Source organism: Salmo salar, chromosome 06, assembly GCF_965601325.2.
Source record: "Salmo salar chromosome 06, fSalSal1, whole genome shotgun sequence".
In the NCBI taxonomy this organism is placed as follows: Eukaryota; Metazoa; Chordata; class Actinopteri; order Salmoniformes; family Salmonidae; genus Salmo; species Salmo salar.
The window spans coordinates 57,187,538-57,259,626 of record NC_138296.1 but is presented as its reverse complement, the minus strand read 5'-3'; the positions used below and the strand labels follow the sequence as shown (position 1 = coordinate 57,259,626).

Genomic DNA, 72,089 nt, shown 5'->3' with positions numbered 1-72,089 from the left:
GGTTTTAAGGGAGTCGGAACTATGCCCTGATTTAATGCAGTGGCAGGGCTGAAGTCTAACCTAGCGTCAGCAAGATTTAGAAACCCCAGCGTTCCAGAGTGGCAACCCTCCCCGGAACCCGGGAAGGCAAACTAGCCTCCAATTTTATGTGCCACTCTATAAACATTCCCAGAAAGAGGACTCAAGCCTCATTACCTATTTAAATGTATTCCAGCACTGGACATGCCTACCCCTGCATTGCAGCGACGGGAGTGAAATACTAATGACATGGGCTAACGTAGAGGACGCAGCAATGACAGGTAGGATACGGCGGTGGATAATGAAAATGTGCTAGTCTTCCTTGTTAGTATTCCTGTTAAGGCCTTATCAGCTTTTATAACTGAAGCAAATTAATACAAGTTGGGTTGGAGAAAAAGAGGGAGAGGGAAAGAGGGGGAGAGAGATAGACTTGCTGGATCTGCTAGCCTTTCCGCAGGAATTTTTAACATACTAATGATGCATGTGAATATGTTCTCCAGATAAAAGGGAGAGGGTTGTTCATTGTGCTGATCAAAGATGTTCCTTTGAGCGGTGAGCAAATTAAAGACGCTATGATCTTTCAAAGGTTTATCTGCATCAATATGGTGGTTGATGTGGGGCTCTGGTTGGAAAACTGTCATGCACTTTCATTATGCAACCTCTGATGATTGATGAAATTAATTAATACGTAGGTAAATTGAGATTGGAATGTCAAATGAACTATCTAGATAAAAGTTTTGCTTGACCAGTGTTGGCAGAGTTCGCACTTCCTGGGCTATTCCACTGGTTGTATAGTGCCAGGCAAGCTAAACCATGCAGTATAGACCAGTAGCGGTGCGTGGGTAAAATCACTGGGGAAGCCAAGGCATGTGTTGTGATGATTACGTTGTTTGCTCTATAACCTGTTCATATACCTTGCGACCATGAAACATAGGTCTAAGGCTGAGATAATAAGAAGACACAGTGGCGGAATACATTAAACCACACATTTGTTTCATCACTAAACCGAAGACCAACCTCCGGTGAAGTGCACAAAGCATATTGTATTGAACAAACACTTACATTTCATTCGGAAAGTATTCATACCCCTTGAGCTTTTCCACATTTTGTTACGTTAGAGCCTTATTCTAAAATTGATTAAATTCATTTTATCCTGATTATTCTACACACAATACCCCATAATGATGAAGTCAAATTCATTTTATCCTGATTATTCTACACACAATACCCCATAATGATGAAGTCAAAACATTTATTAAAAATGTAAAACAGAAATACCTTATTTACATAAGTATTCAGACCCTTTGCTATGAGACTTGAAATTGAGCTTAAGTGCATCCTGTTTCTATTGACCATCCTTGAGATGTTTCTACAACTTGATTGGAGTACACCTGTGGTAAATCCAATTGATTGGACATGATTTGGAAAGGCACACACTTGTCTATATAGTGTCCCACAGTTGACAGTGCATGTCAGAGGAAAAACCAAGCCATGAGGTCAAAGGAATTATCCGTGGAGCTCCGAGACAGGATTGTATCGAGGCACAGATCTGGGGAAGGGTACCAAAACATTTCTGCAGCATTGAAGTTTCCCAAAAACCCAGTGACCTCCATCACTCTTAATTGGAAGAAGTTTGGAACCACCAAGACTCTTCCTTGAGCTGGCTGCCTAGCCAAACTGAGCAATCGCGGGAGAAGGGCCTTGGTCAGGGAGGTGACCAAGAACCTGATGGCCACACTGACAGAGCTCCAGAGTTCCTCAGTGGAGATGGGAGAACCTTAGAAGGAAAACCATCTCTGCAGCACTCCACCAATCAGGCATTTATGAAAGCCACTCCTCAGTAAAAGGCGCATGACAGCCCACCTAAAGGACTCCAAGACCATGAGAAACAAGATTCTCTGGTCTGATGAAACCAAGATTGAACTCTTTGGCCTGAATGCCAAACGTCATGTCTGTAGGAAACCTGGCACTACAGTAAAGCATGGTGGTGGCAGCATCATGCTATGGGGATGTTATTCAGCAGCGGGTACTGGGACACTAGTCAGAATTGATGGAAAAATGTATGGAGCAAAGTCATACCAAGATGCCGTAGCATTGCAGATGTATTTTTGTCATTGTCCCGTGTAAAAAAAAAAAGTTGTTGTATTTTTCAATTTCTTTTTCCATTTTTAAATTAAATATACCTCCCGGCAACCCGCCTCACCCAATGTGATAAGGATCTGCTATTTTTAGACCTTATAGCTAGAACCTCCATCAGAGGGGCTAGCCATCAGTTGCTAACCAGCTAATCAGCTAGTAGCTATTTAGTCATTGATAGCCACTGCTAGCGGCCTTTACCTTTAGCTCTAGCTCAGACCACCAGCCACTTTTAGCCTGGATAATACCCAGATAATCTCCACTACATTACCAGATTCCTGGCGTAAACTCTGGACCATTAGTCCAGATCATCGCAGCTATCTAGCTGCTACCGAGTGGCCCAGTCCCGAAGCTAGCCTTGAGCCAGGCCCATCTCCCGGCCTGCTCAGTGGACCCTATGATCACTTGGCTACACAGTTGATGCCTCCCGGACTCTTCACTAACACGACTAGAAGCCACTACATCACCGGATTGGACCTTTGCATCGGCTCATCGCAGCTAGCTAGCTGCTACCGAGTGGCTAACGCCCTTGTCATGAAGCTAGCACCAGTTAGCTTTATACCTCGCTTTATGTCTCTGTCTAATGTCAATATGCTTTGCATACTGTTCAGGGAAGTTATCATTGTTTTATATTACTGCGGAGCCCCTAGCCCCACTCAACATGCCTCAGATACCTCTTTTGTCCCACCTGCCACACATGCGGTGACCTCACCAAGCATAACTAGTGCCTCCAGAGATGCAACCTCTCTTATCGTCACTCAATGCCTAGGTTTACCTCCACTGTACACGCACCCTACCATACCCCTGTCTGTACATTATGCCCTGAATCTATTCTACCATGCCAAGAAATCTGCTCCTTTTTATTCTCTGTCCCCAACGCACTAGACAACCAGTTTTGATAGCCTTTAGCCGTACCCTCATCTTACTCCTCCTCTGTTCCTCGGGTGATGTAGAGGTTAACCCAGGCCCTGTGTGTCCCCAGGCGCTCTCATTTGTTGACTTTTGTAACAGTAAAAGCCTTGGTTTCATGCATGTTAACATAAGAAGCGTCCTCCCTAAATTTGTTTTACTCACTGCTTTGGCACACTCCGCCAACCCTGATGTCCTTGCTGTGTCTGAATCCTGGCTAAGGAAGCCCACCAAAAATTCAAAGATTTCCATCCCCAACTAATACATTTTCCGTCAAGATAGAACTGCCAAAGGGTGGAGGAGTTGCAATCTACTGCAGAGATAGCCTGCAAAGTAATGTCATACTTTCCAGGTCTATGCCCAAACAGTTCGAGCTTCTAATTTTAAAAATGAATCTCTCCAGAAATAAGTCTCTCACTGTTGCCGCCTGTTATACCTCAATCAGCCTGACTAACCGGTGTCTGTATGAAGCCTCGCTACTTTTATAGCCTCGCTACTGTTTTTCCAAAGTCTTTCTACTGTTGTTTTGATTTCTTTACTTACCTATTGTTCACCTAATACCTTTTTTGCACTATTGGTTAGAGCCTGTAAGTAAGCATTTCACTGTAAGGTCTACACCTGTTGTATTCGGCGCATGTGACAAATAAACTTTAATGTGATTTATAGACCCCCCCAGCTGTGCCCTGGACACCATATGTGAATTGATTGCTCCCCATCTATCTTCAGAGTTCATTCTGTTAGGTGACCTAAACTGGGATATGCTTAACACCCCGGCCGTCCTACAATCTAAGCTAGATGCCCTCAATCTCACACAAATTATCAAGGAACCCACCAGGTACAACCCTAAATCCGTAAACATGGGCACCCTCATAGATATTATCCTGACCGACTTGCCCTCCAAATACACCTCTGCTGTTATCAATCAGGATCTCAGCGATCACTGCCTCATTTCCTGCATTCGTTATGGCTTTTTCAAACAGAAATTTGCATCCTATAGCTCTAACTCCAAATAATTCTGCGACGCTGTAAAGTCCATGGAGAATAAGAGCACCTCCTCCACTGAGGCTAGGAAACACTGTCAACACCGATAAATCCACGATAATCGAGAATTTCAATAAGCATTTCTCTACGGCTGGCCATGCTTTCTGCCTGGCTACCCCAACCCCGGCCAACAGCTCCGCACCTCTGCAGATACTTGCCCAAGTCTCCCCAGGTTCTCCTTCACCCAAATCCAGATAGCAGATGTTCTGAAAGAGCAGCAAAACCTGGACCTGTACAAATCAGCTTGGCTATCTCTTTCTAAAATTATGCTGCCATTGTTGCAACCCCTATTACTAGTCTGTTCAACCTCTCTTTCGTATCGTCCGAGATTCCTAAAGATTGGAAAGCTGCCGCGGTCATCCCCCTCTTCAAATGGTGTGACACTCTAGACCCAAACTGTTACAGACCTATATCCATCCTTCGAAAGCCAAGTTAACAAACATCACTGACGATTTCGAATCCCACCGTACCTTCTCCACAGTGCAATCCAGTTTCCGAGCTGGTCACAGGTGCACCTCAGCCACGCTCAAGGTACTAAACGATATCATAACTGCCATCGATAAAAGACAATACTGTGCAGCCGTTTAAATCAACCTGGCCAAGGCTTTCAACTCTGACAATCACCACATTCTTATCGGCAGACTCAACAACGTTGGTTTCTCAAATGACTGCCTTGCCTGGTTCACCAACTACTTCTCAGATAGAGTTCAGTGTGTCAAATCGGAGGGCCTGTTGTCTGGACCTCTGGCAGTTTTCTCTGTATATATCATTGATGTTGCTCTTGCTGCGGGTGATTCCTTGATCCACCTCTATGCAGATGACACCATTCTGAATGCATCTGGCAATTCTTTGGACACTGTTAACAAACCTCCAAATGAGCTTCAATGCCATATATGACAAAGTAAAAGCAGGTTTAGAAAATTTTGAAAATTATAAAAAATACAAAAATGAAATATATTTACAGAACTATTCAGACCCTTTACTCAGTACTTTGTTGAAATACTCAAGTCTTCTTGGGTATGACGCTATAAGCTTGGCACACCTGTATTTGGGGAGTTTCTCCCACTCTTCTCTGCAGATCCTCTCAAGTTCTGTCCAGTTGGATGGGCAGCATCACTGCACAGTTATTTTCAGGTCTCTCCAGAGATGTTTGATCGGGTTCATGTCCGGACTCTGGCCGGGCCACTCGAGGACATTCAGAGACATGTTCCGAAGCCACTCCTGCCTTGTCTTGGCTGTGTACTTAGGGTCATTGTCTTGTTGGAAGGTAAACCTTCGCTCCAGTCTGAGGTACTGAGCGCTCTGGAGCAGGTTTTCATCAAGGATCTCTTTACCTTGCTCCATTCATCTTTCCCTCGATCCTGACTAGTCACCCAGTTCTTGCCTCTGAAACACATCCCCACAGGATGATGCTGCCAAAAACATGCTTCACTGTAGGGATGGTGCCAGATTTCCTCCAGACGTGACGATTAGCATTCAGGCCAAAGAGTTTAATCTTGGTTTCATCAGACCAGAGAATCTTGTTTCTCATGGTCTGGGAGTCCTTTATTAAATCCAAGCAGGCTGTCATGTGCCTTTTACTGAGGTGTCGCTTCCATCTGGCCACTCTACCATAAAGGCCTGATTGGTGGAGTGCTGCATAAATAGTTGTCCTTCTGAAAGGTCTTTCCACAGAGGAACTCTGGAGCACTGTCAGAGTGAACAGGTGATCAGGTTCTTGGTCACCTCCCTGACCAAGGCCCTTCTCCCCCGATTGCTCAGTTTGTCTGGATGGCCAGGTCTTGGAAGAGTCTTGGTGGTTCCAAACTTCTTCCATTTAAGAATGATGGAAGCAACTGTGATCCTGGGGACCTTCAATGCTGGAGACATTTTCTGGTACCCTTCCCCAGATCTGCGCCTCAACACATTCCTGTCTCGGAGCTCTACGGACAATTCCTTGACTTGGTTTTTGATCTGACATGCACTGTCAACTGTGGGACCTTATATAGACAGGTGTGTGCCTTTCCAAATCATGTACAATCAATTGAATTTGTCACAGGTGGACTCCAATGAAGTTGTAGAAACATCTCAAGGATGATCAATGGAAACAGGATCCACCTGAGCTCAATTTTGTCTCTCATAACAAATGGTCTCAATACTTATGTAAATAAGGTATTTCTGATTGAAAATGTTCATAAATTTGTAAACATTTCTAAAACCTTGTGAATTGAATTGCTTTAATTTGCTCGAGTATACAGTGCATTCGGAAATTATTCAGACCCCTTGACTTTTTCCACATTTTGTTACGTTACAGCCTTATTCTAAAATGGATTTAAAAAGAAAATGTCCTCATAATTGGCTTTGATGGTAGCATTCACCTCCTTATAATCAGCTACAATGGGGCGGTCATTTTGGACCAGGAACAAAGAATTCATTAACATGAAACGAACACAACAGAAGGGTTAAATACGAAAATTGGTTTTAGAAAATTGTGATAAATGAAACTGGTATATATTTTTATTTAAGTACCAAAAAAATGACAGCTGTGCCATATAGATTTTAATGTACCGATTCCATGGCATATGGTTTATGAATTGACAATTTTCCATTCTTCCTGAAAGCTCTAATATTTAAAAAAAAAGTCAAATACATTCTCTCCGTCTACCACACGCACTTTAAAGATTTGGGTAATAAAGCATTTAAAGGCTGACATTGGTTGATTTTAATACTTTTGACAGGCAAAATTCTAACTCCACCCATGACTTTCGCATTTTTAAACATTCCCAGAAGGCATGGATTATTATAACCTACTGCAGGCCTAAAACCTATGGGTGCAAACAATGTTTCCATGATGGGCTATTAGCAGGACAATAGACTCTTCAACCTTTACAAAAGGATAGCTCTGGCTAGGTGTGAAAATAATGTAATGTAAATTATAATGTTATTGGAGGTTATTTCGTTTTCAAAAAAACGGAAGTGAGCAATTGTAATCTGAATAAAGCCCAAAATAATATTAGTAAAGGCAGAAACATTTATTTAAGTTTTTTAGAGGGAGAGAAAAGCTGGGCCAATTGTGCGCCGCCCTATGGAACTCCAAATCACGGTCTGATGTGATACATAATAATACTTTTTGTTGTATTATTTGTTTTGTCTTTAATGGTGGATTAAACTGAAAGTTGCAACCAATCACAGCTGGTTGTGATACAGCCAACCTAATTTAGAAATACATTTGATGATAGAATTCTCCCCCCACCCTCCTTCTAGGCAAGTCTATTGTCCAACTACATGCTAATAGCCATAATGATGATGTACGACATGACCGTGTGTGTTTGAAAGACTATTTTCCAGTAAGCAACAATTTGTTTACCTACATTTGACAACTTTGTTCCAATATTTGAAGTGTTTGAAAACCTGTTTTCAAAATGCCACCAACTGGCACTAAGAACAGCGGGAACATTTCCGTAGTCAGTACCATTTTTAGTTGAGAGGTTTGCTGAGAGGTTTGTTGCTACTTGGTTGTTAACGTTACTTTGCTACCTGCCAACTTCACGTTTTTTACTTTCTAATAACTGTTTTATATTTTATTTTTCGCTCTACTTTTTTCGTTCAACTTTTTAGCCTTGAACGCTTTATCGGGACATGGTTCTACAGGACCTCCACTAGCCGAAGCTAAGTAGTAACATTATGCCATCTAATTGCAGTCGCTGTACTCATAATATACAGGAGAACTATCGCATTATGATGAGGATAGCCGTGCTGCAAGCCCAGCTTCAGACGCAATCGTTAGGAAGGGTAATTTAAGTTTAGGAAAGGATGAAACAGCGTCTGTGCCACCAATATGTACAGATAGTAGTATAAATCCCCTCGCACAGTCCCCACAGCTGGACAATTTTCTCATGGCTTCTGGAAGGAAATGCTGTCGGAATGTTCAACCAGGGTCCCTCATTCAGCCGACAGAAACTTTCAACTGGTTCTCCCCATTAAGCAATGAGTCAGAGTCAGAGCCTTCTCTGGTCTCTCCTCCACACGTTACGGGGTCTGAGCCACCGAAGTCTTCCACCATTAGCTCTGACAAATTGAAAACCCTAGTCATTGGCAACTCCATTACACACAGTATTAGACTTAAAAAGAATCATCCAGCGATCATGCACTATTTACCAGGGGGCAGGGCTTTCGCTGTAAAGACTAATCTGGAGATGGTGCTGGCTAAGGCTAAAACTGCTGAATAGAGAGTATAGGGATATTGTTATCCAAGTCGGCACCAAAGATGTTAGGATGAAACAGTCAGAGGTCACCAAGCGAAACATAGCTTTAGCATGTAAAACAGCTACAAATGTGTTGGCATCGAGTAATTGTTAAGGGGAGTGATGAGCTCTACAGCAGTCCACAACTCAATCGCTGGTTGAAAACTGTTTTCTGCCCCTCCCAAAATATATCATTTGTAGATAACTGGCCCCCTTTCTGGGACTCGCCCACAAACAGGACTAAGCCTGGCCTGCTGAGGAGTGACGGACTCCATCCTAGCTGGAAGGGTGCTCTCATCTAACTCCTGTAGCTCCACAATGAGATGGACTGCACCCTGTTAGCCAGCCTGCCAGCTTAGTGGAGTCTGCCACTAGCACAGTTAGTGTAGTCAGCTCAGCTATCCCCATTGAGACCATGTCTGTGACTCGATCTAGGTTGGGCAAAACTAAACATGGCGGAGTTCGCTTTAGCAATCTCACTGGAATAAAGACCTCCTCCATTCCTGCCATTATTGAAAGAGATTGTGATATCTCACATCTCAAAATAGGGCTACTTAATGTTAGATCCCTCACTTTCAAGGCAGTTATAGTCAATGAACTAATCACTGATCATAATCTTGATGTGATTGGCCTTATTGAAACATGGCTTAAGCCTGATGAATTTACTGTGTTAAATGAGGCCTCTCCTCCTGGTTACACTAGTGATCATGTCCCCCGCACATCCCGCAAAGGCGAAGGTGTTGGTAACATTTACAATAGCAAATTTCAATTTACAAAAAAAAAATGAATTACCCTGTTTTCATCTTTTAATTTCTAGTCATGAAATCTATGCAGCCTACTCAATCACTTTTTATAGCTACTGTTTATCTTCTTAAGGCTAGTTGGCGGGATTCGGAAGTTCGGATGACTGACGTGCCCTGCATTGGATAGAAAACACCCTGAAGTTTCTAAACCTGTTAAAAATAATGTCTGTGAGTATAACAGAACTGACATGGCAGGCGAAAACCCAAGGAGAATTCATCTGGAATATTTTTTTGTTCTTGAGGTCACAGTCAATTCAAATGCTTGTCTATGGGATATTTAAAGGAATTCCTCCCAGATTGCAGTTCCTATGGCTTCCACTAGATGTCAACAGTCTTTAGAAAGCGTTTCAGGCTTGTTTTTTGAAAAATTTGTTAGTAGTTGTAGTTTTTCAAGATGGTACTCATTTGGACTGTAGTCTTGTGGCGTGCGTGGATGACGGCGCGCACTTCGTTATTTATTTCCAGTATTGAACATACTACATTCCGTCTTCAATTGTATCATTTATTTACATATTAGGGTGCCTGAGGATTGATTAGAAACGTTGTTTGACTTCTTTGGACGAAGTTTATTGCTAACTTTTTGGATTCCTTTGTCTGCATGTTGAACGAGTGGAACGGGTGGATTACTGAATCAAGCGCGCCAACTAAGCTGACTTTTTTGGGATATAAAAAGGACTTTATCGAACAAAACGACCATTTGTTGTTTAGCTGGGACCCTTGGGTTTGCAAACAGAGGAAAATCTTCAAAGGTAAGTGATTTATTTTATCGCTATTTCTGATTTTTGTGACGCCTCTGGTGGTTTGGAAAATGTTTTTAATGCTGGTGTATGCGGGGCGCTGTCCTCAGATAATCACATGGTATGCTTTAGCCGTAAAGCCTTTTTGAAATCTGACAAAGCGGTTGGTTAACAAGAAGTTAAACTTTTAAACATTGTAAGACACTTGTATTTTCATGAATGTTTAATATTACGATTTTTCAATTTCGCGCTCTGCAATTTCACCGGATGTTGTCGAGGTGGGTCGCTAGCGTCCCACCTAGCCCAAAGAGGATTTCTAGGCCTCCTGGGCCATATGCAGCGCTCCTCAGTGAGTTCCCTGAATTCCTATCGGACCTTGTAGTTAGGGCAGATAATATTCACATTTTTGGCGACTTTAATATTCACATGGAAAAGTCCACAGACCCACTCCAAAAGGCTTTCGGAGCCATCATCGATTCAGTGGGTTTTGTCCAACATGTCTCCGGACCTACTCACTGCCACACTATGGACCTAGTTTTGTCCCGTGGAATAATTATTGTGGATCTTAATGTTTTTCCTCATAATCCTGGACTATCGGACAACCATTTTATTAAGTTTGCAATCGGAACAAATAATCTGCTTAGACCCCAACCAAGGATCATCAACAAATGTGCTATAAATTCTCGGACAAACCTAAAGATTCCTAGATGCCCTTCCAGACTCCCTCCACCAAAGGACGTCAGAGTACAAAAATCAGTTAACCACCTAACTGAGGAACTAAATTTAACCAAATCAAATTTATATATAGCCCTTCGTACATCAGCTGATATTCTCAAAGTGCTGTACAGAAACCCAGCCTAAAACCCCAAACAGCAAGCAAAGCATGTGAAAGAAGCACGGTGGCTAGGAAAAACTCCCTAGGAAAAACTCCCTAGAAAGGCCAAAAACCTAGGAAGAAACCTAGAGAGGAACCAGGCTATGAGGGGTGGCCAGTCCTCTTCTGGCTGTGCAGGGTGGATATTATAACAGAACATGGTCAAGATGTTAAAATGTTCATAAATGACCAGCATGGTCAAATAATAATAATCATAGTAGTTGTCGAGGGTGCAACAAGCACGTCCGGTGAACAGGTCAGGGTTCCATAGCCGCAGGCAGAACAGTTGAAACTGGAGCAGCAGCACGGCCAGGTGGACTGGGGACAGCAAGGAGTCATCATACCAGGTAGTCCTGAGGCATGGTCCTAGGGCTCAGGTCCTCCGAGAGAAAGACAGAAAGAGAGAATTAGAGAGAGCATATTTAAATACACACAGGACACCGGATAAGACAAGAGAAATACTCCAGATGTAACAGACTGACCCTAGCCCCCCGACACATAAACTACTGCAGCATAAATACTGGAGGCTGAGACAGGAGGGATCAGAAGACACTGTGGCCCCATCCGATGATATCCTGCCTGTTTGGCCCTGTCCGGGGGTATAACCCCACCCACTTTGCCAAAGCACAGCCCCCACACCACTAGAGGGATGTCTCCACCTTGCATAATACCCTAGATGCAGTCGCAACCCTAATAACAAAAAACATTTGTCATAAGAAACTAGCTCCCTGGTATACATAAAATACCCGAGCCCTGAAGCAAGCTCCCAGAAAATTGGTACGGAAATGGCGCTCCGCCTAACTGGAAGTCATCCGACTAGCTTGGAAAGACAGTACTGTGCAATATCGAAGAGCCCTCACTGCTGCTCGATCATCCTATTTTTAAACTCAATTGATGAGAATAAGAACAATCCCCCCCAACAAATGTATGCTGTCGCAAAGCTAACTAAAAAGCAGCATTCCCGAAGAGATGATGGCTTCCACCTCAGCAGTGATAAATTCATGAACTTCTTTGATGAAAAGATCATGATCATTAGAAAGCAAATTACAGACTCCTCTTTAAATCTGCATATTTCTCCAAAGTTCAGTTGTCCTGAGTCTGCACAACACTGTCAGGACCTAGGATCAAGGGAGACTCAAGTTTTCTAATACTATATCTCTTGACACATTCATGAAAATAGTCATGGCCTTTAAACTTGCATACTAGACCCTATTCCAACTAAACTATTGGAAAAGCTGCTTCCTGTGCTTGGCCCTCCTATATTGAACATAATAAACAGCTCCCTATCCACCGGTTGTGTACCAAACTCATTCAAATCTAAAAAAATATCGTCCCATATCGAATCTCCCATTCCTGTAAACATTTTTTGAAAAAGCTGTTGCGCAGCAACTCACTGCCTTCCTGAAGACAAATAATGTATCCGAAATGCTTCAGTCTCGTTTTAGACTCCATCATTGCACTGGGACTGCACTCGTGAAGGTGCTAAATGACCATTTAATAGCGTCAGACCAAGGCTCTGCATCTGTCCTCGTGCTCCTAGACCTTAGTGCTGCTTTTGATACCATCGATCACCACATTCTTTTGGAGAGATTGTAAACCCAAATTGGTCTACAGTTCTGGCCTGGTTTAGATCTTATCTGTCGTAAAGATATCAGTTTATCTCTGTGGATGGTTTGTCCTCTGTCAAGTTTTGGTGTTCCTCAAGGTTCCGTTTTAGAACCACTATTTCACTATATATTTTACCTCTTGGTGATGTCATTCGGAAACATAAATGTTAACTTTCACTGCTATGTGGACGATACACAGCTGTACATTTCAATGAAACATGGTGAAGCTCCAAAATTGCCCTCCCTGGAAGCCTGTGTTTCAGACATAAGGAAGTGGATGGCGGCAAATGTTTTACTTTTAAACTCGGGCAAAACAGAGATGCTAGTTCTAGGTCCCAAGAAACAAAGAGATCTTCTGTTGGATCTGACAATTAATCTTGATGGTTGTACAGTCATCTCAAAAAGAACTGTGAAGGACCTTGGCGTTACTCTGGACCCTGATCTCTCTTTTGACGAACATATCAAGACTATTTCAAGGACAGCTTTTTACCTTCTTCGTAACATTGCAAAAATCAAACTTTCTTTCCAAAAATAATGCAGAAAAATGTATCCATTCTTTTGTCACTTCTACATTAGACTACTGCAACTTTGATCATATTACTCCAGTGCTAGCTTCTCTACACTGGCTTCCTGTTAAGGCTATGGCTGATTTGAAGATTTTACTGCTAACCTACAAAGCATTACATGGGCTTGCTCCTACCCATCTCCGATTTGGTCCTGCTGTACATACCTACACGTACGCTGTGGTCGTAACACGCAGGCCTCCTTATTGTCCCCAGAATTTCTAAGTAAATCTGGAGGCAGGGCTTTCTCCTATAGAACTGACTAGGGTCAATCTGTTATCTGGAGTATTTCTCCTGTCTTATCCGGTGTCCTGTGTGAATTAAAGTATGTTCTCACTAATTCTCTCCCTCTCCCTCACCTCCCGGAGGGCCTGAGCCCTGGGACCATGCCTCAGGACTACCTGGCCTAATGACCCTTGCTGTCCCCAGTCCACCTGGTCGTGCTGCTGCTCCAGTTTCAACTGTTCTGCCTGAGGCTATGGAACCCTGACCTGTTCACTGGACGTTCTTCTTTGTCCTGGACCTGCTGTTTTCGACTCTCTCTCTCTCTCTCTCTCTGTACCGCACCTGCTGTCTTGAACTCTGAATGCTCGGGCTATGAAAAGCCAACTGAAGTTTTCTCCTGATGTGCTGACCTGTTTCACCCTCTACAACCATGGGGATATGGAGCGCTCTGTCATGCAAGTTCAGTTTCACAATTCGACTGCACATAATAGAGATTAAACAGTAGCTAATTTTCCTCAAACATCGGACACCCCTAATTTCGGACACTCTCTAGTCGTTGGAGGATTAAATCACCTTGAGCTCAACATTTACATGGCCTGGAAAATAACGGTACATTTTGCAACTAAAGACACCCTTCTTGCAAGCTGACCACCAATTTTCATTGCAATTTATGTAAGTTAAGTTAGGTTTGATAGTTTTAAAAAAGTGATATAAATATATATATATATATATATATATATATATATATATATATATATATATACTGCTCAAAAAAATAAAGGGAACACTTAAACAACACAATGTAACTCCAAGTCAATCACACTTCTGTGAAATCAAACTGTCCACTTAGGAAGCAACACTGATTGACAATAAATTTCACATGCTGTTGTGCAAATGGAATAGACGACAGGTGGAAATTATAGGCAATTAGCAAGACACCCCCAATAAAGGAGTGGTTCGGCAGGTGGTGACCACAGACCACTTCTCAGTTCCTATGCTTCCTGGCTGATGTTTTGGTCACTTTTGAATGCTGGCGGTGCTTTCACTCTAGTGGTAGCATGAGGCGGAGTCTACAACCCACACAAGTGGCTCAGGTAGTGCAGCTCATCCAGGATGGCACATCAATGCGAGCTGTGGCAAGAAAGTTTGCTGTGTCTGTCAGCGTAGTGTCCAGAGCATGGAGGCGCTACCAGGAGACAGGCCAATACATCAGGAGATGTGGAGGAGGCCGTAGGAGGGCAACAACCCAGCAGCAGGACCGCTACCTCCGCCTTTGTGCAAGGAGGAGCAGGAGGAGCACTGCCAGAGCCCTGCAAAATGACCTCCATCAGGCCACAAATGTGCATGTGTCTGCTCAAACGGTCAGAAACAGACTCCATGAGGGTGGTATGAGGGCCCGACGTCCACAGGTGGGGGTTGTGCTTACGGCCCAACACCGTGCAGGACGTTTGGCATTTGCCAGAGAACACCAAGATTGGCAAATTCGTCACTGGCGCCCTGTGCTCTTCACAGATGAAAGCAGGTTCACACGGAGCACGTGACAGAGTCTGGAGATGCTGTGGAGAACGTTCTGCTGCCTGCAACATCCTCCAGCATGACCGGTTTGGCGGTGGGTCAGTCATAGTGTGGGGTGGCATTTCTTTGGGGGGCCGCACAGCCCTCCATGTGCTCGCCAGAGGTAGCCTGACTGCCATTAGGTACCGAGATGAGATCTTCAGACCCCTTGTGAGACCATATGCTGGTGCGGTTGGCCCTGGGTTCCTCCTAATGCAAGACAATGCTAGACCTCATGTGGCTGGAGTGTGTCAGCAGTTCCTGCAAGAGGAAGGCATTGATGCTATGGACTGGCCCGCCCGCTCACCAGACCTGAATCCAATTGCGCACATCTGGGACATCATGTCTCGCTCCATCCACCAACGCCACGTTGCACCACAGACTGTCCAGGAGTTGGCGGATGCTTTAGTCCAGGTCTGGGAGGAGATCCCTCAGGAGACCATCCGCCACCTCATCAGGAGCATGCCCAGGCGTTGTAGGGAGGTCATACAGTCACATGGAGGCCACACACACTACTGAGCCTCATTTTGACTTGTTTTAAGGACATTACATCAAAGTTGGATCAGCCTGTAGTGTGGTTTTCCACTTTAATTTTGAGTGTGACTCCAAATCCAGACCTCCATGGGTTGATAAATTGGATTTCCATTGATTATTTTTGTGTGATTTTGTTGTCAGCACATTCAACTATGTAAAGAAAAAATAATTTAATAAGATTATTTCATTCAGATCTAGGATGTGTTATTTTAGTGTTCCCTTTATTTTTTTGAGCAGTGTATGTATATATATATATATATATATATATATATATATATATATATATATATATATATATATATCCATATCCATATATATATCCATACACTGCTCAAAAAAATAAAGGGAACACTAAAATAACAATATATAAAACTCTCACACCTAACTTAACTTAGGTGGGACAAGCTGTATATTGTAAAACTCCAATGTGCGACACACCACACATTACTTAATATCCAACTGTTTACCTAAATTATTTATACTCATTCATATGTTAGTAATAAACTGTTGTCTACTTTCTCAAAACATAAGATTAATCTGTAAAACAAATAATGAGACATTATTTGGTTACAACACTGAAGAAGATGTTGGTGAAGAACCATTTTTAAGAGTCTACCGGAAGGTGGACAAGGCTACGCAATGAAAAGTTGACAGGCAGGTCAACTAGTTGACAGGCTAGCCAACTAGTCAACTATCTAGTAAACACTTTGGATACGAGGTTGGTGTTTCTTTTTTGAAGAAAACCCCCCCAGATATATCTTGTAATTGAACAAAATAGGTGGCCAATAACTGGGGACCGTATGCCAATAATACAGGATCAAATTTTTTTGCTAAACCGCTTATCAAAAAGCTGATAGTAGCAAACTCAGCAAAAAAAGAAACGTCCCTTTTTCAGGACCCTGTCTTTCAAAGATAATTCGTAAAATACAAATAACTTCACAAATCTTCATTGTAAAAGGGTTTAAAACCTGTTGGGGCTCGGGGGCAGTATTGAGACATTTTGAAAAAAATATGTGCCCATTTTTAACTGCCTCCTACACCAACTCAGAAGCTAGGATATGCATATTATTAACACATTCGGATAGAAAACACTCTGAATTTTCTAAAACAGTTTGAATGGTGTCTGTAAGTATAACAAAACTCATATTGCAGGCAAAAACCTGTGAAAAATAGATTTTAAAAAAATGTGAATTTTGTGACTGTACTATTTAGTGTCATTGTTTTATAGATACCATAGTGAGAAAGGATTCATTTCGCAACACCTACGGCTTCCACTAGATGTCAACGATCTTTATAAAGTTGTTTGAAGCGTCTATGATAAACAGAGAGCAAATTAGAATCCAAGGAAGTTGACATGTCATCACTTCATTTTTTTGCGCCTGCGCATAAATCTGAGAAGCGTGAGTTTTCATCATTGTTTATCTAGACATAGGATAGGTTGTGTGAAAATATTACTGATGTTTAACGTTAAAAATGGACCAAAAGATTAATGCTAAACAACATTTGACATGTTTGAACGGACGTAAATAGATTATTTACTAGGTTTTTTTTAGCTTTTCGGCGTGATTTTACACTCCCCCCACCACGTTTTGTGGGAGCATAATGAACGCTAAGTACTTGGTGTTATTTGGACATAAATTATGAACTTTGTCAAAAGAAACCACATTTGTTCCGGACCTGGGATGCCTTCCGGACCTGGGATGCCTGCCTTCTGATGGAGATAATCAAAGGTAAGGGGATATTTACAATGTTATTATCGATTTTAGATGATGCTAACTGTATAGCATAGCCTGTTGTTCTTAGCATAGCACCCTGTTTATTGCAAAATGTGATTTCCCAGTAAAGTTATTTTGAGATCTGGCCATTCGGTAGCAATTACGAGATGATAATATATTATTCTTTGAATGACAATATTATAATTTACCAATGTTTTCGAATAGTAATTTTGTTATGTTCACCGGAAGCATTTCAGAGAAGAAAAAAATCTGAATTTCACGCTACTGTAAAATGCTGTTTTTGGATATAAATATGAACTTGATGGAACAAAAAATGCATGTATTGTATAACATAATGTCCTAGGAGTGTCATCTGATGGAGATTGACAAAAGTTAGTGCATAATTCTAGCTGGTTTCTGCTTTTGGTGACGCATGACCTTGAATTGAAAATGGATGTTTGTACTTTTGTGGCTATGTACTGTCCTAACATAATCTAACTTTATGCTTTTGCCGTAAAGCCTCTTTGAAAATCGAACAATGTGGTTAGATTAAGGAGATGTTTATCATTTAAATTGTGTAAAATAGTTGATTGTTTGAGAAATTGAAATTATTAGATTTTTGATGTTTTGAATTTCCAGCCTTGTTAGCAATCCCGACTCGGGGTTCATTGCTAACCTGTAGCCCCAACAGGTTTTAAGGGAGTCGGAACTATGCCCTGATTTAATGCAGTGGCAGGGCTGAAGTCTAACCTAGCGTCAGCAAGATTTAGAAACCCCAGCGTTCCAGAGTGGCAACCCTCCCCGGAACCCGGGAAGGCAAACTAGCCTCCAATTTTATGTGCCACTCTATAAACATTCCCAGAAAGAGGACTCAAGCCTCATTACCTATTTAAATGTATTCCAGCACTGGACATGCCTACCCCTGCATTGCAGCGACGGGAGTGAAATACTAATGACATGGGCTAACGTAGAGGACGCAGCAATGACAGGTAGGATACGGCGGTGGATAATGAAAATGTGCTAGTCTTCCTTGTTAGTATTCCTGTTAAGGCCTTATCAGCTTTTATAACTGAAGCAAATTAATACAAGTTGGGTTGGAGAAAAAGAGGGAGAGGGAAAGAGGGGGAGAGAGATAGACTTGCTGGATCTGCTAGCCTTTCCGCAGGAATTTTTAACATACTAATGATGCATGTGAATATGTTCTCCAGATAAAAGGGAGAGGGTTGTTCATTGTGCTGATCAAAGATGTTCCTTTGAGCGGTGAGCAAATTAAAGACGCTATGATCTTTCAAAGGTTTATCTGCATCAATATGGTGGTTGATGTGGGGCTCTGGTTGGAAAACTGTCATGCACTTTCATTATGCAACCTCTGATGATTGATGAAATTAATTAATACGTAGGTAAATTGAGATTGGAATGTCAAATGAACTATCTAGATAAAAGTTTTGCTTGACCAGTGTTGGCAGAGTTCGCACTTCCTGGGCTATTCCACTGGTTGTATAGTGCCAGGCAAGCTAAACCATGCAGTATAGACCAGTAGCGGTGCGTGGGTAAAATCACTGGGGAAGCCAAGCCATGTGTTGTGATGATTACGTTGTTTGCTCTATAACCTGTTCATATACCTTGCGACCATGAAACATAGGTCTAAGGCTGAGATAATAAGAAGACACAGTGGCGGAATACATTAAACCACACATTTGTTTCATCACTAAACCGAAGACCAACCTCCGGTGAAGTGCACAAAGCATATTGTATTGAACAAACACTTACATTTCATTCGGAAAGTATTCATACCCCTTGAGCTTTTCCACATTTTGTTACGTTAGAGCCTTATTCTAAAATTGATTAAATTCATTTTATCCTGATTATTCTACACACAATACCCCATAATGATGAAGTCAAATTCATTTTATCCTGATTATTCTACACACAATACCCCATAATGATGAAGTCAAAACATTTATTAAAAATGTAAAACAGAAATACCTTATTTACATAAGTATTCAGACCCTTTGCTATGAGACTTGAAATTGAGCTTAAGTGCATCCTGTTTCTATTGACCATCCTTGAGATGTTTCTACAACTTGATTGGAGTACACCTGTGGTAAATCCAATTGATTGGACATGATTTGGAAAGGCACACACTTGTCTATATAGTGTCCCACAGTTGACAGTGCATGTCAGAGGAAAAACCAAGCCATGAGGTCAAAGGAATTATCCGTGGAGCTCCGAGACAGGATTGTATCGAGGCACAGATCTGGGGAAGGGTACCAAAACATTTCTGCAGCATTGAAGTTTCCCAAAAACCCAGTGACCTCCATCACTCTTAATTGGAAGAAGTTTGGAACCACCAAGACTCTTCCTTGAGCTGGCTGCCTAGCCAAACTGAGCAATCGCGGGAGAAGGGCCTTGGTCAGGGAGGTGACCAAGAACCTGATGGCCACACTGACAGAGCTCCAGAGTTCCTCAGTGGAGATGGGAGAACCTTAGAAGGAAAACCATCTCTGCAGCACTCCACCAATCAGGCATTTATGAAAGCCACTCCTCAGTAAAAGGCGCATGACAGCCCACCTAAAGGACTCCAAGACCATGAGAAACAAGATTCTCTGGTCTGATGAAACCAAGATTGAACTCTTTGGCCTGAATGCCAAACGTCATGTCTGTAGGAAACCTGGCACTACAGTAAAGCATGGTGGTGGCAGCATCATGCTATGGGGATGTTATTCAGCAGCGGGTACTGGGACACTAGTCAGAATTGATGGAAAAATGTATGGAGCAAAGTCATACCAAGATGCCGTAGCATTGCAGATGTATTTTTGTCATTGTCCCGTGTAAAAAAAAAAAGTTGTTGTATTTTTCAATTTCTTTTTCCATTTTTAAATTAAATATACCTCCCGGCAACCCGCCTCACCCAATGTGATAAGGATCTGCTATTTTTAGACCTTATAGCTAGAACCTCCATCAGAGGGGCTAGCCATCAGTTGCTAACCAGCTAATCAGCTAGTAGCTATTTAGTCATTGATAGCCACTGCTAGCGGCCTTTACCTTTAGCTCTAGCTCAGACCACCAGCCACTTTTAGCCTGGATAATACCCAGATAATCTCCACTACATTACCAGATTCCTGGCGTAAACTCTGGACCATTAGTCCAGATCATCGCAGCTATCTAGCTGCTACCGAGTGGCCCAGTCCCGAAGCTAGCCTTGAGCCAGGCCCATCTCCCGGCCTGCTCAGTGGACCCTATGATCACTTGGCTACACAGTTGATGCCTCCCGGACTCTTCACTAACACGACTAGAAGCCACTACATCACCGGATTGGACCTTTGCATCGGCTCATCGCAGCTAGCTAGCTGCTACCGAGTGGCTAACGCCCTTGTCATGAAGCTAGCACCAGTTAGCTTTATACCTCGCTTTATGTCTCTGTCTAATGTCAATATGCTTTGCATACTGTTCAGGGAAGTTATCATTGTTTTATATTACTGCGGAGCCCCTAGCCCCACTCAACATGCCTCAGATACCTCTTTTGTCCCACCTGCCACACATGCGGTGACCTCACCAAGCATAACTAGTGCCTCCAGAGATGCAACCTCTCTTATCGTCACTCAATGCCTAGGTTTACCTCCACTGTACACGCACCCTACCATACCCCTGTCTGTACATTATGCCCTGAATCTATTCTACCATGCCAAGAAATCTGCTCCTTTTTATTCTCTGTCCCCAACGCACTAGACAACCAGTTTTGATAGCCTTTAGCCGTACCCTCATCTTACTCCTCCTCTGTTCCTCGGGTGATGTAGAGGTTAACCCAGGCCCTGTGTGTCCCCAGGCGCTCTCATTTGTTGACTTTTGTAACAGTAAAAGCCTTGGTTTCATGCATGTTAACATCAGAAGCGTCCTCCCTAAATTTGTTTTACTCACTGCTTTGGCACACTCCGCCAACCCTGATGTCCTTGCTGTGTCTGAATCCTGGCTAAGGAAGCCCACCAAAAATTCAAAGATTTCCATCCCCAACTAATACATTTTCCGTCAAGATAGAACTGCCAAAGGGTGGAGGAGTTGCAATCTACTGCAGAGATAGCCTGCAAAGTAATGTCATACTTTCCAGGTCTATGCCCAAACAGTTCGAGCTTCTAATTTTAAAAATGAATCTCTCCAGAAATAAGTCTCTCACTGTTGCCGCCTGTTATACCTCAATCAGCCTGACTAACCGGTGTCTGTATGAAGCCTCGCTACTTTTATAGCCTCGCTACTGTTTTTCCAAAGTCTTTCTACTGTTGTTTTGATTTCTTTACTTACCTATTGTTCACCTAATACCTTTTTTGCACTATTGGTTAGAGCCTGTAAGTAAGCATTTCACTGTAAGGTCTACACCTGTTGTATTCGGCGCATGTGACAAATAAACTTTAATGTGATTTATAGACCCCCCCAGCTGTGCCCTGGACACCATATGTGAATTGATTGCTCCCCATCTATCTTCAGAGTTCATTCTGTTAGGTGACCTAAACTGGGATATGCTTAACACCCCGGCCGTCCTACAATCTAAGCTAGATGCCCTCAATCTCACACAAATTATCAAGGAACCCACCAGGTACAACCCTAAATCCGTAAACATGGGCACCCTCATAGATATTATCCTGACCGACTTGCCCTCCAAATACACCTCTGCTGTTATCAATCAGGATCTCAGCGATCACTGCCTCATTTCCTGCATTCGTTATGGCTTTTTCAAACAGAAATTTGCATCCTATAGCTCTAACTCCAAATAATTCTGCGACGCTGTAAAGTCCATGGAGAATAAGAGCACCTCCTCCACTGAGGCTAGGAAACACTGTCAACACCGATAAATCCACGATAATCGAGAATTTCAATAAGCATTTCTCTACGGCTGGCCATGCTTTCTGCCTGGCTACCCCAACCCCGGCCAACAGCTCCGCACCTCTGCAGATACTTGCCCAAGTCTCCCCAGGTTCTCCTTCACCCAAATCCAGATAGCAGATGTTCTGAAAGAGCAGCAAAACCTGGACCTGTACAAATCAGCTTGGCTATCTCTTTCTAAAATTATGCTGCCATTGTTGCAACCCCTATTACTAGTCTGTTCAACCTCTCTTTCGTATCGTCCGAGATTCCTAAAGATTGGAAAGCTGCCGCGGTCATCCCCCTCTTCAAATGGTGTGACACTCTAGACCCAAACTGTTACAGACCTATATCCATCCTTCGAAAGCCAAGTTAACAAACATCACTGACGATTTCGAATCCCACCGTACCTTCTCCACAGTGCAATCCAGTTTCCGAGCTGGTCACAGGTGCACCTCAGCCACGCTCAAGGTACTAAACGATATCATAACTGCCATCGATAAAAGACAATACTGTGCAGCCGTTTAAATCAACCTGGCCAAGGCTTTCAACTCTGACAATCACCACATTCTTATCGGCAGACTCAACAACGTTGGTTTCTCAAATGACTGCCTTGCCTGGTTCACCAACTACTTCTCAGATAGAGTTCAGTGTGTCAAATCGGAGGGCCTGTTGTCTGGACCTCTGGCAGTTTTCTCTGTATATATCATTGATGTTGCTCTTGCTGCGGGTGATTCCTTGATCCACCTCTATGCAGATGACACCATTCTGAATGCATCTGGCAATTCTTTGGACACTGTTAACAAACCTCCAAATGAGCTTCAATGCCATATATGACAAAGTAAAAGCAGGTTTAGAAAATTTTGAAAATTATAAAAAATACAAAAATGAAATATATTTACAGAACTATTCAGACCCTTTACTCAGTACTTTGTTGAAATACTCAAGTCTTCTTGGGTATGACGCTATAAGCTTGGCACACCTGTATTTGGGGAGTTTCTCCCACTCTTCTCTGCAGATCCTCTCAAGTTCTGTCCAGTTGGATGGGCAGCATCACTGCACAGTTATTTTCAGGTCTCTCCAGAGATGTTTGATCGGGTTCATGTCCGGACTCTGGCCGGGCCACTCGAGGACATTCAGAGACATGTTCCGAAGCCACTCCTGCCTTGTCTTGGCTGTGTACTTAGGGTCATTGTCTTGTTGGAAGGTAAACCTTCGCTCCAGTCTGAGGTACTGAGCGCTCTGGAGCAGGTTTTCATCAAGGATCTCTTTACCTTGCTCCATTCATCTTTCCCTCGATCCTGACTAGTCACCCAGTTCTTGCCTCTGAAACACATCCCCACAGGATGATGCTGCCAAAAACATGCTTCACTGTAGGGATGGTGCCAGATTTCCTCCAGACGTGACGATTAGCATTCAGGCCAAAGAGTTTAATCTTGGTTTCATCAGACCAGAGAATCTTGTTTCTCATGGTCTGGGAGTCCTTTATTAAATCCAAGCAGGCTGTCATGTGCCTTTTACTGAGGTGTCGCTTCCATCTGGCCACTCTACCATAAAGGCCTGATTGGTGGAGTGCTGCATAAATAGTTGTCCTTCTGAAAGGTCTTTCCACAGAGGAACTCTGGAGCACTGTCAGAGTGAACAGGTGATCAGGTTCTTGGTCACCTCCCTGACCAAGGCCCTTCTCCCCCGATTGCTCAGTTTGTCTGGATGGCCAGGTCTTGGAAGAGTCTTGGTGGTTCCAAACTTCTTCCATTTAAGAATGATGGAAGCAACTGTGATCCTGGGGACCTTCAATGCTGGAGACATTTTCTGGTACCCTTCCCCAGATCTGCGCCTCAACACATTCCTGTCTCGGAGCTCTACGGACAATTCCTTGACTTGGTTTTTGATCTGACATGCACTGTCAACTGTGGGACCTTATATAGACAGGTGTGTGCCTTTCCAAATCATGTACAATCAATTGAATTTATCACAGGTGGACTCCAATGAAGTTGTAGAAACATCTCAAGGATGATCAATGGAAACAGGATCCACCTGAGCTCAATTTTGTCTCTCATAACAAATGGTCTCAATACTTATGTAAATAAGGTATTTCTGATTGAAAATGTTCATAAATTTGTAAACATTTCTAAAACCTTGTGAATTGAATTGCTTTAATTTGCTCGAGTATACAGTGCATTCGGAAATTATTCAGACCCCTTGACTTTTTCCACATTTTGTTACGTTACAGCCTTATTCTAAAATGGATTTAAAAAGAAAATGTCCTCATAATTGGCTTTGATGGTAGCATTCACCTCCTTATAATCAGCTACAATGGGGCGGTCATTTTGGACCAGGAACAAAGAATTCATTAACATGAAACGAACACAACAGAAGGGTTAAATACGAAAATTGGTTTTAGAAAATTGTGATAAATAAAAATATATACCAGTTTCATTTAAGTACCAAAAAAATGACAGCTGTGCCATATAGATTTTAATGTACCGATTCCATGGCATATGGTTTATGAATTGACAATTTTCCATTCTTCCTGAAAGCTCTAATATTTAAAAAAAAAGTCAAATACATTCTCTCCGTCTACCACACGCACTTTAAAGATTTGGGTAATAAAGCATTTAAAGGCTGACATTGGTTGATTTTAATACTTTTGACAGGCAAAATTCTAACTCCACCCATGACTTTCGCATTTTTAAACATTCCCAGAAGGCATGGATTATTATAACCTACTGCAGGCCTAAAACCTATGGGTGCAAACAATGTTTCCATGATGGGCTATTAGCAGGACAATAGACTCTTCAACCTTTACAAAAGGATAGCTCTGGCTAGGTGTGAAAATAATGTAATGTAAATTATAATGTTATTGGAGGTTATTTCGTTTTCAAAAAAACGGAAGTGAGCAATTGTAATCTGAATAAAGCCCAAAATAATATTAGTAAAGGCAGAAACATTTATTTAAGTTTTTTAGAGGGAGAGAAAAGCTGGGCCAATTGTGCGCCGCCCTATGGAACTCCAAATCACGGTCTGATGTGATACATAATAATACTTTTTGTTGTATTATTTGTTTTGTCTTTAATGGTGGATTAAACTGAAAGTTGCAACCAATCACAGCTGGTTGTGATACAGCCAACCTAATTTAGAAATACATTTGATGATAGAATTCTCCCCCCACCCTCCTTCTAGGCAAGTCTATTGTCCAACTACATGCTAATAGCCATAATGATGATGTACGACATGACCGTGTGTGTTTGAAAGACTATTTTCCAGTAAGCAACAATTTGTTTACCTACATTTGACAACTTTGTTCCAATATTTGAAGTGTTTGAAAACCTGTTTTCAAAATGCCACCAACTGGCACTAAGAACAGCGGGAACATTTCCGTAGTCAGTACCATTTTTAGTTGAGAGGTTTGCTGAGAGGTTTGTTGCTACTTGGTTGTTAACGTTACTTTGCTACCTGCCAACTTCACGTTTTTTACTTTCTAATAACTGTTTTATATTTTATTTTTCGCTCTACTTTTTTCGTTCAACTTTTTAGCCTTGAACGCTTTATCGGGACATGGTTCTACAGGACCTCCACTAGCCGAAGCTAAGTAGTAACATTATGCCATCTAATTGCAGTCGCTGTACTCATAATATACAGGAGAACTATCGCATTATGATGAGGATAGCCGTGCTGCAAGCCCAGCTTCAGACGCAATCGTTAGGAAGGGTAATTTAAGTTTAGGAAAGGATGAAACAGCGTCTGTGCCACCAATATGTACAGATAGTAGTATAAATCCCCTCGCACAGTCCCCACAGCTGGACAATTTTCTCATGGCTTCTGGAAGGAAATGCTGTCGGAATGTTCAACCAGGGTCCCTCATTCAGCCGACAGAAACTTTCAACTGGTTCTCCCCATTAAGCAATGAGTCAGAGTCAGAGCCTTCTCTGGTCTCTCCTCCACACGTTACGGGGTCTGAGCCACCGAAGTCTTCCACCATTAGCTCTGACAAATTGAAAACCCTAGTCATTGGCAACTCCATTACACACAGTATTAGACTTAAAAAGAATCATCCAGCGATCATGCACTATTTACCAGGGGGCAGGGCTTTCGCTGTAAAGACTAATCTGGAGATGGTGCTGGCTAAGGCTAAAACTGCTGAATAGAGAGTATAGGGATATTGTTATCCAAGTCGGCACCAAAGATGTTAGGATGAAACAGTCAGAGGTCACCAAGCGAAACATAGCTTTAGCATGTAAAACAGCTACAAATGTGTTGGCATCGAGTAATTGTTAAGGGGAGTGATGAGCTCTACAGCAGTCCACAACTCAATCGCTGGTTGAAAACTGTTTTCTGCCCCTCCCAAAATATATCATTTGTAGATAACTGGCCCCCTTTCTGGGACTCGCCCACAAACAGGACTAAGCCTGGCCTGCTGAGGAGTGACGGACTCCATCCTAGCTGGAAGGGTGCTCTCATCTAACTCCTGTAGCTCCACAATGAGATGGACTGCACCCTGTTAGCCAGCCTGCCAGCTTAGTGGAGTCTGCCACTAGCACAGTTAGTGTAGTCAGCTCAGCTATCCCCATTGAGACCATGTCTGTGACTCGATCTAGGTTGGGCAAAACTAAACATGGCGGAGTTCGCTTTAGCAATCTCACTGGAATAAAGACCTCCTCCATTCCTGCCATTATTGAAAGAGATTGTGATATCTCACATCTCAAAATAGGGCTACTTAATGTTAGATCCCTCACTTTCAAGGCAGTTATAGTCAATGAACTAATCACTGATCATAATCTTGATGTGATTGGCCTTATTGAAACATGGCTTAAGCCTGATGAATTTACTGTGTTAAATGAGGCCTCTCCTCCTGGTTACACTAGTGATCATGTCCCCCGCACATCCCGCAAAGGCGAAGGTGTTGGTAACATTTACAATAGCAAATTTCAATTTACAAAAAAAAAATGAATTACCCTGTTTTCATCTTTTAATTTCTAGTCATGAAATCTATGCAGCCTACTCAATCACTTTTTATAGCTACTGTTTATCTTCTTAAGGCTAGTTGGCGGGATTCGGAAGTTCGGATGACTGACGTGCCCTGCATTGGATAGAAAACACCCTGAAGTTTCTAAACCTGTTAAAAATAATGTCTGTGAGTATAACAGAACTGACATGGCAGGCGAAAACCCAAGGAGAATTCATCTGGAATATTTTTTTGTTCTTGAGGTCACAGTCAATTCAAATGCTTGTCTATGGGATATTTAAAGGAATTCCTCCCAGATTGCAGTTCCTATGGCTTCCACTAGATGTCAACAGTCTTTAGAAAGCGTTTCAGGCTTGTTTTTTGAAAAATTTGTTAGTAGTTGTAGTTTTTCAAGATGGTACTCATTTGGACTGTAGTCTTGTGGCGTGCGTGGATGACGGCGCGCACTTCGTTATTTATTTCCAGTATTGAACATACTACATTCCGTCTTCAATTGTATCATTTATTTACATATTAGGGTGCCTGAGGATTGATTAGAAACGTTGTTTGACTTCTTTGGACGAAGTTTATTGCTAACTTTTTGGATTCCTTTGTCTGCATGTTGAACGAGTGGAACGGGTGGATTACTGAATCAAGCGCGCCAACTAAGCTGACTTTTTTGGGATATAAAAAGGACTTTATCGAACAAAACGACCATTTGTTGTTTAGCTGGGACCCTTGGGTTTGCAAACAGAGGAAAATCTTCAAAGGTAAGTGATTTATTTTATCGCTATTTCTGATTTTTGTGACGCCTCTGGTGGTTTGGAAAATGTTTTTAATGCTGGTGTATGCGGGGCGCTGTCCTCAGATAATCACATGGTATGCTTTAGCCGTAAAGCCTTTTTGAAATCTGACAAAGCGGTTGGTTAACAAGAAGTTAAACTTTTAAACATTGTAAGACACTTGTATTTTCATGAATGTTTAATATTACGATTTTTCAATTTCGCGCTCTGCAATTTCACCGGATGTTGTCGAGGTGGGTCGCTAGCGTCCCACCTAGCCCAAAGAGGATTTCTAGGCCTCCTGGGCCATATGCAGCGCTCCTCAGTGAGTTCCCTGAATTCCTATCGGACCTTGTAGTTAGGGCAGATAATATTCACATTTTTGGCGACTTTAATATTCACATGGAAAAGTCCACAGACCCACTCCAAAAGGCTTTCGGAGCCATCATCGATTCAGTGGGTTTTGTCCAACATGTCTCCGGACCTACTCACTGCCACACTATGGACCTAGTTTTGTCCCGTGGAATAATTATTGTGGATCTTAATGTTTTTCCTCATAATCCTGGACTATCGGACAACCATTTTATTAAGTTTGCAATCGGAACAAATAATCTGCTTAGACCCCAACCAAGGATCATCAACAAATGTGCTATAAATTCTCGGACAAACCTAAAGATTCCTAGATGCCCTTCCAGACTCCCTCCACCAAAGGACGTCAGAGTACAAAAATCAGTTAACCACCTAACTGAGGAACTAAATTTAACCAAATCAAATTTATATATAGCCCTTCGTACATCAGCTGATATTCTCAAAGTGCTGTACAGAAACCCAGCCTAAAACCCCAAACAGCAAGCAAAGCATGTGAAAGAAGCACGGTGGCTAGGAAAAACTCCCTAGGAAAAACTCCCTAGAAAGGCCAAAAACCTAGGAAGAAACCTAGAGAGGAACCAGGCTATGAGGGGTGGCCAGTCCTCTTCTGGCTGTGCAGGGTGGATATTATAACAGAACATGGTCAAGATGTTAAAATGTTCATAAATGACCAGCATGGTCAAATAATAATAATCATAGTAGTTGTCGAGGGTGCAACAAGCACGTCCGGTGAACAGGTCAGGGTTCCATAGCCGCAGGCAGAACAGTTGAAACTGGAGCAGCAGCACGGCCAGGTGGACTGGGGACAGCAAGGAGTCATCATACCAGGTAGTCCTGAGGCATGGTCCTAGGGCTCAGGTCCTCCGAGAGAAAGACAGAAAGAGAGAATTAGAGAGAGCATATTTAAATACACACAGGACACCGGATAAGACAAGAGAAATACTCCAGATGTAACAGACTGACCCTAGCCCCCCGACACATAAACTACTGCAGCATAAATACTGGAGGCTGAGACAGGAGGGATCAGAAGACACTGTGGCCCCATCCGATGATATCCTGCCTGTTTGGCCCTGTCCGGGGGTATAACCCCACCCACTTTGCCAAAGCACAGCCCCCACACCACTAGAGGGATGTCTCCACCTTGCATAATACCCTAGATGCAGTCGCAACCCTAATAACAAAAAACATTTGTCATAAGAAACTAGCTCCCTGGTATACATAAAATACCCGAGCCCTGAAGCAAGCTCCCAGAAAATTGGTACGGAAATGGCGCTCCGCCTAACTGGAAGTCATCCGACTAGCTTGGAAAGACAGTACTGTGCAATATCGAAGAGCCCTCACTGCTGCTCGATCATCCTATTTTTAAACTCAATTGATGAGAATAAGAACAATCCCCCCCAACAAATGTATGCTGTCGCAAAGCTAACTAAAAAGCAGCATTCCCGAAGAGATGATGGCTTCCACCTCAGCAGTGATAAATTCATGAACTTCTTTGATGAAAAGATCATGATCATTAGAAAGCAAATTACAGACTCCTCTTTAAATCTGCATATTTCTCCAAAGTTCAGTTGTCCTGAGTCTGCACAACACTGTCAGGACCTAGGATCAAGGGAGACTCAAGTTTTCTAATACTATATCTCTTGACACATTCATGAAAATAGTCATGGCCTTTAAACTTGCATACTAGACCCTATTCCAACTAAACTATTGGAAAAGCTGCTTCCTGTGCTTGGCCCTCCTATATTGAACATAATAAACAGCTCCCTATCCACCGGTTGTGTACCAAACTCATTCAAATCTAAAAAAATATCGTCCCATATCGAATCTCCCATTCCTGTAAACATTTTTTGAAAAAGCTGTTGCGCAGCAACTCACTGCCTTCCTGAAGACAAATAATGTATCCGAAATGCTTCAGTCTCGTTTTAGACTCCATCATTGCACTGGGACTGCACTCGTGAAGGTGCTAAATGACCATTTAATAGCGTCAGACCAAGGCTCTGCATCTGTCCTCGTGCTCCTAGACCTTAGTGCTGCTTTTGATACCATCGATCACCACATTCTTTTGGAGAGATTGTAAACCCAAATTGGTCTACAGTTCTGGCCTGGTTTAGATCTTATCTGTCGTAAAGATATCAGTTTATCTCTGTGGATGGTTTGTCCTCTGTCAAGTTTTGGTGTTCCTCAAGGTTCCGTTTTAGAACCACTATTTCACTATATATTTTACCTCTTGGTGATGTCATTCGGAAACATAAATGTTAACTTTCACTGCTATGTGGACGATACACAGCTGTACATTTCAATGAAACATGGTGAAGCTCCAAAATTGCCCTCCCTGGAAGCCTGTGTTTCAGACATAAGGAAGTGGATGGCGGCAAATGTTTTACTTTTAAACTCGGGCAAAACAGAGATGCTAGTTCTAGGTCCCAAGAAACAAAGAGATCTTCTGTTGGATCTGACAATTAATCTTGATGGTTGTACAGTCATCTCAAAAAGAACTGTGAAGGACCTTGGCGTTACTCTGGACCCTGATCTCTCTTTTGACGAACATATCAAGACTATTTCAAGGACAGCTTTTTACCTTCTTCGTAACATTGCAAAAATCAAACTTTCTTTCCAAAAATAATGCAGAAAAATGTATCCATTCTTTTGTCACTTCTACATTAGACTACTGCAACTTTGATCATATTACTCCAGTGCTAGCTTCTCTACACTGGCTTCCTGTTAAGGCTATGGCTGATTTGAAGATTTTACTGCTAACCTACAAAGCATTACATGGGCTTGCTCCTACCCATCTCCGATTTGGTCCTGCTGTACATACCTACACGTACGCTGTGGTCGTAACACGCAGGCCTCCTTATTGTCCCCAGAATTTCTAAGTAAATCTGGAGGCAGGGCTTTCTCCTATAGAACTGACTAGGGTCAATCTGTTATCTGGAGTATTTCTCCTGTCTTATCCGGTGTCCTGTGTGAATTAAAGTATGTTCTCACTAATTCTCTCCCTCTCCCTCACCTCCCGGAGGGCCTGAGCCCTGGGACCATGCCTCAGGACTACCTGGCCTAATGACCCTTGCTGTCCCCAGTCCACCTGGTCGTGCTGCTGCTCCAGTTTCAACTGTTCTGCCTGAGGCTATGGAACCCTGACCTGTTCACTGGACGTTCTTCTTTGTCCTGGACCTGCTGTTTTCGACTCTCTCTCTCTCTCTCTCTGTACCGCACCTGCTGTCTTGAACTCTGAATGCTCGGGCTATGAAAAGCCAACTGAAGTTTTCTCCTGATGTGCTGACCTGTTTCACCCTCTACAACCATGGGGATATGGAGCGCTCTGTCATGCAAGTTCAGTTTCACAATTCGACTGCACATAATAGAGATTAAACAGTAGCTAATTTTCCTCAAACATCGGACACCCCTAATTTCGGACACTCTCTAGTCGTTGGAGGATTAAATCACCTTGAGCTCAACATTTACATGGCCTGGAAAATAACGGTACATTTTGCAACTAAAGACACCCTTCTTGCAAGCTGACCACCAATTTTCATTGCAATTTATGTAAGTTAAGTTAGGTTTGATAGTTTTAAAAAAGTGATATAAATATATATATATATATATATATATATATATATATATATATACTGCTCAAAAAAATAAAGGGAACACTTAAACAACACAATGTAACTCCAAGTCAATCACACTTCTGTGAAATCAAACTGTCCACTTAGGAAGCAACACTGATTGACAATAAATTTCACATGCTGTTGTGCAAATGGAATAGACGACAGGTGGAAATTATAGGCAATTAGCAAGACACCCCCAATAAAGGAGTGGTTCGGCAGGTGGTGACCACAGACCACTTCTCAGTTCCTATGCTTCCTGGCTGATGTTTTGGTCACTTTTGAATGCTGGCGGTGCTTTCACTCTAGTGGTAGCATGAGGCGGAGTCTACAACCCACACAAGTGGCTCAGGTAGTGCAGCTCATCCAGGATGGCACATCAATGCGAGCTGTGGCAAGAAAGTTTGCTGTGTCTGTCAGCGTAGTGTCCAGAGCATGGAGGCGCTACCAGGAGACAGGCCAATACATCAGGAGATGTGGAGGAGGCCGTAGGAGGGCAACAACCCAGCAGCAGGACCGCTACCTCCGCCTTTGTGCAAGGAGGAGCAGGAGGAGCACTGCCAGAGCCCTGCAAAATGACCTCCATCAGGCCACAAATGTGCATGTGTCTGCTCAAACGGTCAGAAACAGACTCCATGAGGGTGGTATGAGGGCCCGACGTCCACAGGTGGGGGTTGTGCTTACGGCCCAACACCGTGCAGGACGTTTGGCATTTGCCAGAGAACACCAAGATTGGCAAATTCGTCACTGGCGCCCTGTGCTCTTCACAGATGAAAGCAGGTTCACACGGAGCACGTGACAGAGTCTGGAGATGCTGTGGAGAACGTTCTGCTGCCTGCAACATCCTCCAGCATGACCGGTTTGGCGGTGGGTCAGTCATAGTGTGGGGTGGCATTTCTTTGGGGGGCCGCACAGCCCTCCATGTGCTCGCCAGAGGTAGCCTGACTGCCATTAGGTACCGAGATGAGATCTTCAGACCCCTTGTGAGACCATATGCTGGTGCGGTTGGCCCTGGGTTCCTCCTAATGCAAGACAATGCTAGACCTCATGTGGCTGGAGTGTGTCAGCAGTTCCTGCAAGAGGAAGGCATTGATGCTATGGACTGGCCCGCCCGCTCACCAGACCTGAATCCAATTGCGCACATCTGGGACATCATGTCTCGCTCCATCCACCAACGCCACGTTGCACCACAGACTGTCCAGGAGTTGGCGGATGCTTTAGTCCAGGTCTGGGAGGAGATCCCTCAGGAGACCATCCGCCACCTCATCAGGAGCATGCCCAGGCGTTGTAGGGAGGTCATACAGTCACATGGAGGCCACACACACTACTGAGCCTCATTTTGACTTGTTTTAAGGACATTACATCAAAGTTGGATCAGCCTGTAGTGTGGTTTTCCACTTTAATTTTGAGTGTGACTCCAAATCCAGACCTCCATGGGTTGATAAATTGGATTTCCATTGATTATTTTTGTGTGATTTTGTTGTCAGCACATTCAACTATGTAAAGAAAAAATAATTTAATAAGATTATTTCATTCAGATCTAGGATGTGTTATTTTAGTGTTCCCTTTATTTTTTTGAGCAGTGTATGTATATATATATATATATATCCATATCCATATATATATCCATACACTGCTCAAAAAAATAAAGGGAACACTAAAATAACAATATATAAAACTCTCACACCTAACTTAACTTAGGTGGGACAAGCTGTATATTGTAAAACTCCAATGTGCGACACACCACACATTACTTAATATCCAACTGTTTACCTAAATTATTTATACTCATTCATATGTTAGTAATAAACTGTTGTCTACTTTCTCAAAACATAAGATTAATCTGTAAAACAAATAATGAGACATTATTTGGTTACAACACTGAAGAAGATGTTGGTGAAGAACCATTTTTAAGAGTCTACCGGAAGGTGGACAAGGCTACGCAATGAAAAGTTGACAGGCAGGTCAACTAGTTGACAGGCTAGCCAACTAGTCAACTATCTAGTAAACACTTTGGATACGAGGTTGGTGTTTCTTTTTTGAAGAAAACCCCCCCAGATATATCTTGTAATTGAACAAAATAGGTGGCCAATAACTGGGGACCGTATGCCAATAATACAGGATCAAATTTTTTTGCTAAACCGCTTATCAAAAAGCTGATAGTAGCAAACTCAGCAAAAAAAGAAACGTCCCTTTTTCAGGACCCTGTCTTTCAAAGATAATTCGTAAAATACAAATAACTTCACAAATCTTCATTGTAAAAGGGTTTAAAACCTGTTGGGGCTCGGGGGCAGTATTGAGACATTTTGAAAAAAATATGTGCCCATTTTTAACTGCCTCCTACACCAACTCAGAAGCTAGGATATGCATATTATTAACACATTCGGATAGAAAACACTCTGAATTTTCTAAAACAGTTTGAATGGTGTCTGTAAGTATAACAAAACTCATATTGCAGGCAAAAACCTGTGAAAAATAGATTTTAAAAAAATGTGAATTTTGTGACTGTACTATTTAGTGTCATTGTTTTATAGATACCATAGTGAGAAAGGATTCATTTCGCAACACCTACGGCTTCCACTAGATGTCAACGATCTTTATAAAGTTGTTTGAAGCGTCTATGATAAACAGAGAGCAAATTAGAATCCAAGGAAGTTGACATGTCATCACTTCATTTTTTTGCGCCTGCGCATAAATCTGAGAAGCGTGAGTTTTCATCATTGTTTATCTAGACATAGGATAGGTTGTGTGAAAATATTACTGATGTTTAACGTTAAAAATGGACCAAAAGATTAATGCTAAACAACATTTGACATGTTTGAACGGACGTAAATAGATTATTTACTAGGTTTTTTTTAGCTTTTCGGCGTGATTTTACACTCCCCCCACCACGTTTTGTGGGAGCATAATGAACGCTAAGTACTTGGTGTTATTTGGACATAAATTATGAACTTTGTCAAAAGAAACCACATTTGTTCCGGACCTGGGATGCCTTCCGGACCTGGGATGCCTGCCTTCTGATGGAGATAATCAAAGGTAAGGGGATATTTACAATGTTATTATCGATTTTAGATGATGCTAACTGTATAGCATAGCCTGTTGTTCTTAGCATAGCACCCTGTTTATTGCAAAATGTGATTTCCCAGTAAAGTTATTTTGAGATCTGGCCATTCGGTAGCAATTACGAGATGATAATATATTATTCTTTGAATGACAATATTATAATTTACCAATGTTTTCGAATAGTAATTTTGTTATGTTCACCGGAAGCATTTCAGAGAAGAAAAAAATCTGAATTTCACGCTACTGTAAAATGCTGTTTTTGGATATAAATATGAACTTGATGGAACAAAAAATGCATGTATTGTATAACATAATGTCCTAGGAGTGTCATCTGATGGAGATTGACAAAAGTTAGTGCATAATTCTAGCTGGTTTCTGCTTTTGGTGACGCATGACCTTGAATTGAAAATGGATGTTTGTACTTTTGTGGCTATGTACTGTCCTAACATAATCTAACTTTATGCTTTTGCCGTAAAGCCTCTTTGAAAATCGAACAATGTGGTTAGATTAAGGAGATGTTTATCATTTAAATTGTGTAAAATAGTTGATTGTTTGAGAAATTGAAATTATTAGATTTTTGATGTTTTGAATTTCCAGCCTTGTTAGCAATCCCGACTCGGGGTTCATTGCTAACCTGTAGCCCCAACAGGTTTTAAGGGAGTCGGAACTATGCCCTGATTTAATGCAGTGGCAGGGCTGAAGTCTAACCTAGCGTCAGCAAGATTTAGAAACCCCAGCGTTCCAGAGTGGCAACCCTCCCCGGAACCCGGGAAGGCAAACTAGCCTCCAATTTTATGTGCCACTCTATAAACATTCCCAGAAAGAGGACTCAAGCCTCATTACCTATTTAAATGTATTCCAGCACTGGACATGCCTACCCCTGCATTGCAGCGACGGGAGTGAAATACTAATGACATGGGCTAACGTAGAGGACGCAGCAATGACAGGTAGGATACGGCGGTGGATAATGAAAATGTGCTAGTCTTCCTTGTTAGTATTCCTGTTAAGGCCTTATCAGCTTTTATAACTGAAGCAAATTAATACAAGTTGGGTTGGAGAAAAAGAGGGAGAGGGAAAGAGGGGGAGAGAGATAGACTTGCTGGATCTGCTAGCCTTTCCGCAGGAATTTTTAACATACTAATGATGCATGTGAATATGTTCTCCAGATAAAAGGGAGAGGGTTGTTCATTGTGCTGATCAAAGATGTTCCTTTGAGCGGTGAGCAAATTAAAGACGCTATGATCTTTCAAAGGTTTATCTGCATCAATATGGTGGTTGATGTGGGGCTCTGGTTGGAAAACTGTCATGCACTTTCATTATGCAACCTCTGATGATTGATGAAATTAATTAATACGTAGGTAAATTGAGATTGGAATGTCAAATGAACTATCTAGATAAAAGTTTTGCTTGACCAGTGTTGGCAGAGTTCGCACTTCCTGGGCTATTCCACTGGTTGTATAGTGCCAGGCAAGCTAAACCATGCAGTATAGACCAGTAGCGGTGCGTGGGTAAAATCACTGGGGAAGCCAAGCCATGTGTTGTGATGATTACGTTGTTTGCTCTATAACCTGTTCATATACCTTGCGACCATGAAACATAGGTCTAAGGCTGAGATAATAAGAAGACACAGTGGCGGAATACATTAAACCACACATTTGTTTCATCACTAAACCGAAGACCAACCTCCGGTGAAGTGCACAAAGCATATTGTATTGAACAAACACTTACATTTCATTCGGAAAGTATTCATACCCCTTGAGCTTTTCCACATTTTGTTACGTTAGAGCCTTATTCTAAAATTGATTAAATTCATTTTATCCTGATTATTCTACACACAATACCCCATAATGATGAAGTCAAATTCATTTTATCCTGATTATTCTACACACAATACCCCATAATGATGAAGTCAAAACATTTATTAAAAATGTAAAACAGAAATACCTTATTTACATAAGTATTCAGACCCTTTGCTATGAGACTTGAAATTGAGCTTAAGTGCATCCTGTTTCTATTGACCATCCTTGAGATGTTTCTACAACTTGATTGGAGTACACCTGTGGTAAATCCAATTGATTGGACATGATTTGGAAAGGCACACACTTGTCTATATAGTGTCCCACAGTTGACAGTGCATGTCAGAGGAAAAACCAAGCCATGAGGTCAAAGGAATTATCCGTGGAGCTCCGAGACAGGATTGTATCGAGGCACAGATCTGGGGAAGGGTACCAAAACATTTCTGCAGCATTGAAGTTTCCCAAAAACCCAGTGACCTCCATCACTCTTAATTGGAAGAAGTTTGGAACCACCAAGACTCTTCCTTGAGCTGGCTGCCTAGCCAAACTGAGCAATCGCGGGAGAAGGGCCTTGGTCAGGGAGGTGACCAAGAACCTGATGGCCACACTGACAGAGCTCCAGAGTTCCTCAGTGGAGATGGGAGAACCTTAGAAGGAAAACCATCTCTGCAGCACTCCACCAATCAGGCATTTATGAAAGCCACTCCTCAGTAAAAGGCGCATGACAGCCCACCTAAAGGACTCCAAGACCATGAGAAACAAGATTCTCTGGTCTGATGAAACCAAGATTGAACTCTTTGGCCTGAATGCCAAACGTCATGTCTGTAGGAAACCTGGCACTACAGTAAAGCATGGTGGTGGCAGCATCATGCTATGGGGATGTTATTCAGCAGCGGGTACTGGGACACTAGTCAGAATTGATGGAAAAATGTATGGAGCAAAGTCATACCAAGATGCCGTAGCATTGCAGATGTATTTTTGTCATTGTCCCGTGTAAAAAAAAAAAGTTGTTGTATTTTTCAATTTCTTTTTCCATTTTTAAATTAAATATACCTCCCGGCAACCCGCCTCACCCAATGTGATAAGGATCTGCTATTTTTAGACCTTATAGCTAGAACCTCCATCAGAGGGGCTAGCCATCAGTTGCTAACCAGCTAATCAGCTAGTAGCTATTTAGTCATTGATAGCCACTGCTAGCGGCCTTTACCTTTAGCTCTAGCTCAGACCACCAGCCACTTTTAGCCTGGATAATACCCAGATAATCTCCACTACATTACCAGATTCCTGGCGTAAACTCTGGACCATTAGTCCAGATCATCGCAGCTATCTAGCTGCTACCGAGTGGCCCAGTCCCGAAGCTAGCCTTGAGCCAGGCCCATCTCCCGGCCTGCTCAGTGGACCCTATGATCACTTGGCTACACAGTTGATGCCTCCCGGACTCTTCACTAACACGACTAGAAGCCACTACATCACCGGATTGGACCTTTGCATCGGCTCATCGCAGCTAGCTAGCTGCTACCGAGTGGCTAACGCCCTTGTCCTGAAGCTAGCACCAGTTAGCTTTATACCTCGCTTTATGTCTCTGTCTAATGTCAATATGCTTTGCATACTGTTCAGGGAAGTTATCATTGTTTTATATTACTGCGGAGCCCCTAGCCCCACTCAACATGCCTCAGATACCTCTTTTGTCCCACCTGCCACACATGCGGTGACCTCACCAAGCATAACTAGTGCCTCCAGAGATGCAACCTCTCTTATCGTCACTCAATGCCTAGGTTTACCTCCACTGTACACGCACCCTACCATACCCCTGTCTGTACATTATGCCCTGAATCTATTCTACCATGCCAAGAAATCTGCTCCTTTTTATTCTCTGTCCCCAACGCACTAGACAACCAGTTTTGATAGCCTTTAGCCGTACCCTCATCTTACTCCTCCTCTGTTCCTCGGGTGATGTAGAGGTTAACCCAGGCCCTGTGTGTCCCCAGGCGCTCTCATTTGTTGACTTTTGTAACAGTAAAAGCCTTGGTTTCATGCATGTTAACATCAGAAGCGTCCTCCCTAAATTTGTTTTACTCACTGCTTTGGCACACTCCGCCAACCCTGATGTCCTTGCTGTGTCTGAATCCTGGCTAAGGAAGCCCACCAAAAATTCAAAGATTTCCATCCCCAACTAATACATTTTCCGTCAAGATAGAACTGCCAAAGGGTGGAGGAGTTGCAATCTACTGCAGAGATAGCCTGCAAAGTAATGTCATACTTTCCAGGTCTATGCCCAAACAGTTCGAGCTTCTAATTTTAAAAATGAATCTCTCCAGAAATAAGTCTCTCACTGTTGCCGCCTGTTATACCTCAATCAGCCTGACTAACCGGTGTCTGTATGAAGCCTCGCTACTTTTATAGCCTCGCTACTGTTTTTCCAAAGTCTTTCTACTGTTGTTTTGATTTCTTTACTTACCTATTGTTCACCTAATACCTTTTTTGCACTATTGGTTAGAGCCTGTAAGTAAGCATTTCACTGTAAGGTCTACACCTGTTGTATTCGGCGCATGTGACAAATAAACTTTAATGTGATTTATAGACCCCCCAGCTGTGCCCTGGACACCATATGTGAATTGATTGCTCCCCATCTATCTTCAGAGTTCATTCTGTTAGGTGACCTAAACTGGGATATGCTTAACACCCCGGCCGTCCTACAATCTAAGCTAGATGCCCTCAATCTCACACAAATTATCAAGGAACCCACCAGGTACAACCCTAAATCCGTAAACATGGGCACCCTCATAGATATTATCCTGACCGACTTGCCCTCCAAATACACCTCTGCTGTTATCAATCAGGATCTCAGCGATCACTGCCTCATTTCCTGCATTCGTTATGGCTTTTTCAAACAGAAATTTGCATCCTATAGCTCTAACTCCAAATAATTCTGCGACGCTGTAAAGTCCATGGAGAATAAGAGCACCTCCTCCACTGAGGCTAGGAAACACTGTCAACACCGATAAATCCACGATAATCGAGAATTTCAATAAGCATTTCTCTACGGCTGGCCATGCTTTCTGCCTGGCTACCCCAACCCCGGCCAACAGCTCCGCACCTCTGCAGATACTTGCCCAAGTCTCCCCAGGTTCTCCTTCACCCAAATCCAGATAGCAGATGTTCTGAAAGAGCAGCAAAACCTGGACCTGTACAAATCAGCTTGGCTATCTCTTTCTAAAATTATGCTGCCATTGTTGCAACCCCTATTACTAGTCTGTTCAACCTCTCTTTCGTATCGTCCGAGATTCCTAAAGATTGGAAAGCTGCCGCGGTCATCCCCCTCTTCAAATGGTGTGACACTCTAGACCCAAACTGTTACAGACCTATATCCATCCTTCGAAAGCCAAGTTAACAAACATCACTGACGATTTCGAATCCCACCGTACCTTCTCCACAGTGCAATCCAGTTTCCGAGCTGGTCACAGGTGCACCTCAGCCACGCTCAAGGTACTAAACGATATCATAACTGCCATCGATAAAAGACAATACTGTGCAGCCGTTTAAATCAACCTGGCCAAGGCTTTCAACTCTGACAATCACCACATTCTTATCGGCAGACTCAACAACGTTGGTTTCTCAAATGACTGCCTTGCCTGGTTCACCAACTACTTCTCAGATAGAGTTCAGTGTGTCAAATCGGAGGGCCTGTTGTCTGGACCTCTGGCAGTTTTCTCTGTATATATCATTGATGTTGCTCTTGCTGCGGGTGATTCCTTGATCCACCTCTATGCAGATGACACCATTCTGAATGCATCTGGCAATTCTTTGGACACTGTTAACAAACCTCCAAACGAGCTTCAATGCCATATATGACAAAGTAAAAGCAGGTTTAGAAAATTTTGAAAATTATAAAAAATACAAAAATGAAATATATTTACAGAACTATTCAGACCCTTTACTCAGTACTTTGTTGAAATACTCAAGTCTTCTTGGGTATGACGCTATAAGCTTGGCACACCTGTATTTGGGGAGTTTCTCCCACTCTTCTCTGCAGATCCTCTCAAGTTCTGTCCAGTTGGATGGGCAGCATCACTGCACAGTTATTTTCAGGTCTCTCCAGAGATGTTTGATCGGGTTCATGTCCGGACTCTGGCCGGGCCACTCGAGGACATTCAGAGACATGTTCCGAAGCCACTCCTGCCTTGTCTTGGCTGTGTACTTAGGGTCATTGTCTTGTTGGAAGGTAAACCTTCGCTCCAGTCTGAGGTACTGAGCGCTCTGGAGCAGGTTTTCATCAAGGATCTCTTTACCTTGCTCCATTCATCTTTCCCTCGATCCTGACTAGTCACCCAGTTCTTGCCTCTGAAACACATCCCCACAGGATGATGCTGCCAAAAACTTGCTTCACCGTAGGGATGGTGCCAGATTTCCTCCAGACGTGACGATTAGCATTCAGGCCAAAGAGTTTAATCTTGGTTTCATCAGACCAGAGAATCTTGTTTCTCATGGTCTGGGAGTCCTTTATTAAATCCAAGCAGGCTGTCATGTGCCTTTTACTGAGGTGTCGCTTCCATCTGGCCACTCTACCATAAAGGCCTGATTGGTGGAGTGCTGCATAAATAGTTGTCCTTCTGAAAGGTCTTTCCACAGAGGAACTCTGGAGCACTGTCAGAGTGAACAGGTGATCAGGTTCTTGGTCACCTCCCTGACCAAGGCCCTTCTCCCCCGATTGCTCAGTTTGTCTGGATGGCCAGGTCTTGGAAGAGTCTTGGTGGTTCCAAACTTCTTCCATTTAAGAATGATGGAAGCAACTGTGATCCTGGGGACCTTCAATGCTGGAGACATTTTCTGGTACCCTTCCCCAGATCTGCGCCTCAACACATTCCTGTCTCGGAGCTCTACGGACAATTCCTTGACTTGGTTTTTGATCTGACATGCACTGTCAACTGTGGGACCTTATATAGACAGGTGTGTGCCTTTCCAAATCATGTACAATCAATTGAATTTATCACAGGTGGACTCCAATGAAGTTGTAGAAACATCTCAAGGATGATCAATGGAAACAGGATCCACCTGAGCTCAATTTTGTCTCTCATAACAAATGGTCTAAATACTTATGTAAATAAGGTATTTCTGATTGAAAATGTTCATAAATTTGTAAACATTTCTAAAACCTTGTGAATTGAATTGCTTTAATTTGCTCGAGTATACAGTGCATTCGGAAATTATTCAGACCCCTTGACTTTTTCCACATTTTGTTACGTTACAGCCTTATTCTAAAATGGATTTAAAAAGAAAATGTCCTCATAATTGGCTTTGATGGTAGCATTCACCTCCTTATAATCAGCTACAATGGGGCGGTCATTTTGGACCAGGAACAAAGAATTCATTAACATGAAACGAACACAACAGAAGGGTTAAATACGAAAATTGGTTTTAGAAAATTGTGATAAATAAAAATATATACCAGTTTCATTTAAGTACCAAAAAAATGACAGCTGTGCCATATAGATTTTAATGTACCGATTCCATGGCATATGGTTTATGAATTGACAATTTTCCATTCTTCCTGAAAGCTCTAATATTTAAAAAAAAGTCAAATACATTCTCTCCGTCTACCACACGCACTTTAAAGATTTGGGTAATAAAGCATTTAAAGGCTGACATTGGTTGATTTTAATACTTTTGACAGGCAAAATTCTAACTCCACCCATGACTTTCGCATTTTTAAACATTCCCAGAAGGCATGGATTATTATAACCTACTGCAGGCCTAAAACCTATGGGTGCAAACAATGTTTCCATGATGGGCTATTAGCAGGACAATAGACTCTTCAACCTTTACAAAAGGATAGCTCTGGCTAGGTGTGAAAATAATGTAATGTAAATTATAATGTTATTGGAGGTTATTTCGTTTTCAAAAAAACGGAAGTGAGCAATTGTAATCTGAATAAAGCCCAAAATAATATTAGTAAAGGCAGAAACATTTATTTAAGTTTTTTAGAGGGAGAGAAAAGCTGGGCCAATTGTGCGCCGCCCTATGGAACTCCAAATCACGGTCTGATGTGATACATAATAATACTTTTTGTTGTATTATTTGTTTTGTCTTTAATGGTGGATTAAACTGAAAGTTGCAACCAATCACAGCTGGTTGTGATACAGCCAACCTAACTTAGAAATACATTTGATGATAGAATTCTCCCCCCACCCTCCTTCTAGGCAAGTCTATTGTCCAACTACATGCTAATAGCCATAATGATGATGTACGACATGACCGTGTGTGTTTGAAAGACTATTTTCCAGTAAGCAACAATTTGTTTACCTACATTTGACAACTTTGTTCCAATATTTGAAGTGTTTGAAAACCTGTTTTCAAAATGCCACCAACTGGCACTAAGAACAGCGGGAACATTTCCGTAGTCAGTACCATTTTTAGTTGAGAGGTTTGCTGAGAGGTTTGTTGCTACTTGGTTGTTAACGTTACTTTGCTACCTGCCAACTTCACGTTTTTTACTTTCTAATAACTGTTTTATATTTTATTTTTCGCTCTACTTTTTTCGTTCAACTTTTTAGCCTTGAACGCTTTATCGGGACATGGTTCTACAGGACCTCCACTAGCCGAAGCTAAGTAGTAACATTATGCCATCTAATTGCAGTCGCTGTACTCATAATATACAGGAGAACTATCGCATTATGATGAGGATAGCCGTGCTGCAAGCCCAGCTTCAGACGCAATCGTTAGGAAGGGTAATTTAAGTTTAGGAAAGGATGAAACAGCGTCTGTGCCACCAATATGTACAGATAGTAGTATAAATCCCCTCGCACAGTCCCCACAGCTGGACAATTTTCTCATGGCTTCTGGAAGGAAATGCTGTCGGAATGTTCAACCAGGGTCCCTCATTCAGCCGACAGAAACTTTCAACTGGTTCTCCCCATTAAGCAATGAGTTAGAGTCAGAGCCTTCTCTGGTCTCTCCTCCACACGTTACGGGGTCTGAGCCACCGAAGTCTTCCACCATTAGCTCTGACAAATTGAAAACCCTAGTCATTGGCAACTCCATTACACACAGTATTAGACTTAAAAAGAATCATCCAGCGATCATGCACTATTTACCAGGGGGCAGGGCTTTCGCTGTAAAGACTAATCTGGAGATGGTGCTGGCTAAGGCTAAAACTGCTGAATAGAGAGTATAGGGATATTGTTATCCAAGTCGGCACCAAAGATGTTAGGATGAAACAGTCAGAGGTCACCAAGCGAAACATAGCTTTAGCATGTAAAACAGCTACAAATGTGTTGGCATCGAGTAATTGTTAAGGGGAGTGATGAGCTCTACAGCAGTCCACAACTCAATCGCTGGTTGAAAACTGTTTTCTGCCCCTCCCAAAATATATCATTTGTAGATAACTGGCCCCCTTTCTGGGACTCGCCCACAAACAGGACTAAGCCTGGCCTGCTGAGGAGTGACGGACTCCATCCTAGCTGGAAGGGTGCTCTCATCTAACTCCTGTAGCTCCACAATGAGATGGACTGCACCCTGTTAGCCAGCCTGCCAGCTTAGTGGAGTCTGCCACTAGCACAGTTAGTGTAGTCAGCTCAGCTATCCCCATTGAGACCATGTCTGTGACTCGATCTAGGTTGGGCAAAACTAAACATGGCGGAGTTCGCTTTAGCAATCTCACTGGAATAAAGACCTCCTCCATTCCTGCCATTATTGAAAGAGATTGTGATATCTCACATCTCAAAATAGGGCTACTTAATGTTAGATCCCTCACTTTCAAGGCAGTTATAGTCAATGAACTAATCACTGATCATAATCTTGATGTGATTGGCCTTATTGAAACATGGCTTAAGCCTGATGAATTTACTGTGTTAAATGAGGCCTCTCCTCCTGGTTACACTAGTGATCATGTCCCCCGCACATCCCGCAAAGGCGAAGGTGTTGGTAACATTTACAATAGCAAATTTCAATTTACAAAAAAAAAATGAATTACCCTGTTTTCATCTTTTAATTTCTAGTCATGAAATCTATGCAGCCTACTCAATCACTTTTTATAGCTACTGTTTATCTTCTTAAGGCTAGTTGGCGGGATTCGGAAGTTCGGATGACTGACGTGCCCTGCATTGGATAGAAAACACCCTGAAGTTTCTAAACCTGTTAAAAATAATGTCTGTGAGTATAACAGAACTGACATGGCAGGCGAAAACCCAAGGAGAATTCATCTGGAATATTTTTTTGTTCTTGAGGTCACAGTCAATTCAAATGCTTGTCTATGGGATATTTAAAGGAATTCCTCCCAGATTGCAGTTCCTATGGCTTCCACTAGATGTCAACAGTCTTTAGAAAGCGTTTCAGGCTTGTTTTTTGAAAAATTAGTTAGTAGTTGTAGTTTTTCAAGATGGTACTCATTTGGACTGTAGTCTTGTGGCGTGCGTGGATGACGGCGCGCACTTCGTTATTTATTTCCAGTATTGAACATACTACATTCCGTCTTCAATTGTATCATTTATTTACATATTAGGGTGCCTGAGGATTGATTAGAAACGTTGTTTGACTTCTTTGGACGAAGTTTATTGCAAACTTTTTGGATTCCTTTGTCTGCATGTTGAACGAGTGGAACGGGTGGATTACTGAATCAAGCGCGCCAACTAAGCTGACTTTTTTGGGATATAAAAAGGACTTTATCGAACAAAACGACCATTTGTTGTTTAGCTGGGACCCTTGGGATTGCAAACAGAGGAAAATCTTCAAAGGTAAGTGATTTATTTTATCGCTATTTCTGATTTTTGTGACGCCTCTGGTGGTTTGGAAAATGTTTTTAATGCTGGTGTATGCGGGGCGCTGTCCTCAGATAATCACATGGTATGCTTTAGCCGTAAAGCCTTTTTGAAATCTGACAAAGCGGTTGGTTAACAAGAAGTTAAACTTTTAAACATTGTAAGACACTTGTATTTTCATGAATGTTTAATATTACGATTTTTCAATTTCGCGCTCTGCAATTTCACCGGATGTTGTCGAGGTGGGTCGCTAGCGTCCCACCTAGCCCAAAGAGGATTTCTAGGCCTCCTGGGCCATATGCAGCGCTCCTCAGTGAGTTCCCTGAATTCCTATCGGACCTTGTAGTTAGGGCAGATAATATTCACATTTTTGGCGACTTTAATATTCACATGGAAAAGTCCACAGACCCACTCCAAAAGGCTTTCGGAGCCATCATCGATTCAGTGGGTTTTGTCCAACATGTCTCCGGACCTACTCACTGCCACACTATGGACCTAGTTTTGTCCCGTGGAATAATTATTGTGGATCTTAATGTTTTTCCTCATAATCCTGGACTATCGGACAACCATTTTATTAAGTTTGCAATCGGAACAAATAATCTGCTTAGACCCCAACCAAGGATCATCAACAAATGTGCTATAAATTCTCGGACAAACCTAAAGATTCCTAGATGCCCTTCCAGACTCCCTCCACCAAAGGACGTCAGAGTACAAAAATCAGTTAACCACCTAACTGAGGAACTAAATTTAACCAAATCAAATCAAATTTATACATAGCCCTTCGTACATCAGCTGATATTCTCAAAGTGCTGTACAGAAACCCAGCCTAAAACCCCAAACAGCAAGCAAAGCATGTGAAAGAAGCACGGTGGCTAGGAAAAACTCCCTAGGAAAAACTCCCTAGAAAGGCCAAAAACCTAGGAAGAAACCTAGAGAGGAACCAGGCTATGAGGGGTGGCCAGTCCTCTTCTGGCTGTGCAGGGTGGATATTATAACAGAACATGGTCAAGATGTTAAAATGTTCATAAATGACCAGCATGGTCAAATAATAATAATCATAGTAGTTGTCGAGGGTGCAACAAGCACGTCCGGTGAACAGGTCAGGGTTCCATAGCCGCAGGCAGAACAGTTGAAACTGGAGCAGCAGCACGGCCAGGTGGACTGGGGACAGCAAGGAGTCATCATACCAGGTAGTCCTGAGGCATGGTCCTAGGGCTCAGGTCCTCCGAGAGAAAGACAGAAAGAGAGAATTAGAGAGAGCATATTTAAATACACACAGGACACCGGATAAGACAAGAGAAATACTCCAGATGTAACAGACTGACCCTAGCCCCCCGACACATAAACTACTGCAGCATAAATACTGGAGGCTGAGACAGGAGGGATCAGAAGACACTGTGGCCCCATCCGATGATATCCTGCCTGTTTGGCCCTGTCCGGGGGTATAACCCCACCCACTTTGCCAAAGCACAGCCCCCACACCACTAGAGGGATGTCTCCACCTTGCATAATACCCTAGATGCAGTCGCAACCCTAATAACAAAAAACATTTGTCATAAGAAACTAGCTCCCTGGTATACATAAAATACCCGAGCCCTGAAGCAAGCTCCCAGAAAATTGGTACGGAAATGGCGCTCCGCCTAACTGGAAGTCATCCGACTAGCTTGGAAAGACAGTACTGTGCAATATCGAAGAGCCCTCACTGCTGCTCGATCATCCTATTTTTAAACTCAATTGATGAGAATAAGAACAATCCCCCCCAACAAATGTATGCTGTCGCAAAGCTAACTAAAAAGCAGCATTCCCGAAGAGATGATGGCTTCCACCTCAGCAGTGATAAATTCATGAACTTCTTTGATGAAAAGATCATGATCATTAGAAAGCAAATTACAGACTCCTCTTTAAATCTGCATATTTCTCCAAAGTTCAGTTGTCCTGAGTCTGCACAACACTGTCAGGACCTAGGATCAAGGGAGACTCAAGTTTTCTAATACTATATCTCTTGACACATTCATGAAAATAGTCATGGCCTTTAAACTTGCATACTAGACCCTATTCCAACTAAACTATTGGAAAAGCTGCTTCCTGTGCTTGGCCCTCCTATATTGAACATAATAAACAGCTCCCTATCCACCGGTTGTGTACCAAACTCATTCAAATCTAAAAAAATATCGTCCCATATCGAATCTCCCATTCCTGTAAACATTTTTTGAAAAAGCTGTTGCGCAGCAACTCACTGCCTTCCTGAAGACAAATAATGTATCCGAAATGCTTCAGTCTCGTTTTAGACTCCATCATTGCACTGGGACTGCACTCGTGAAGGTGCTAAATGACCATTTAATAGCGTCAGACCAAGGCTCTGCATCTGTCCTCGTGCTCCTAGACCTTAGTGCTGCTTTTGATACCATCGATCACCACATTCTTTTGGAGAGATTGTAAACCCAAATTGGTCTACAGTTCTGGCCTGGTTTAGATCTTATCTGTCGTAAAGATATCAGTTTATCTCTGTGGATGGTTTGTCCTCTGACAAGTTTTGGTGTTCCTCAAGGTTCCGTTTTAGAACCACTATTTCACTATATATTTGACCTCTTGGTGATGTCATTCGGAAACATAAATGTTAACTTTCACTGCTATGTGGACGATACACAGCTGTACATTTCAATGAAACATGGTGAAGCTCCAAAATTGCCCTCCCTGGAAGCCTGTGTTTCAGACATAAGGAAGTGGATGGCGGCAAATGTTTTACTTTTAAACTCGGGCAAAACAGAGATGCTAGTTCTAGGTCCCAAGAAACAAAGAGATCTTCTGTTGGATCTGACAATTAATCTTGATGGTTGTACAGTCATCTCAAAAAGAACTGTGAAGGACCTTGGCGTTACTCTGGACCCTGATCTCTCTTTTGACGAACATATCAAGACTATTTCAAGGACAGCTTTTTACCTTCTTCGTAACATTGCAAAAATCAAACTTTCTTTCCAAAAATAATGCAGAAAAATGTATCCATTCTTTTGTCACTTCTACATTAGACTACTGCAACTTTGATCATATTACTCCAGTGCTAGCTTCTCTACACTGGCTTCCTGTTAAGGCTATGGCTGATTTGAAGATTTTACTGCTAACCTACAAAGCATTACATGGGCTTGCTCCTACCCATCTCCGATTTGGTCCTGCTGTACATACCTACACGTACGCTGTGGTCGTAACACGCAGGCCTCCTTATTGTCCCCAGAATTTCTAAGTAAATCTGGAGGCAGGGCTTTCTCCTATAGAACTGACTAGGGTCAATCTGTTATCTGGAGTATTTCTCCTGTCTTATCCGGTGTCCTGTGTGAATTAAAGTATGTTCTCACTAATTCTCTCCCTCACCTCCCGGAGGGCCTGAGCCCTGGGACCATGCCTCAGGACTACCTGGCCTAATGACCCTTGCTGTCCCCAGTCCACCTGGTCGTGCTGCTGCTCCAGTTTCAACTGTTCTGCCTGAGGCTATGGAACCCTGACCTGTTCACTGGACGTTCTTCTTTGTCCTGGACCTGCTGTTTTCGACTCTCTCTCTCTCTCTCTCTCTCTGTACCGCACCTGCTGTCTTGAACTCTGAATGCTCGGGCTATGAAAAGCCAACTGAAGTTTTCTCCTGATGTGCTGACCTGTTTCACCCTCTACAACCATGGGGATATGGAGCGCTCTGTCATGCAAGTTCAGTTTCACAATTCGACTGCACATAATAGAGATTAAACAGTAGCTAATTTTCCTCAAACATCGGACACCCCTAATTTCGGACACTCTCTAGTCGTTGGAGGATTAAATCACCTTGAGCTCAACATTTACATGGCCTGGAAAATAACGGTACATTTTGCAACTAAAGACACCCTTCTTGCAAGCTGACCACCAATTTTCATTGCAATTTATGTAAGTTAAGTTAGGTTTGATAGTTTTAAAAAAGTGATATAAATAAATAAATATATATATATATATATATATATACTGCTCAAAAAAATAAAGGGAACACTTAAACAACACAATGTTACTCCAAGTCAATCACACTTCTGTGAAATCAAACTGTCCACTTAGGAAGCAACACTGATTGACAATACATTTCACATGCTGTTGTGCAAATGGAATAGACGACAGGTGGAAATTATAGGCAATTAGCAAGACACCCCCAATAAAGGAGTGGTTCGGCAGGTGGTGACCACAGACCACTTCTCAGTTCCTATGCTTCCTGGCTGATGTTTTGGTCACTTTTGAATGCTGGCGGTGCTTTCACTCTAGTGGTAGCATGAGGCGGAGTCTACAACCCACACAAGTGGCTCAGGTAGTGCAGCTCATCCAGGATGGCACATCAATGCGAGCTGTGGCAAGAAGGTTTGCTGTGTCTGTCAGCGTAGTGTCCAGAGCATGGAGGCGCTACCAGGAGACAGGCCAATACATCAGGAGATGTGGAGGAGGCCGTAGGAGGGCAACAACCCAGCAGCAGGACCGCTACCTCCGCCTTTGTGCAAGGAGGAGCAGGAGGAGCACTGCCAGAGCCCTGCAAAATGACCTCCAGCAGGCCACAAATGTGCATGTGTCTGCTCAAACGGTCAGAAACAGACTCCATGAGGGCCTGACGTCCACAGGTGGGGGTTGTGCTTACGGCCCAACACCGTGCAGGACGTTTGGCATTTGCCAGAGAACACCAAGATTGGCAAATTCGTCACTGGCGCCCTGTGCTCTTCACAGATGAAAGCAGGTTCACACTGAGCACGTGACAGAGTCTGGAGATGCTGTGGAGAACGTTCTGCTGCCTGCAACATCCTCCAGCATGACCGGTTTGGCGGTGGGTCAGTCATAGTGTGGGGTGGCATTTCTTTGGGGGGCCGCACAGCCCTCCATGTGCTCGCCAGAGGTAGCCTGACTGCCATTAGGTACCGAGATGAGATCTTCAGACCCCTTGTGAGACCATATGCTGGTGCGGTTGGCCCTGGGTTCCTCCTAATGCAAGACAATGCTAGACCTCATGTGGCTGGAGTGTGTCAGCAGTTCCTGCAAGAGGAAGGCATTGATGCTATGGACTGGCCCGCCCGCTCACCAGACCTGAATCCAATTGCGCACATCTGGGACATCATGTCTCGCTCCATCCACCAACGCCACGTTGCACCACAGACTGTCCAGGAGTTGGCGGATGCTTTAGTCCAGGTCTGGGAGGAGATCCCTCAGGAGACCATCCGCCACCTCATCAGGAGCATGCCCAGGCGTTGTAGGGAGGTCATACAGTCACATGGAGGCCACACACACTACTGAGCCTCATTTTGACTTGTTTTTAAGGACATTACATCAAAGTTGGATCAGCCTGTAGTGTGGTTTTCCACTTTAATTTTGAGTGTGACTCCAAATCCAGACCTCCATGGGTTGATAAATTGGATTTCCATTGATTATTTTTGTGTGATTTTGTTGTCAGCACATTCAACTATGTAAAGAAAAAATAATTTAATAAGATTATTTCATTCATTCAGATCTAGGATGTGTTATTTTAGTGTTCCCTTTATTTTTTTGAGCAGTGTATGTGTATATATATATATATATATATATATATATATCCATATCCATATATATATCCATACACTGCTCAAAAAAATAAAGGGAACACTAAAATAACTATATATATATATATATATCACTTTCATAAAACTCTCACACCTAACTTAACTTAGGTGGGACAAGCTGTATATTGTAAAACTCCAATGTGCGACACACCACACATTACTTAATATCCAACTGTTTACCTAAATTATTTATACTCATTCATATGTTAGTAATAAACTGTTGTCTACTTTCTCAAAACATAAGATTAATCTGTAAAACAAATAATGAGACATTATTTGGTTACAACACTGAAGAAGATGTTGGTGAAGAACCATTTTTAAGAGTCTACCGGAAGGTGGACAAGGCTACGCAATGAAAAGTTGACAGGCAGGTCAACTAGTTGACAGGCTAGCCAACTAGTCAACTATCTAGTAAACACTTTGGATACGAGGTTGGTGTTTCTTTTTTGAAGAAACCCCCCCCAGATATATCTTGTAATTGAACAAAATAGGTGGCCAATAACTGGGGACCGTATGCCAATAATACAGGATCAAATTTTTTTGCTAAACCGCTTATCAAAAAGCTGATAGTAGCAAACTCAGCAAAAAAAGAAACGTCCCTTTTTCAGGACCCTGTCTTTCAAAGATAATTCGTAAAATACAAATAACTTCACAAATCTTCATTGTAAAAGGGTTTAAAACCTGTTGGGGCTCGGGGGCAGTATTGAGACATTTTGAAAAAAATATGTGCCCATTTTTAACTGCCTCCTACACCAACTCAGAAGCTAGGATATGCATATTATTAACACATTCGGATAGAAAACACTCTGAATTTTCTAAAACAGTTTGAATGGTGTCTGTAAGTATAACAAAACTCATATTGCAGGCAAAAACCTGTGAAAAATAGATTTTTAAAAAATGTGAATTTTGTGACTGTACTATTTAGTGTCATTGTTTTATAGATACCATAGTGAGAAAGGATTGATTTCGCAACACCTACGGCTTCCACTAGATGTCAACGATCTTTATAAAGTTGTTTGAAGCGTCTATGATAAACAGAGAGCAAATTAGAATCCAAGGAAGTTGACATATCATCACTTCATTTTTTTGCGCCTGCGCATAAATCTGAGAAGCGTGAGTTTTCATCATTGTTTATCTAGACATAGGATAGGTTGTGTGAAAATATTACTGATGTTTAACGTTAAAAATGGACCAAAAGATTAATGCTAAACAACATTTGACATGTTTGAACGGACGTAAATAGATTATTTACTAGGTTTTTTTTAGCTTTTCGGCGTGATTTTACACTCCCCCCACCACGTTTTGTGGGAGCATAATGAACGCTAAGTACTTGGTGTTATTTGGACATAAATTATGAACTTTGTCAAAAGAAACCACATTTGTTCCGGACCTGGGATGCCTTCCGGACCTGGGATGCCTGCCTTCTGATGGAGATAATCAAAGGTAAGGGGATATTTACAATGTTATTATCGATTTTAGATGATGCTAACTGTATAGCATAGCCTGTTGTTCTTAGCATAGCACCCTGTTTATTGCAAAATGTGATTTCCCAGTAAAGTTATTTTGAGATCTGGCCATTCGGTAGCAATTACGAGATGATAATATATTATTCTTTGAATGACAATATTATAATTTACCAATGTTTTCGAATAGTAATTTTGTTATGTTCACCGGAAGCATTTCAGAGAAGAAAAAAATCTGAATTTCACGCTACTGTAAAATGCTGTTTTTGGATATAAATATGAACTTGATGGAACAAAAAATGCATGTATTGTATAACATAATGTCCTAGGAGTGTCATCTGATGGAGATTGACAAAAGTTAGTGCATAATTCTAGCTGGTTTCTGCTTTTGGTGACGCATGACCTTGAATTGAAAATGGATGTTTGTACTTTTGTGGCTATGTACTGTCCTAACATAATCTAACTTTATGCTTTTGCCGTAAAGCCTCTTTGAAAATCGAACAATGTGGTTAGATTAAGGAGATGTTTATCATTTAAATTGTGTAAAATAGTTGATTGTTTGAGAAATTGAAATGATTAGATTTTTGATGTTTTGAATTTCCAGCCTTGTTAGCAATCCCGACTCGGGGTTCATTGCTAACCTGTAGCCCCAACAGGTTTTAAACACTGTTTCCCATGCTTGTTCAATGAACCATAAACAATTAATGAACATGCACCTGTAGAACGGTCGTTAAGACACTAACAGCGGTAGGCAATTAATGTCACAGTTATGAAAACCTTAGTACTCTAAAGAGGCCTTGCTACCGACTCTGAAAAACACCAAAAGAAAGATGCCCAGGGTCCCTGCTCGTCTGCGTGAATGTGCCTTAGGCATGCTGCAAGGAGGCCTGAGGACTGCAGATGTGGCTAGGGCAATAAGTTGCAATGTCTGTACTGTGAGACGCCTAAGACAGCGCTACAGGGAAACAGGATGGACAGCTGATCGTCCTCGTAGTGGCAGACCACGTCTAACAACACCTGCACAGGATAGGTACATCTGAACATCACAGCTGCGGGACAAGTACAGGATGGCAACAACAACTGCCCGAGTTACACCAGGAATGCACAATCCCTCCATCAGTGCTCCGACTGTCCGCAATAGGCTGAGAGAGAGGATGGACTGAGGGCTTGTAGGCCTGTTGTAAGGCAGGTCCTCACCAGACATCACCAGCAAAAATGACGCCTATGGGCACAAACCCACCGTCGCTGGACCAGACAGGACTGGCAAAAAGTGCTCTTCACTGACGAGTCCCGGTTTTGTCTCACCAGGGGTGATGGTCGGATTCGCGTTTATCATCAGAGGAATGAGCGTTACACCGAGGCCTGTACTCTGGAGCGGGATCGATTTGGAGGTGGAGGGTCCGTCATGGTCGGGGACAATAATTGTATATGGTACAATGATTCTCTACACAATAACTTCTTGTTTTATCATATAACCTGAAATTAGGCGAACTGTTAGAATTTTAGCAAACAGGAAATGGTGGAGAGATTTATGCATATTGCACCATTAAAGCTGGAAGCCTTAATTCAAACAATAACAAAGCCTGTCCCCCGCCCCTGTTTCACTAAACAGCTAAGCGATGGGGCTGGAGAAATATCACCACTCTCAAATTCATAGACAGAGCTATGGATGCAAGGACTGACCATCCATTACATCGAATGTATAGTTTTAACCATGATCTGAGGCTATACAGTAATCTTATATATATATATTTTGGGTTATGATGGGATATGACAGTTGAACTAAGCTCATGAGGCTTTTATAAGTTAAATTCTTCAAGAATAAGTGGGTATATATTAATTTATAAGCACATCTCCTACAGTGGGGATGTAGAGAGCTTGGTCTGTTTATTGAAGCTACCTGTTGACAGTCAACTCACCTATGTAATCAGGAACCATTTTAATTTATTTTGTGCATCTGTGTGATCTCATGTATTTTTCATTAAATAACTAGGCAATTCATAGTGAAGACATCCCTCCCTCAGTAGTAGGCTACTTACTGTACTTGGGTTGGGTAGGCTGCTACACCACCTGTTGTAACAAGACAACCTTGGTTCTTATTACACTGGCGCCCTCATCTGACCATTATCTGAAACATAATAATTCGTTATGGATTACTGACATCGGCTCACAGTATAGAAATTCATATCTGATATATGAGGGATGAATTGTGTTTCTGGAATGCGTTATCGTGAAACAATTGCTGCTGTTGAGAGAATAGGCTAGCTTTTCCTGTTTTGGGCTGTTGCCTATACTTATACTTAACCAGCCTTTTTTCGGCTACTATTGTTTGGCTATTTTCAGTTAGAGGAACCACACAAGTGAATAATACAATACATTGAAACAACAATAACCTATTTAACCAGGAAAAGGTTTAAGCAAAAAAAATGGCAAGTCTCTCGATATGATTTTTGTGTAACCGACATTTCTCAATAGGCTTTATGCATATTGCACTAAAACGTTTTTCTCACTTTCAAAGGCATACATATTTTCGTAGCCTGTTTTATGAATGAGAGAGTGCTTCCTGTGAATTTCAGCACCTCAACGAAGCAACACGTTTTCCACAGAAGCACGGACGCTGTTCATCGTGCTGAATCTTGATGTAGGCTACCGCGAGTCATTAGCAAACAAACGTGAACTTCTCTGACAAAGACACATAGACTTCTTTACCATTCAAACAACATCAAATTACCCTGTTTTTCAATACCTTAGTTGCAATTATGTTTTTTATTTTGGCAGTTTACTTCATACTACTTACCTGATATTTTCTTCACATAAGATGAATGGTATATCCAAATATATAGCCATGTGGACAGCCATCGGTATCAACATAGAACGCACCCAGATCCTTATAAGTGGGCACCTTCTTTTCCACTTCAGAGGTCTCAGCGGAATTATATAAAGCCATGGAAAGTCGTCCCTCAAATCGCTACCACCCTGTCAAACCGACATAAGCCAAGTATCATGTAATATTTTCAACCTTATATTCTCACTGATATATTCGTCATGACAAAATGATTCCTGAGAGCAGCTTTCTCCTGTCCAATTCCTGAAGTTCCACAGGGCAATAGAACTACAAAAATCCATCAGTATATCCCAAGTCAGTAGCACATAATCTATTTCACCATAGCGCTTGAATCTGATAGTCGGTTGCGCTCATTCTATCCGTCCCAAATGAAAGCATGTGATCGCATTGTACGTGGACCACCTTAAATCATCCGCCCACTGCCCGTCACTCATTCACTCACCACGTGCACTCTGTCGTAGCTCATTTGACCATTCTTTGGCCATCATTATGTGACTGTTTGTTGGGTAACCTTTACCTACCCTTGAGGGAAATGGCCTCTTTTAAATGAATAAACCGGTTGTAGGGGTTGCCCTATAGCATTCTCATTGTGAGAGGTTTTTAGCAACCTTTTTTTCTGGGCCATGTTGATTGATGACTACAAAGCCACCTGCCCCACAGATAAAACGGATAATGACTTCAAATCTATCAGGGCAGTTTGTGTTTCCAGAAATGGAGGAACATCCACGAGTCACTTGATCACAATGCTGAGTAGATAACGTATATTATTCTTTGGGGCTTTAGAGGCGAATTGTTAGACATTACTGCCAGACTAGTAAAAATCTTATCTCCCAAACACAGAAAGCTTGTTTCAGATAACCAGGCGGCCATTACGAGGGAAAATGAAGTAAATTCTGCCAAACGTGCTCTATTGATTCGTCTCCCACAAGTTAGGGGTTGGTTTGTCTGATTGTTCCGTTAGGCTGTGGCCAGTGGCTCTCCTTATGAGACCTTGACAAAGCGGTTTTTGATACTGTGAAACCATCAACTGGAAAAAGAGTGTGAAGGACTAATGGAGTAAACGGTATTGCTGAATGATGCCTGTAACTCCGAAATGATGCCTGCAACTGGTAGACGTATTTGTAAGCGTTATGCTTGTTTCCATAATAACCTCCCATTTCCCACATTCGAATCACCATAGCAACCTAATTATCCTCATACGAACCACCAGGATGATTCGTACGAGGCTAACGGCCTACCCCTTATGAGATATAATTAAGATGCACCTAGAGGGCTCCCAATCACACTTTTATGCATCCGTTGATTTAAAAAGCAGATAAGAGGAGAGCGAGAGAGACGATTGAATTCCATAATGGTGGTGACGTCTCACGCATCCCTTGGGAAATGTTGGTCCCAGAGAGCAGTCCACGAGGGCTAATAAACTGACAGCCATGCATACGTATTAACATTAATTGATATTACCTGCTCGCCCTCTATACCAACCACATTCAATGAGATAATCCAGAGATATAGGCAAATCGTCCCTTTCCTCGCATTCTTTCATTTGGATTAGGCCTATGTCAGTATTTGGCATTGGCCGCAGCCTTGATATCGTCAAGTGCCGGTGGATGGCACCTCTCTCCCTCAGACCATTGGATAAACACAATTTCGGCAAAAATACACATGTCAAGAGGAGTTATAATAAAAATGTTAAGGCATTGTCGGGTTCAGAGGCAATCATTATAAGCCATTGTAAAAATGATTCAATTAACATGCCCCGAAAGCTAATGAAAATCCCAAAGAGCGCATCCAACGGGACCTCTCAGCTGTTAACTCTTTAATTAATGCAAATACTAGCTCTGGATAGAAATGTTTTTTTTTCTAACTTCTTAACCTTTAGCTTGTCCCCGTTAAATAACCCCCTCGCACACAAGGAAACAGTAGGCTATATAAAGCCATAGGCCAAGTTTGATTCTGTAGATTTTGGCTGTTTCCCTTATTTTAGACAACAATAACGCGTAATCGAAATATATTACAGTGCTGTAGGCCTAAGATTAAAGGTAGGCTTTTTGTTGCACTAGTTATCGGAAAATTGAAAGCGTGTTGTGTGCCCAAACCTAAGCCTACGCAAATACATAGAGATATGTGGACACTAAGCTACCCTTGATTGATAACCTGTTTCGAAAGTGTCCGCAGATTTTGCATTTCATATTTTATTTAGAATGTAATCATAGTTTTAAGGTATTGGTAGCCTATTTAAGCTACATGGTCACATTTCCTCCGAAGTGTAATAGGAAAGATGAAGGGAGGTGAAAATGAAAATAAATACCAAACCAGTTGAATAATCACACTTGGTGCGTTGAAATTACAACAAAATGATTTCTTCATTTTCTCTGGAAGCCATCTATGATATGGACCATTATTCACACCAGTCAGCCGATCACAGAAAGCAGTTTGGAACTCAGGAAAATAATTGTTGAGTACCACGAGACAGTTGATTGACGTGTACAAAAGAAAAAACAATTGGGTGCAATAATTTGCATCGTGGCCCGTGTAAAGGGTGCAGAACTTGGAGTTTTAGGTTTTCCAATTCCTATATGCAAGGCACGAGGGAAATAAATGGGAAGGCTGGGCTACTTTGCGTTCTAATGTATTGGTTTTAACCCTTAGTGTTTCGGTTGTTGAAGGCCGTGCTTGACTAAATATATTTAAACATAAAAAACATCGGTCTATCTACAATGAGTGCTTGACGTCAGACAGTAAAGACGAAAGTAATATGGTTGGGGAATGGGGTCTCTGTATCAACAGTAGGCTAATAGACTTAGGCGATAATAGGGTACAACAATCTTGAATGTTCTATTTTTTCCCAGCAGTAAGCCTGTTAGGCTAGTAAGATTGCCCAATGTTGTTAAACGTAAAAAAGTTAATCTTTAGGTTACCTGTGTGTGTGTGTGCGTGCTTGCCTTGCCTGCAGTATCACGAAAGGCTCGTGGTCAAAAAGCTTTTCATTGTTCAGCACCATGGACAGCGCCGTATACCGGCTTTAACCCACCTGATAATCGGCACTTAAATGTTCGATATTTACGGATCCACAAAGGCATTTTAACCAACTGACATGATGGGGGAAGCGGACCTAATCCTAATTGACCATCGGCGATTCACTTGTCTATAAGAAATTAGGCTTCTGTTGTGTCAGAAAGGCTCATATGTGGACATGTTAAAAGGCCCCAAGGCTTTGGACAACATTAGATGCATGTGCAGAGATAAAATCGGTAGCCTATGAGGGAAAAGGTGAAAGACAAAGATTTCATATGGCTTCAACCATGCAATAGCAAACTAAATGAACGTAATTTAGGCTGACTGACAAATTTGAATATATTTATTAAGAAAATGCACAGATTCACATCACAATGGTTACAATAACGTTGTAAATAAAAAATATATGAACATTCAAACATATAGGGTTATGTTCCTATACGACTAGGCCTATTTTAACGTGGGGGGAAAGACTGGGTAGCTTATATGCCTACTGGTATATCGATAGGCCCATACCCACCTAACGTATTCTGATCATGCATTTTCAAATAGATGTAGCACGTCTTAAACAGTGACTATTGCAATCATAAACCAACAAACATGTACATGTGGTCAGTGTCAAAGGATACAATTCACAGATAGGCCTACAGCAGTCTACCTCTGTTTTCCCACTTGTCTTTGGAAGCGTCCTTTGTGGAGTGATGGAAGTCCAACGGCTGGGGTAGAAAGTTCCCTTGCGCTGATCAAGTGGTCCTAAACATTTCACAATTTCGGTATAGACTGTTGAACTATTTAGAACCACTGGACCAAAGAGGTACAATCTTTCCTATTAATCAGCCCCCCAAAAAGGCACGAAAAAGAGAGGGAAAATATATTGAACGCAAATCCAGATTTTCCGAAGTTGGTATCCTGTAGCCTAGTAAAATATAAATGGCATCTTCAAGCATTCAGATCCCGACTGTGCCTCTTTGACCAACAATGTGCTGTATATATACAGAACTTTGTAATTGGCAGCTCAAACAGGTCTTACGATCCCGTAAGGAAGGAAGCTCTTACCGGTCCGACCAGTCAAGCCAAGGTCGATTCACGTGAAGCGGGGGTGTTCGGAGATCGGCTTCTGTTACCTGTCCAACCGGTCTGAAGAGAGAGACGACACACCTGTAGGCTTCAGTTAATCTCACGTGGGTCTAGCTGTAGTCCTAGAAGGTTTGTAAGGGAGGACCTATACTCCAAAAAATAAATGATTGGATGAACGTAATTTAATCATGCCACCTATATTCCATCTAAACAAATCAAGTAAAGTCAGTCTATCGTGATTGTGTTGTTCGAATACCACATAGATTTGTGGGTGAAATGTCATGTTAATATTTACATTCAATTAATTTGCCTTTTGTTTAATTAAAATGTTTTTACTTAGTTAGTCTAGTCAAATTAATTTAAGTTTAGTTTACATTGGTCAAACACTTTAGTACAACAAAATTCAGACTTGTGTATGAACTAGTATAGGTTGTCTGTTATACTAATGTCAGTCTTGTTGGATGAACTAATATAGGTTTTGCCTGTTATATTAATGTCAATCTTTTTGTTTCAATTAGTGTTGTTTTCATTGCTAGTACCAGTAAGAAATCATTTTAATTACATTACCAAAGGTCCACTAACACACACTGCCATTCAAAAGTATGGGTCACTTAGACATTTCCTTGTTTTTTTAAAGAAAAGCACATTTTTGTCCATTAAAATAACATAAAATTGATCAGAAATACAATGTAGACATTGGAAATGGCTGATTTTTGTGGAATATCTACATAGGCGTACCTGTGTCCATTATCAGCAACCATCACTCCTGTATTCGAATGGCACATTGTGTTAGATAATCCAAGTTTATCATTTTAAAAGTCTGGTTGATCATTAGAAAACCCTTTTGCAATTATGTTAGCACAGCTGAAAACTGTGCTGATTTAAAGAAGCAATATAACTGGCCTTCTTTAGACTAGTTGAGTATCTGGAGCATCAGCATTTGTTGGTTTGATTACAGGCTCAAAATGGCCAGAAACAAAGAACTTTCTACTGAAACTCGGCAGTCTATTCTTGTTCTGAGAAATGATGGCTATTCCAAGCGAGAAATTGCAAAGAAACTGAAGATCTTGTGCAACGCTGTGTGCAACTCCTCTCACAGAACAGCGCGAACTAGCTCTAACCAGAATAGAAAGAGGAGTGGGAGGCCCCGGTGCACAACTGAGCAAGAGAAGAAGTACATTAGGGGGTCGAGTTTGAGAAACAGATGCTTCACAAGTCCTCATCTGGCAGCTTCATTAAATAGTACCCGCAAAACACCAGTCTCAACATCAACAGTGAAGAGGCGACTCTGGGATGCTGGCCTTCTAGCAAATGGGCTTCATGAAGTTCCTACGTTCTACGCTCAAAAACACCAGCAGTGTTTACAGAATCTACAGATGAATTCACCAGAAAAACATTCGACAAAACCTGCCAGCCCATGGGCTCCTAGGTTGTCAGCTATTACGCAGTTCACAGTGCCTTTGATACACTCGTTCAACTGACTGATGAAGACACCATGTGGCTCCAAAATTACCAGATCTTTCACAAGTGGATCCAACACTTTTTCAAACCCAAATGTCCTCAAATCTTCACTTTTACAAAGAACAGCCAAATAAATGGATGAGAGAGCAGATTGAGAGCCAGGAGGCAAATTGTCCAAGACCCAATATACACCACAAAGCTTATGCTTTTTTTGCGTGAGGTCCCAAGAGGATTTCAAACCTCAAAATCGTCAATATAAAGTTTTATGGAAATGTTCAACTCCTCAACAGCTAGAAAGGTATTTGTTTTATAATGCTCACCATCCAGAAAAGACCTGTAAACCCGCTGATCACAATGCAAATCCTCTCTATTTTCTTGAGCTATTTGTTCTTCATAACTTTATCCAGCAATTTATTGTGACTCAGTATTTCCTGCAATAACTATAATAAAGGGATGTGCTGAAATGACCTCCTTTGATCTACAGAAAAAATACTCAATAGGCTATACAACTCTAAAATGTAGCTTGTAGTATTGTTTTCTTTTATAAAAAGTGGCAAGTGGGCCACACTTTCCCAACATTTTTGCCACAGGGTTAGAAACACACACAGAATTGGCAAGTTCTTCAATAACAGCCTGACCAATATGGAGGTTATGGCTTTTGAAAATTTCTGTAACTGTATATTTTGTGACAGGCGCACAAGCTGAACTTAACAAAAAATGTAACTCTTCCAATAACTCATCTACTCCTTTTGCTGGAATATGAAATATATGTTCCAATTTCAAGAATATTACTGCTATATTCCCCTCAATTAGTTCTGGCAGATTTTCAACAGCACCGTCATCACTTTCTGTCACTGACTCAGTTTCAACTTCACCATATGATACATCAGCATAACAGCCAGCCCTCACATTATCAGAGGTATCTGACACTTGCACCGGGTCCACAAATGCAACTACACTGGCTTTTAAATCTTTCTGTGTGTGTGGATGATGCTTCCTCTTTTTGTGTGTATAAAATGTACTGTAAATATTTGTCTTGAAAGGGCAACCAACTAACTGTCTCGTTAGTTCGCAGATGTGTTCCAATATGAACAAAAAAATCTCTCTCTGTGGAGAGGTCACTACATTCACATAACTCACATTTAAAAGTTACTGAACTGGAAGCTGTCTGTGTAAACTGAGATAAATGAGCTTTATAGACATGGGTGTTGAGTCCACTCCACGTCCTGAATGTGCATGGACAATTTACATATATGCACAGATAATGTTGGTCTCTTCCATGAGGATGATGTAATTTATAATGTGTAAGTAATTTGTACCTACTACCCTCTCTGGCAACACAATGTTTGCACTGCCACATACAACACTGAAGTGAAAAAAAGTGCATTAGCAAATGATAAAAATAAATATACAATATTTCCTCAAATACAAAATACGGTAGTTAAAAACACACCAAATATTTAAAGCTGCATTTCAGCTAAATCATTAAACCTCAAAAGTGTAAATATGTGTACATATGATAACAGATTAACAATAATATGACAAAAAGAATAACTTACCATGCACAGTTGAAGTCGGAAGTTTACATACACTTAGGTTGGAGTCATTAAAACTCATTTTTCAACCACTCCACAAATTTCTTGTTAACAAACTAGTTTTGGCAAGTCGGTTAGGACATCTGCTTTGTGCATGACACAAGTCATTTTTCCAACAATTGTTTACAGACAGATTATTTTACTTATAATTCACTGTATCACAAATCCAGGTGACCTTTAACCAGCTTGGAAAATTCCAGAAAATGATGTCATGGCTTTAGAAGCGTCTGATAAGCTAATTGACATCATTTGAGCCAATTGGAGGTGTACCTGTGGATGTATTTCAAGGCCTATCTTCAAACTCAGTACCTCTTTGCTTGACATCATGGGAAAATCAAAAGAAATCAGCCAAGATCTCAGAAAAAAAATTGTAGACCTCCACAAGTCTGGTTCATCCTTGGGAGCAATTTCCAAATGCCTGAAGGTACCACGTTCATCTGTACAAACAACAGTATGCAAGGATAAACACCATGGGACCACGCATCCGTCATACAGCTCAGGAAGGAGACCAGTTCTGCCTCCTAGAGATGAACGTACTTTGGTGCGAAAAGTGCAAATCAATCCCAGAACAACAGCAAAGGACCTTGTGAAGATGCTGGAGGAAACAGGTACAAAAGTATCTATATCCACAGTAAAACAAGTCCTATATCGACATAACCTGAAAGGCCGCTCAGCAAGGAAGAAGCCACTGCTCCAAAACCGCCATAAAAAAGCCAGACTATGGTTTGCAACTGCACATGGGGACAAAGATCGTACTTTTTGGAGAAATGTCCTCTGCTCTGATGAAACAAAAATAGAACTGGTTGGCCATAATGATCATCGTTATGTTTGGAGGACAAAGGGGGAGGCTTGCAAGCCAAAGAACACCAGCCCAACCATGAAGCACGGGGTCGCAGCATCATTTTGTGGGAGTGCTTTGTTGCAGGAGGGACTGGTCCACTTAAAAAAATAGATGGCATCATCAGGCAGGAAAATTATGTGTATATATTGAAGCAACATCTCAAGACATCAGTCAGGAAGTTTAAAACTTGGTCGCAAATGGGTCTTCCAAATGGACAATGACCCCAAGCATACTTCCAAAGTTGTGGCAAAATGGCTTAAGGACAACACATTTAAAGGTATTGGAGTGGCCATCACAAAGCCCTGACCTCAATGTGATAGAAAATGTGTGGGCAGAACTGAAAAAGCATGTGCGAGCAAGGAGGCCTACAAACCTGACTCGGTTACACCAGCTCTGTTAGGAGGAATGGGCCAAAATTCACACAACTTATTGTGGGAAGCTTGTGGAAGGCTCCCCGAAACATTTCATCCAATTTAAACAATTTAAAGGCAATGCTACCAAATACTAATTGAGTTTATGTAAACTTCTGACACACTGGGAATGTGATGAAGGAAATTAAAGCTGAAATAAATCCTTCTCTCAACTATTATTCTGACATTTCACATTCTTAAAATAAAGTTGTGATCCTAACTGACCTAAAACAGGGAATTTTTACTCTGATTAAATGTCAGGAATTGTGAAAAACTGAGTTTAAATGTATTTGGTTAAGGTGTATGTAAACCTCCGACTGCAACTGTATGTGTGAACTCCTTCAAGACTTTTGGAAAAGCCTTTCAGGTGAAGCTGGTTGAGAGAATACCAAGAGTGTGCAAAGCTGTCATCAAAGCAAAGGCTGGGTACTTTGAAGAATCTCAAATATAAAATATATTTTGATCTGTTTCACAGTTTTTGGTTACTACACGATTCCATATGTGTTATTTCATAGTACTGATATCTTCACTATTATTCTACAATGTAGGAAATAGTAAAAAATAAAGAAAAACCCTTGAATGAGTAGGTGTGTCCAAACTTTTGACTGGTACTGTATTATCCCAAAAGTTATGTTTTATGAATTATTTAATGAGGTGAGCATGTCAGGGAGCAGATTAGTGTAGGCCATAGCCACAGAAAGTAAGGGTGCTGAGGGTGCTGCAGCACCCCCAGATAAATCAAATTTAACACAACACATCCTCCCCCTGCCATGGTGTAGGCCTTTCCCTTCTGCATGATTACGAAATATTAGGGGTTCACAGCAAAACCTATTGTTATTCATATATATTTTTTTCCCTTGATATGGTCAAATAAGTCAAGCATTGATTGGTAACTTTCGCACAATGAAACTAGAGGCCATGATTAATGTAAAAAAGCCTTGCACTGATTGGCCTATAAGTTTTCACTCTTATGAGCAGTCTCACTTCAACCCTCATATCCGCCGCCCGGTTTGACATAGAGACTTGAAACTTTGTATGTAAGTATCTTTTCTTATGCTGAACAAATGTGTCTTATGGACCCATAATGTCCATCAGGATACATTTTCCTTCATCATGGACATTTTTGAAAATATTTAAAAACGTATTCTCATGAACCATTAGTCCAAACAACACCAATTTTGGTATGTAAGCCCATGGTTCATCTCTTAACTTAGTTTCAAGTTTTATTAGTTGTCACGACTTCAACCGAAGTTGTTTCCTCTCCTTGTTTGGGGGGTGTTCGGCGGTCAGCGTCACCGGTCTTCTAGCCATCGTCGATCCACTTTTAATTTTCCATTTGTTTTGTCTTGTTTTCTTACACACCTGGTTTCCATTTCCCTCATTAATTGTTGTGTATTTAACCCTCTGCTCCCCCCATGTCCTTTTGTGGAATTGTTTGTTTGTAAGTGCTTGTACTCCTTGTTACTGGTGCGCGTTGGGTTTTGTACCCATGTAGGTTCTTTTGTAATGCCGTGGGTTTTGTATTAAACTGCTCCAGCTATAACCTATTTTTGCTCTCCTGCGTCTGACTTCACTGCCACCAGTTCCGCAACCCTTACATTAGTAGTATGTACGGGATGCATGTGGTATACACCGTCCAACGAAATGATTACATGCAGGTTCCTTCGTGACAATGCAACAATAATAAGAAATAAGAAAAGATAAGAATACAAACATATAGAAAATGGTTCAGTAGAATAGAATACACATTTTAGCGTAAGTATAAAGCGTAACTATAGCCAGGTCGCAGTTGTAAATGAGAACGTGTTCTCAACTAGCCTACCTGGCTAAAAAAAATTGAAATTAAAATAAAAAAAATGCTGCGCTGGAACTTCTCAAAGTCATGGGGCGTGGTCAACAGTGTGCACCTCATCTCTGCTGTTACATCCCACCTGGATCTATATTTGGTTTTAATAGAGACAAGAGCACTTAATCCAGCTTCACACAGATATGAGCTGACGAAGGGTACCATGAGTTTTAAGGTTCTTTCAAGACAACTGGGGTCTCTGAAAATGTGAGGTCAAATCATGAAGTCAGTGATCTTCAGTTCAGAAAGTCGGAGCTCTAGAAAGGCCAGAGTTCCCAAGTGCAAAACAGAGTTCCCAGTTGTTTTGAATGCGGCAATATTTCTCAGAGGCAGACAGCAGAGTATTCCCTTTGCATCATGAATCAAAATTCCTCCATACATTCTGTCACATGATTTAATTTACCGGCATGTCAACTGAGCCAGGATTGGAGTCAAACGGTTTGGGGAGTAAGTCCTAAAGTGTTCTTCCAAGAGTTGGAGATGAGAAGTCATTACTCATGTGGGACACTTACTGATGCTGTTTTCTGTTACAAACATGCACAGCTTTTGAAAGACTCTTTTGAAAGACTCTCTCCAAGAATAATTATTTCCTCTGAATCCACTGATTCCGTCACTCATCTGTGGACTGTTTTTGTATTTCCCCTGCATGCTTCAAATCAAATTACATTATATTTGTCACATATGCGCCGAATAAAACAGGTTTGGACCTTACCATGAAATGCTTACTTACAAGCCCATAACCAACAATGCAGAAGAATAAGAACAGTTAGGAAAATATTTACTAATTTAACTGAAGTAAAAAAAATTGAAAGTAACAATAACAAGGCTATATACAGGGGGTACCAGTACCAAGTCAATGTGCGGGGATACAGGTTAGTCGAGGTAATTGAGGTAATATGCATGAGTAGGTGAGGGTAAAGTGACTATGCATAGATAATAAACAGTGAGTAGCAGCAGTGTTAAAAAAGAGGCGATTAATGCAAACAATCCGGGTTGCCATTGATTAGCTGTTCAGCAAACATATGGCTTGGGGGTAGAAGCTGTTAAGAAGCCTTTTGGACCTAGACTTGGCGCTCTGGTACCTCTTGCTGTGTGGTAGCAGAGAGAATAGTCTATGACTAGGGAGCCTGGAGTCTTTTAGGGCCTTCCTCTGACACCGCCTGGTATAAAGGTCCAGGATGGCAGGAAGCTTGGCCCCATTGATGTACTGGGCTGTACGCACTACCCTCTGTAGCGCCTTGAGGTCGGAGGCCGAGCAGTTGCAATACCAGGTGTTGACGCAACCAGTCAGGAGGCCCTCGATGGTGCAGCTATTGAACGTTTTTAGGATCTGAGGACCCATGCCGAGTCTTTTCAGTCTCCTGAGGGGGAATAGGCATTGTTGTGACCTCTTCACGACTGTCTTGGTGTGTTTGGACCATGATAGTGTGTTAGTGATGTGGACACCAAGGAACTTGAAGCTCTCAACCTGCTCCACTACAGCCCCGTCGATGAGAATAGGGGCGTGCTCGGCACTCCTTTGCCTGTAGTCCATGATCATCTCCTTTGTCTTGATCACGTTAAGGGAGAGGTTGTTGTCCTGGCACCACACTGCCAGGTCTCTGACCTCCTCCCTATAGGCTGTCTCATCGTTGTTGGTTATCAGGCCTACCACCATTGTCTAATCAGCAAACTAAATGATGGCGTTGGAGTCGTGCTTGGCCACGCAGTGAACAGGGAGTGCAGGAGTTACCCCTGAGTGGCCCCCATGTTGAGGATCAGCGTGGCAGATGTGTTGTTGCCTACCCTTACCACCTGGGGCCCATCAGGTAGTGCAGGATACAGTTGCAGAGGGAGGTGTTTAGTCCCATGTTCCTTAGCTTAGTGATGAGCTTTGAGAGCACTATGGTGTTGAGCGCTGAGCTGTAGTCAATGAACATCATTCTCAAATAGGTGTTCCTTTTGTCCAGGTAGGAAAGGGCAGTGTGGAGTGCAATTGAGATTGCGTCATCTGTGGATCTGTAGAGCCGGTATGCAAATTGGAGTGGGTCTAGGGTTTCTAGGAGGATGGTGTTGATGTGAGCCATGATCAGTATTTCAAAGCACTTCATGGCTACAGACTGAGTGCTACGGGTTGGTAGTGATTTAGGCTGGTTACCTTGGTGTTCTTGGGCACAGGGACTATGGTGGTCTATTAGAAACATGTAGGTATTACAGACAGGTTGAAAATGTCAGTGAAGACACTTGCCAGTTGGTCAGCGAGTGCACGTCCTGGTAATCTGAATGTTGACCTGTTTAAAGGTCTTACTCACATCGGCTACGGAGAGCATGATCACACAGTCATCCAGAACAGTTGGTGCTCTCATGCGTGCTTTAGAGTTGCTTGCCTCGAAGTGTGCATATAAGTAATTTAGCTTGTCTGGTAAGCTCGTGTCACTGGGCAGCTCGTGGCTGGGCTTCCCTTTGTAGTCTGTAATAGGTTGCAAGCTCTGCCACATCCGATGATCATCGGAGCCGGTGTAATAGAATTCAGTACTAGTCCTGAAATTGACACTGTCTGTTTGATGGTTCATCGGAGGGAATAGCGGGATTTCTTATAAACGTCCGGGTCCCGCTCCTTGAAAGAGACAGCTCTACCCTTTAGCTCAGTGCAGATGTTGCCGATAATCCATGGCTTCTGGTTGGGGTATGTACATACGGTCACTGTGGGAACGACGTCATAGATGCACTTATTGATGAAGCCGGTGACTGAAGTGGTATACTCCTTAATGCCATCGGATGAATACCAGTATATATTCCCAGTCTGTGCTAGCAAAACACTCCTGTATCTTAGCATCTGCGTCATCTGACCACTTCCGTATTGAGCGAGTCACTGGTTCTTCCTGCTTTAGTTTTTTCTTGTAAGCAGGAATCAGGAGGATATAATTATGGTCAGATTTTTCAAATGGAGGTTGACGGAGAGCTTTGTACACGTCTGTGTGGAGTAAAGGGGGTCTAGAGTTTTTTTTCTTATGGCCTTATACAGCTCGTTGAGTGCGGTGTTAGTGCTAGCATCGATTTGTGGTGGTAAATAGACAGCTACGAAGAATATAGATGAAAACACTCTTAGTAAATAGTGTGGTCTACAGCTTATATTGAGATACTTTACCTCAGGTGAGCAAAACCTCAAGACTTCCTTAATGTCAGATTTTGCGCACCAGCTGTTATTGACAAACAGACACAGACCACCCACCTTGTCTTACCAGATGCAGCTGTTCTGTCTTGTCGATGCACGGAAAACCCAGCCAACTGTATATTATCCATGTTGTCGTTCAGCCACGACTCAGTGAAACAATAAATATTACAATTTTTAATGTCCCGTTCGTAGGATAGTCTCGAATGGAGCTCATCCAGTTTATTCTCCAATGATTGCATGTTTGCCAATAGAAAGGATGGTAGAGGCGGGTTACCCACTCTCCAACGAATTCTCACAAGGCACACGGACATGTGTCCCTTGTATCGGCATCTCTTCTTAATGCGAATGACGGGGATTTGGACCTGGTCCGGTATCAGCAGTAAATCCTTTGCGTCCGACTCGTTAAAGAAAAATCTTTGTCCAGTTTGAGGTGAGTAATCGCTGTTCTGATATCCAGAAGCTCTTTTCGGTCATAAGAGACCGTGGCAGAAACGTTATATACAAAATAAGTTCCAAACAACGCAAACAAAACACAAAAAAATAGCACAATTGGTTAGGAGCGCGTAATACTAATTTCCATTGTTTCCATAGCTTTAGTTCAGTTCATTCAGTTTCCCAAATATGTCTGTTACTTAAGCAAGGAGACACATTTTTTTTCAATACAAAGAAAGTCAAATCAAATCAAATAAAGCTTTATTTATATAGCACATTCCAGACATGGAATGCAACGCAATGTGCTTCACAGGAAAAACGAATAAAAAACAATGAAAATAAAAGTGGAAATATTTATTACACATCAAACAGAATGACAAAAAGTTAACGACTAAAAAGCATCCTAAGGAAAAGCAAAGCTAAAAATATGTGTTTTAAGATATTTTTTCAATATGTCCACAGATTTGTCCCCCCTCAAGTTCTGGCAGGCTTCTCCAGAGGCTGAGGGCATAATAATAAAGGCTGCCACACCATGCCTCTTGGACAGTTTTGTTCCCACTCAGGTTCTCTAGCAGGCATCTCCAGAGGCTGAGGGCATAATAATAAAGGCTGCCACACCATGCCCTTTGGTCAGTTTTGGCCCCCCTCAGGTTCTCTGGCAGGCTTCTCCAGAAGCTGAGGGCATAATAATAAAGGCTGCCACACCATGCCTCTTGGTCAGTTTTGGCCCTCATCAGGTTCTCTGGCAGGCTTCTCCAGAGGCGGAGGGCATAATAATAAAGGCTGCCCCTCCATGCCTCATGTTCCTAGGCTTTGGGATAGTTCAAATGCCAGTGTCAGAGCATCTGAGGGGCTGACTGGGTACATAACTTAAAAGCATGTCTGACATGTATTGGGGTGCACAATAGTGGATTGATTTAATAAGCAATAGAATCATCTTAAAATGTATTCTAAAACTCACATGCAGCCAGTGCAGAGACCTTAAAACCGGTGTAATGTGTGCTCTCTGTCTGATCTTGGTCAGTAACCGTGCTGCAGAAATCGGTATGTTTTGCAGTTGACCAATGGCTTCCTTGGGTAGACTAGACATGACGTTACAGTAGTCAAGCCTGCTTGTAATAAAAACATGGATGAGTCTCTCTGTATCAGCCTGAGAGAGAATTGGCTACACAAAACAAACCTTGTGGAACGCCAGATGTGATATGTATTTTCTCTGAGTTATGTTCACCATGGGTAACAAACTCTTGACCGGTTAAATAGGTCCAAAACCAATTTAGAACTGGACTGGAGAGGCCAACCTACCTCTCCATTATGTCCTGAAGGAAATCTTGGTCAACAATGTTGCAGCACTTAAATCCAAGTGTACAAGGACAGAGATCTGTTTGGCATCTGTGTTGGCTGTAAGATCATTTACCACTTCAACTAAAGCTGGCTCTGTGCTGTGGTGGGCACGAAAACCAGATTGGAAAAAAACTAAAAATACAGTTGGCACCTAAAAAAATTATGTCGCTGTTTGAAAACCAATTTCTCCAGAATTTTTCTTAAGAATGGAGGGTTGGAGAGAGCTGAAGAATCTAGATTACTTTTCTTTAGAAGAGTTCTCACCATAGCAGTTTTTAGTGCAGTGCGGAAAGTGCATGTGAACAGGGAGTGTTTAAAAATAGCTTGCACTTCTTCAGATATAAAATTAAAAACTGTTTTGAAGAAGGTGGTGGGGATAGGATCGAAAAGACAGGTAGAAGGCTTCAGTTGTGATATCATTTTCCTGAACATGTCTGTGTCAACCAGGGAAAATAAATCTATAGCGCATTTGCATGGTAGGCCAGGGCACATGTCATCAAACTTCTCAGGTCTTACTTATCTCTGAAATTTGTCGCAAACTCATCACATTTAGATGTGGAGGAAAGTTCACATAGGTTTGCAGGGCTAGGATTTATCAGTCCATCATTGGTTGAGAAGAGCACTCTAGAATTATTCTAATTATTATTGATGAAGTTAGAAGAATGAGCCGGTCTGGCATTTCTAATTGCCTTATTATACTGTATATGCCCAGTTGCTTTCTCAGAATATCATAATGGAACTGCAACTTTGACTTTCTCCACTTCCGCTCAGCCTTTCTGCAATTTCTCTCAACCAAGTCTTTTTTTACATCCATTGGGATTGACAACAGTTCCTCTCAGAATGAGAAAAATATTTCCAACAATCCCCCTCGATAACCACCATGTAACGAGGGTCGTATAAAGGGGACCAAGGTGCAGCGTGTAGAGTGCTCATACTTTACTTTAATGAAAACACTTAAACAAAAACAACAAAATGACAGCCAACAGTTCCGTCAGGTATACTAACAAAACGGAAAACAACTACCCACACCAACACAGGAAAACAGGCTTCCAATCAGAGACAACAATAGACAGCTGCCTCTGATTGGAAACCATACCTGGCCAAAACATAGAAAACAAAAACATAGAACGCCCACCCATCTATCACACCCTGACCTAACTAAACAGAGAAAACACAGCTCTCCTAGGTCAGAGCATGACACACCAAGCCTCTGTATGAAATAAAACATTGTCATGCTCTGATCCCATGCCAACCCCGTCGCGGACATCGACGTCTTACACCCAGATAATTTAAACGACTTCTTTGCTCGCTTTGAGGATAATACAGCGCCACTGACGCGGCCCGCTACCCAACCCTGTGGGCTCTCCTTCTCCGTGGCCAACGTGAGTAAAACATTTAAACGTGTTAACCCTCGCAAGGCTGCCGGCCCAGACGGCATCCCTAGCCGCGTCCTCAGAGCATGCACATGTGTGTTTACGGACATATTCAATCAATCCCTATCCCAGTCTGTTGTCCCCACATGCTTCAAGATGGCCACCATTGTTCCTGTTCCTGAAAGCTAAGGTAACTGAACTAAATGACTATTTCCCCATTGCACTCACTTCTGTCATCATGAAGTGCTTTGAAAGACTAGTCAAGGATCATATCACCTCCACCCTACCTGATACACTAGACCCACTCCAATTTGCTTACCGCCCAATAGGTCCACTGACGATGCAATCGCCATCACACTGCACACTGCCCTATCCCATCTGGACAATAGGAATACCTATGTAAGAAACTGTTCATTGACTATAGCTCAGCATTTATTAACACCATAGTACCCTCCAAACTCATCATTAAGCTTGAGACCCTGGGTCTCGACCTCGCCCTGTGCAACTGGATCCTGGACTTTCAGACGGGCCGCCCCCAGGTGGTG

At 42.1% G+C, this 72,089-nt stretch overlaps 1 long non-coding RNA gene and 1 pseudogene across 1 annotated transcript; both read right to left on the bottom strand.

The window, feature by feature from the left end:
* LOC145879773 (kinesin-like protein KIF26A) overlaps positions 1-950 on the bottom strand; it is a 12,068-nt pseudogene extending 11,118 nt beyond the window's left edge.
* Positions 951-45,665: 44,715 nt separating this feature from the next.
* Positions 45,666-55,642, bottom strand: LOC145879873 (uncharacterized). The gene is made up of 2 exons (XR_014392698.1): positions 54,952-55,642; positions 45,666-46,332 (listed from the first exon to the last, which is right to left on the bottom strand). It is a non-coding gene; the product is annotated as an uncharacterized LOC145879873 (long non-coding RNA).
* Positions 55,643-72,089: the final 16,447 nt, after the last annotated feature.